Source organism: Gouania willdenowi, chromosome 7 (genome assembly GCF_900634775.1).
Source record: "Gouania willdenowi chromosome 7, fGouWil2.1, whole genome shotgun sequence".
Classification (NCBI taxonomy): domain Eukaryota; kingdom Metazoa; phylum Chordata; class Actinopteri; order Blenniiformes; family Gobiesocidae; genus Gouania; species Gouania willdenowi.
The window spans coordinates 130,030-196,162 of record NC_041050.1 but is presented as its reverse complement, the minus strand read 5'-3'; the positions used below and the strand labels follow the sequence as shown (position 1 = coordinate 196,162).

Sequence of the window (66,133 nt, the reverse complement as noted above, 5' to 3'; positions counted from 1 at the left end):
AACATCTACACCGTACACACATGGTCTTCTGAGTGGTCCTTCCTTGTTGTGATAACAATGTTGTTGTTGTTGTTGTTGTCTTTTAAAGGCAGCTGGTGATTCTAGATCTAGACCAAACAGGAAGTCATGTGAGACTATTCATAAACAGGTCTGTAGACAGTACTAAATAAAAGAAATAAAGACGCTTCAAAAAGGAGAAATGGAGTAAAATGTCTACGTGACGTTTTTAAAGCTGGTCTTTGACCCTCAACAGCTGCTTAAAGATCTTTGAGTCCTTGAAGGAGCTTCTTCAGATCAAACTAATCTAATTCTCTGATACATTAAGTCTCAGGCTCAAAGCCAGCTGCTTTTTTCAAGCATTTAGCAGATGTTGGTTTGGCTGCAGAGAAAAAAATGAGCAGCAGACTTTACCTTAACTTTGTCCTGATTTATTCTCTTTAAATTGATCATTTTAATGTCGAGTGAGTTTTACCTCCAAATAAATCTGACTTTTATAATAAATAAGGGAAATGTTCTCTCAGAACTCTTTAACATCCTACTTTGACAATCTCTGCAGTAGAAAAATTGAGCATAGCGTTAGTTCAGGCAGGCCGCAGACGTCAAGCCAGCCACACCTCTAATCAACCAATGGCCCAGATTGGCTCCCTATTGGTCAAAGCATACAGGAAGCACTACTTAAACCGTGACAGTCGCCTCTTCCCTCTTTAGTTCCAGGTTATTACACAGAAACAGGTCTGACACTCTTTTACTGTTTAGTGTTGATCAGAGTGACAGCCTGGGGAACGAACTGTTCCCATAGCGGGTTGTTTTGGCGTACAGTGATCTGTAACGTCTGCCAGAGGGGAGGAGTTTGATCAGATTGTGTGCAGGGTGGGAGGGGTCTGCAGTGATGTTATCTGCCAGTTTCCTGACCCTGGACAGGTATAAGTCTTGGATGGAGGGCAGATCAACATCGAACATCTTTTCTACAGTCCTGATTATTCGTTGTAGTCTGTGTTTGTCTAGTTTGGTTGTAGATCTAAACCAGACAGTGATGGGTTAGGGTTAGATGAAGATGAAGCTATCTGCAAGTCACGGAATGCATGTAGCAACACCTGGCAGGACTACATGCATTCCGTGGCATACTATATGCGCTCTGGCGTGTCTAGATCTACAAAAATGTACGACTCCACATGGTCTTACTTTAATTTTTTGCGCCGCTTTTTTTATTGCAATTTTTTCATTAACATCCCTGCCATATGCGCCCTCATAGTACAAAGCTTTGAGTCTCACCATTTGCAGCCATCCTCCATTAAAGGTCTCATAGCGGGTATTCAATTCCATCTACGATGTTTGGAACCATCTACGATCATCCATCTCCTGCTAAATGGCCTCAGAAAGTAAACCCTCCAGGTTATGATACTCGTCCACTCTTAAAGGAACAGGTGTTCAGTCCTTCTGCTTCTTAGACGTGGCAGATTTCACTTCATGCACAAGATCCTTCGATCCCTCTCGTACCTCACCATAGCCGACGTTAATATCAACAGTCACCGTTTTTTCTTTATTTTCTGAAGCATTCAAATTAAAAGGAACATCAATTCTAATTTGTGAAACTAATTCTGTTTTCTGTCCTCTCACATCTATGATTCGTTGCCTGAGGATCTGATCTCAGGCCAGCGAACCATAGGCTCTCTTTGCTACGGTGGAGGGGAAGTCATATCCCGTGCCTGGTTTCGTTACACTTTCACCTGCTCTGCCAATACAGTGGACTATATACTGTAAATCCTAATGCACATTTATTGTAAATAAATCATTTATTTTGACTAAAGTCATCCTGAGTGAACTCAGGTTTTTTCAGTGGTGGCCGTTTGTTGTCATTTTTGAAATAATGTTTTGTGTTTTTGCTGTTTTGTGATTTTTCTATGGTGGGTTTATGTTTTTGATCTCATGTATATCTTTAGGATGAATCTTTGTGTTCCACGTGTTACAGACGATAAATGTTCTTCTTCCTCTGAGAGTGAAGGACATCTATACAGATACCACTACACACGTTAGTTAGCTTAGCATGTAGCCACTAGTCTAAATGTTGGTTAGCTTTGCATGTAGCCTCCAGGCCCACATGTTTAGTTAGCTTAGCATTTTGCCACCAGTCCATATATTTTTTAGCTTAGCATGTAGCCACCACTACACAGGTTTGTTAGCTCAGAGCAGAGTCAGATGGAAAAGGGGCGGGACTATGTAATCCATTTATTTGTTGAAATGTAGAAAACATAAAGATATAATCATAAATTGATAAATATGATGTCTTTTCTTCTTCCATTAAACAGTGAATAATGTAAATCTAAAAATAGGAGTTATTGAATTGTAGCTTTAGTGGAAATAAATAATAATAATGGAAATAATAGTATAATAATTTGATTGATGGAAATGATGTGAACACAGTCCTTTGAAGTGTTTTCATCTTTAAATTGTTAGATGTTTACAGAGATCTCAGGTTGTTCTTCAAACATTAAGAACCGCAGACACAGGAAGTGACATCATACAGACCCCAGTGTGTTGTTCCCGACCACAGTTTGACTACCACAAAGAAAGAGGAAAACTAACACAGTCAGGTTCATTTAAACCTAACATTCAGACAAAATAATGTGACGTCACACATGAGCACCAAACATTATTAAATATTAGATATCTGAGGTAATAACATATATTAGGAGATTAATAATCATTAAAGGCATAAATCCTAATAATCAACATTGTAATTTCTAAACACATTATTAAATAGTTGAATTAATTAATGAATTATTGTTTTTTTTAATTCATATATATATATATATATATATATATATATGAATCCAATGTGTGTGAAATATCATCAGGATCAAAAGGTTCTGATTCATTAAAGCAGCATCGATTCCTCCTCTAGCGGAGCCTGGAATGATTGGGTTCAGACTTTCTTAAAGTAAACACCCTGCCTACATTAGTGTGCACGTTATAGTGCACGTTGTGATCCCAGGGGGGGGGGCATCTCTGCACAGATGTTGGTCGTGTGTTTAAATCAAACTCCTCTGACTCTAATATTCTGTTCAATCTGTAACATCTGCTCTTTTCTAAAGGGATGTGATTGAAAACCTGCTGTGATTGGACGTGCGCGCTGTGCACGAGCTTCTCGTCTCTGATTGGTTTCTTTAGAAAAGTGTCCCACAGATGAAATGAAAGCCTATTGTAATGATGATGTTATCAGTGTGTGCTGCTCATATGAAACCATAGATGACAACAACTGCATGTGTTTATTTATAGCACAGATACTTTTACTTTGAAAAGCCACAGCGCTTCAAGGTTTCCATGGTTGGTTCTTTTTGGTTCTGTGTGTGTGTGTGTGTGTGTGTGTGTGTGTGTGTGTGTGTGTGTGCATTCAGTCACTGTTGGATCCTTATTAGGAGAATTATTCTGAAGCTCTCAGTGTTTAAAAGCTTCTGAAAGATGAATGAATAAAAGGCCAGAGGTGATAGCACACACACACACACACACACACACACACACACACACACACACACACACACACACTGTGTGGATTATCATCCTGTTTATTCATCTTTACACTGAGGGTCTTCAACCTGTGGTTCTGGGGCTCCTCTGATGAGGATCTTGTTATTCCATTTCTTTATTCATGACTCAGTTTATTCTTCTTCTTAACTTATCTGGTTAACGTTAACGTTACTGTAACGCTGAGCAGTCAGTCAGTTAGAATAACACCAGGAAGAACACAGATAATCTGACACTGGAGTAGCGTAGCCAACACTAATAGGAGAGGGTAACAAGGAACAGCTGGTGAACAGGTGAGACTAGTGGGATTAGTTGAATCATATTAGTTTCTGTCATTGTCACATTACTCAGAAGTTATTGGATTAGTTTAAGTTTGATTTCATTGGTTTTATTTATTTACAGGGATAATGAGGGTTTTTCCAAATCAACTACATTTTGTTCGATTATTTTAAATACATTTTTCGATGACTCAGACTTTGTTGGAACACTTTGTGGTTACTTTGAATGAGTTGGATTTAAAACTCTTAAAATGACTTTGATGTTGTGTAAAATAAATCAGCAGCTCATTTAGTTTCTCTTCACCTGCTGAACGAGTCTTGAACTCATCATTACACTGAGATTATTCTCACGGAGAGAAAGTGGGACGTGTTGAGACCCTGGAGGACGGAGTGCTTTGATCTAGAGACAGAATGACATCACATCACCCTTTTACAGACAACTGTTACACACAGAAATGTCTTATTAATATGTCTTTTCTTTATGAGTCATTCTTCCTGATATCAGCGTGTTCTAACCCTAACCCTGGATCGCTCATTTATGACATCATGAATTAAAGAAATCAGAAGTAGAATGTACTGAGGGAGAAATGATCGACTGATTGACTGAAAGACACATACTGTATGTTGGATGTGAAGGAATAGATAAGAAATGTAGAACACATGATCATCTGCAGAGAGACACAATGAAAGGAGAGGAAGAGGAAGAGGAAGAGGAAGAGGAAGGAGCCGAGAGAAAGGGAAAAGATTCAACAGCAACATGATTTTTTTTTTCTTGCCTTCATATTCTGTCAAAGGTCAACACGATATATATGTAGTTTTGTTATTGTAATAAAATAAATGAATGTATTTTATTTTATAATCGTGACCATCGTCCCTAAGGAAGGTTAAGAAACACTTCATTATAAAAAAAGAGGGCAGTGTTACACCTAGGTGGGGGGAAGGGAGCAGGGGATATGGAGTTAGGGTAGGACAATGGAAAGGGTGTGAGTTGACTGTTTTAAAGTGAGAGTGAGATGTGATGTTACAGTTGTGTATATTGTGTTGCGTAATCAGTTCAGCCAGTCTGGTGACTATGGGGTGCCAAGTGTGAAAATGTTGTATAAAAATTGTAGCTAACACATTTTCATTATTTATCTTTTCTCATATTTAGTGCATTTTCCTACATTTAACACAACATTTAACCACATATATAGAGGTAAAAGAAAACATTAAATCTAAATGTTTAAATCTAAATCTAAATGGTATATATATATATATATATATATTTATATATATATATATATATAAATGTTAAATTTATATCTAAATATTTAATCTATATCTAAATTTTAAACCTAAATCTAAATGTTATATGTTATATCAAAATGTTAAATCTAAGTCTAAATATTTAATCTAAATTTAAATGTTATATATCATATCTACATGCTAAATCTTACATCTAAATGTTTAAATCTAAATATTATGTTAAATCTAAATGTTTGAATCTAAATCTAAATGTTATATATCATATCTAAATGCTATATCATATCTAAATGTCTAAATCTAAATGTCTAAATCTAAATGTAAATGTTAAATCTAAGTATTAAATCTAAATGTTGAACCTAAATGTTTCGCACATATGCTAATTGACCCCGCCCCTTGTGACCTCAACCAATACGCAAGCAGACACACACAGCCGCTCCCACCCACCTCTTCACCGATGCCTGCCGGGTGATATGAATGGCTGGTTTTCTCCCGGCGGCAGAGATCGAGCGAGGGGCCATGGCAGGTGTACGAGCTGTGATGTATGTGGGCGGAGCTTATCCTCATTCCTTCTCTGCTTCCTCTCCACAGGTACACTAAGATGAAAACTGCCACCAACATTTACATCTTCAACCTAGCTCTGGCCGACTCGCTCTACCTCGCCACGTTACCTTTCCAGGTAGGCTGTCGTTTGTTTATAATGTCACAGTGACGTTTGTTTCTAAAGATCTATGCACACTATCTATGCTTTTAATGTTTGTTTGTGAGAATAAGTCTTCATGAGTGAAAAAAGATGACTAGTTTGATTGGATCAGCGTTTGTTAGCATGTTAAAGTTAATCCAGTGTCATGGTCTGAGTTAACCTCCGTACTGAGATTAACATAATCCAATAAACAATTTCAACACGTGTCCGTTCACTTTGAAAACTATGTACAGCATAGACATATATGCTGATGAATAATTAACTATGACTCGAGATATTTGCTAAATGTTTTAATGTTTTAGTGTCAATATTATTTTTTTCAGCAACAAGCAGTGGCTGAAATAACAGGTGATTTATTTTATATCATTTTAAAAGAAGACGTAACAAAAAGTTTTTAAATAACATTAAATCATAACATGTTACATTTATTCTGTTTTTATTTTACATAAATGCTGTACATGAATTAATTTAACAGTAACATAACCAACTTATCATCTGCATTGTTTCACCATGAATTATATTCAGAGGGTCCAGCTCTGATAGTGGGGTCTCCTAACCCTCTTCCCCTGGTCAGGGGTCTGTAACCTTTACTCTACAAGGAACCATTTAACCTCATCTCACCTGGATTAAAGTCCTCCTGGAGCCATAAATACCTTCTCTATGAAGACAATACAGTGGATTACATTATATATAATTATATAGAATAATGTTTGATTTAATTTATATTGATTATGTAAATGGAAACTTAAAAACAGTTTAATGTATATGAAAGTCTATAAAAAGTAACATGAATATAATAACACATGATCATGTGATCAACACATGCTAATTACTCATTTCATAAAACATACATATTTAACCTGTACATTGGTGGTTAAATGAATCTGTTCCCACACAATTAAAATCTGTATTTTCTTCCAGAAATAGTGTTTTTGTTGGTTTAGTTTCTTACCAGGGATTTAAAACTTAAGGTTAGTCACAGGTGGAGGAAAGTTGATGGTCTGTAGATGTTGTAGGAATGTGCTGAGTCATTGTACAACGTGATTTATTTTAGGTTAATAAATTATTATATCATGATTTTATTTGTCATTAATCATTAATAACCTCTGTAAAAAAAATAACTATTTCAATAGTTTTTTTTAAAGCAATAGGGAGCCATTGTATTAGAGTCAAAGGGCCACATTAGGCCCCAGAGCCACAGGTTGCAGACCCCTGCTCTGAGAGAACCACAGCTGAACATCTGTCCTGGTATCATAGTCCATCAGTTCTGGTCTCCATGATGGTTCTGATGAGGATTGTTCCCACGCTGTTCTCAGGGTACTGATGTGTTTCTGGGTTTCTGGCCGTTCGGTAACGCTCTGTGTAAGGCGGTGGTTTCCATCGACTACTACAACATGTTCACCAGCATATTCACGCTGACCGTGATGAGCATGGACCGCTACGTGGCCGTGTGCCACCCCGTCAAAGCCCTGGACATGAGGACCCCACATAAGGCCAAGGTACGGAAATGTTTGTGTCATAAACGTATTTCCTCCTTTAACTGTAGCTCTAACATTTCTCTGTGTTCCCCAGGTGGTGAATATCTGTGTGTGGGTGTTAGCGTCGGCCTTCGGCGTTCCAGCGATGGTGATGGGGAACGTAGAGGAAGAGCATGACGGTGAGTTATTACCACAGATTAACTCCACCGGGTTCATGTTTAAAGCTCCATGAGATAGAGTTGAGGAGGTTCATTAAACTCTACAAACGTCTCCTCCACTTCCTTCATGGCTCAGTCCATGCAGTGGACTGGTGGCTATGTGCTAAGCTAACAAACATGAGGGAAAATAAATCACAACATTCTTCAAATGTGAGTAATTCTTCACAATATACAAGACTGTCAGCCAGGTCTGATACGTGTCATTAGGTAAGCAGATCACTTTCACGTTGCTGCTAAACATCTTCTGAGAAACATCTCCCACTATCAGTGTGTGAGGTTGTTGCTTAGGCTAACCGTGTAGCTTTTGTTTCTTCTGTCAGTTCCAGAAGGTTGTGTGTTGTTTTTGGTTATGCAACAGTGTCCAGTTCTACATGAAACTGGGTTTGTGATTTGGTGATACTTCTGCCTTTAACAGATGTCAGACAAGGGAGTTGATGTTGAAGCTGTGGTCTGGGAAGGGAGTGCAGGCCAGTCCGTCTCATTATTGAGGTCAGGGCGCTTTTCCCTTTGAAGAGGACGTGACTTTCTCGAGGCTTAGCTCCGACAGGATTCCAGGGATTATGAGCAGGAACAGGATCATTCTTAGCTCTGATAGCTTTGTCTGCCCAGGCTGGTAGCAAGTTAGCTTTATCCTCTTGGCTGTTTTGAAACAGTTGTTTCATTCCCATCCACAGTGTTTATGAACCTCAATGTTGACTTGTATACCTTGCACTGTAGTCTCCAGTTCAGTCTTTAGGAGAACACTGATGCTTTCTTCTGATAGTTCGCTTATAGCTAGTTAACGTTTTACTGGTGATATGATGAATATATTTTTTCAAATGATACCATCCTATTGTAGGGTCTAATGTGTTGCCATCATAATGTGACCTTTGACCTATGAAAGGATGAGCTCTCTAATCCCTGCAGCAGGGGTTTGCAGGTGCTCCTCAGGTGGCACAGTAAAGAACAAACACTCATTGTTAGCTTGCTAGCGTGCTAACAACAGCCTCCTGTTTTATTCATGCAGGGCTCTGTCTGAACTTATCACCTTATTATTACCTTTAATATCACACACAGCTAGGAACATCAAACACTTAGTATTGTAGTGTTAGCTGGTCATTAGATAGAATGGACACCAGATTCACCATAACACCTGTGTGTGTGTGTGTGTGTGTGTGTGTGTGTGTGTGTGTGTGTGTGTGCGTGCGTGCGTGCGTGCGTGCGTGCGTGCGTGCGTGTGTGTGTGTGTGTGCGTGTGTGCGTGTGTGTGTGTGTGTGTGTGTGTGTGCGTATGTGTGTGTGTGTGTGTGCGTATGTGTGTGTGTGTGTGTGTGTGTGTGTGTGTGTGTGTGTGTGTGTGTGCGTATGTGTGTGTGTGTGCGTATGTGTGTGTGTGTGTGTGTGTGTGTGTGTGTGTGTGTGTGTGTGTGTGTGCGTATGTGTGTGTGTGTGTGTGTGTGTGTGGTGTGTGTGTGTGTGTGTGTGCGTATGTGTGTGTGTGTGTGTGTGTGTGTGTGTGTGTGTGTGTGTGTGTGTGTGCGTATGTGTGTGTGTGTGCGTATGTGTGTGTGTGTGTGTGTGTGTGTGTGTGTGTGTGTGTGTGTGCGTATGTGTGTGTGTGTGTGTGTGTGTGAGTATGTGTGTGTGTGTGTGTGTGTGTGTGTGTGTGTGTGTGTGTGTGTGTGTGTGTGTGTGTGTGTGTGTGTGTGCGGTTTTATTGGACTAACTATCTTTAATCCACTAACTCCTGGTGAAAAGTGTGTCACTCAAGCTCATCAGATTGTTGTCTTTTAACAGTTTTATTTCCATTCAACGCTAACTATTATTAGCACAGTAACCGTGTCGTTTGCCAGCCAGGTAATCAACTGAAACGACATAAAACAAACACACCCACAACATTAACAACGCGGACATATTATCGACTGTATGAACTGCACACATGAACATTTAAGGTAGTTCACACAGGTTTAACATCTACACATTAACTCACCAGCTCAGCTTTAACAGTCCAAACAGAGACTTCTGTACAAATGAAATCTGGCAGGTCAACACTTACGCGTGTAACACACATCACGCCCCAAAAAAAATACAGAAAAATGCAGTAATTCCTCAACATAAATGCAGGGGGTTTGGTTGGTGATAAATAATAAAATATACACCAACATGTAAAAACTAGGAGAACTCCACACGTGTGTGTGTTAAGATGATGGTGTATATTATAATAGAGATCATAGCTGATATTAAATAATATTTTTAAAAAAGCATCATTCATATGAATAAATCTTATTAAACTGACTTTCTTTATATATGATGTGTTAACTAGGGGTTAATTAGTCCTACAGTTACTGTCTGATTTTGACTATTATTAGATATCAAAACGATCAGAAAATTCAGCCTTTTTTAGCTTTTATTCCTCTGGAACATTTGTTGCCATGACAACAGAACAAACTCTCCCTTTGCTATAATCCATAAAGGCCTGATTGGCTGCTGATGAGAGCCAATAATTGTTTGAAGGAGAAATGCAGAGGTTTAAACAGAGGCTGTGAGCACTTCCTCTACATACAGTCATTGGTGATTCCATTTTCTCTGCAAAGGCAGTTTTTATTTAATAATCAGCTTTAATGCTATGTGATATTTTTTTGTCCCAACGTGAGAAACATTGTGCTGTACCCTGACTATCTGCTGAATCTTTATTCATCTATGCTCTCCTCCTCCTACACTATTAATGGCTCACAGTGTCTGAAAAGCTTTGATATGCAACATCTCACACAGTATAACCACACACACACACACACACAGCGTGTGTGTGTGCAGCGCTGCTTTTTCCCATCTGATCTTCTCTCCTCCTGGTAACCATCACCTGTAGTTTAATCATTAAAATGCGTTACAGCTGCTTTCCAGGAAATCACACTGAACTCTCTTTGTTCTAATGAGACATCACATGATGTTCTAGTGGTTAACCTCCTCTATCTTCACTCCATCACAGCCTCATTACATCTGCACGCTAATGCTAACGCTAGCAGCTGGACTTTAATGGATCACACTGATTATCATGAGAAATGACAGCGTTTAGAGGGAATATCAAACACTTACTGCACAGACGTGAGTGAAGTATTATTATTTATTATATTTAACATCTGCGTCCTGAAAACTATTCAAATAAAATATTTCAAAAGAAATATGAAACACCCACTGCACAGATGTGAAGCATGTGGGGGAGACGTGATTATTAATTGATTATCATCTCATACAGCTATAGGGATTGTTGTAACTTTAGTTTATCTTCATATTATGGATCAGTCTGTTAACCTCTGTTTTTTTACAATCTTTTTTCCATTTCCAATATCCTACAGTACCTATAAGTTTGAAAGTGTCAGCATTTTGTGCTTTTCATAACCCAAATGACTAAACATCGCTATTTCCTGGTACGGCAGAGACGCTGCACAGTCTCACTCCGCTGTAAGGCAGGAGGAGGAGCCAGGAGGAGGCCACACCCCCTCCCAAAAGCACATTGCTGCTCTGCCTCTGTTCCCATAGCCCTAACCCTAACCCTTTTGTTAGATGATAAACACTTGTTCATGTGGATCTTATTGTTGTGTTTCTTTCTTATTATGGATTTTATATTTTGATAAGTGCATTGAGATGACTTTGTTGGAAATTGCTTTATACAAATAAAATTGAATTGAATTGAATTTACACTTGACAGCAGAAACATATGAAATGGTCATTGGTGTTGACATTGGTGGTCTCGATTTGCAACACCCTGCCTACCCAACCCTAGTGGTCAGGGCACGTCACTGGAGCATGTACAGCACTCAATACTTAGTTGGTTTTGTCTGAATTACTGCAGCAGTGGGCGTGGCATGGAGTGGATCAGTCTGTGGTACTGATCAGGTGTTGAAAGCCCAGGTTGTTCTGATAGTGACCTTCAGCTCTTCTACATTGTTGGGTCTGGTGTCTCACATCTTCTTCTTCACAATACCTCATAGATGTTCTATGTGGTGAAGGTCAGGCCAGTTTGATGACCAATCAAGAACAGGGATACCATGGTCCTTAAACCAGGTACTGGTAGCTTTAGCACTGTGTGCAGGTGTTAGGTCCTGATGGAAAATGAAATGTGCATCTCCATAAAGTTGGTCAGCAGCAGGAAGCATGAAGTGCTCTAAAACTTCTTGGTAGTTGACCTTGCACCTAAGGAACCACAGTGGACCAACACCGGCACATGACATGGCACCTCAAACCATCACTGACTGTGGAAACTTTACACTCCACCTCAAGCAACGTGGATTCTGTTCCTCTCCTCTCTTCCTCCAGACTCTGGGACCTTGATCCCCAAAGAACATGCTAAATGTCCTTTGATCAGAGAACATCACTTTGGACCACTCAGCAGCAGTGGCCCTCACCTGGGCCGTGGGATGTTATTTGCACATTCTAGTCTAACTACTGTTTATATTTATACTTATGTTTATACTTATTGTCATCTCTTCTAGTTGATTGTTTATTATTGAATGTTTTCACTATTGGAGAGAGCACAGTTGACCGAGTCAAATTCCTCGTGTGTACAACATACACTTGGCGAATAAAGATGATTCTGATTCTGATTCTGATGTTGAGCAAGTCCCTTAACCCCGAACAGCTCCGCTGGTTGGCGCAAAATGGCTGCCAACTGTCCCCTCAGGGATGGTTAGTGAATTTCTCCATTGTGAGAACAATAAAGCATAATAAATTTTTAAAAAAAATTAACAGCGACTCCAAGGACTGTAAAATTAGCCCATGTCCGCTCTAGCGGTTAAGTTAATGCTATTATACGGTAGCATATAAGTAGGTTTTGAGTTTACTTTTAAAGGTATAGAGAGTAGCAGCCTCCTGTACTGAGACTGAGAGCTGGTTCTAAAGGGGAGGAGCCTGATAGCTGAATGCTCCGCCTCCTGTTCTACTTCTAGATACTTTAGGAACTTCTAGAAGACCATCAGACTGAGAGCAGAGTGATCTACCTGGACGATAGGACACTAACAGGTCTCTATAGACATACAGGAGCTAGATCATGTAGATCTTTGTATGCTAACAGGATGATTTTAAACTCTATTCTAGATTTTACAGGAAGTCAATGAAGAGAAGCCAATACTGTAGAAATATGTTCTCTCCTGTTAGTACCTGTTAGTATTCTAGCTGCAGCATTCTGAATTAACTGGAGACTTTTTAGTGAGTTACTAGGACATCCTGACAGTATAGAGTTATAATAATCTAATCTAGATGTAACACATGCATGGATTAGTTTTTCAGCATCACTCTGGGTCAAGATATTCCTGATTTTATAGATATTACAGAGGTAGAAGAAGGCTGTCCTTGTGATTTGTGCTGAGGACAGATTATTAACATGAACAAAGTGGTTCTGTCTGATAGGTAGGATTTAAACCAACCCAGCGCTGTTTCTTTAATCCCAGTCTCTGCAGCAGTAGATGATGATCCACTGTATCAAAGGCTGCACTGAGATCTAAGATCACCAGAACTGAGACCAACCCTCTGTCTGAGGCTAAGAGGAGATCATTGGTTACTGTTACTAAGACAGTCTCTGTGCTGTGATTGGCTCTAAAGCCAGACTGAAAGCTCTCTATAAATTGTTCCTATGAAGGTGATCACATAGTTGACCTGTGATGACTTTTTCAATAATTTTGTAAATAAAAGGTAGATTAGATATTGGTCTATAAATGGATCAATGGTTGTTTTTTAAGGAGAGGTTTGATTACAGTGGTTTTAAAGGCCTGTGGTTCATAACCTGTTACTAGAGATGTGTTAATCCACTTCATCATATTAGTGCTGATTAGTGGAAGAACATCTTTAAATAGTGGAGATGGGATTTGATCTAAAAGACAGGTTGTTGGTTTAGAAGCACTAACTATTGAGGTCAGTTCAGATAGACCAATTAGAGTGAAACTATGTAAATAAAAGCTGCATGTTGGGGATTTTTCAGGAGCTGCTTTGTTTAATAAAGTATTGAACACTCCTGCAGGGAGGACATTAGCTTTGTTTCTAATTGTTAGAATTTTATCAGTAAAGAAGTTGACATGAATAGAGGGTTCAACAGAGCTGTGGCTTTTGGTGGGCGTGGCTACAGTGTTGAATAGAAGCCATGGATTGTTTTTGTTTTCCTCTATTAAAGTTGAATAATAGGAAATTCTAGCTTTGCGAAGTGCTTTTTTTAATAAGTTAACAAGCTCTTTCTCCAAGCAATATGAACTACCATGTTTGACGACAGCCACTTCCTTTCTAATTTCCACGATGCCTGTTTTAAAAGACGCAATTCAGAATTATACCAGGGAGCAACCTTTTTATGACATATCGTCTTCTTTTTAAGCGAAGCAACAGCATCCAGAGCTGTGTGCAGTGACATCATTGCACTAGACAATCTATTTTCTCTGTTGTTAGACATTGATTACTACTCTGTTGAGATATCATATGGATCAGAGGTAAGCAATGATGGAACTAAATCTTTAAATCTAGCTACAGCTTTTTCTGACAGTGTAATGTGATCAGCTTAGAGTTATGAACGTAGACTGTTCACATCACTAATGATTAGTCACATATATGCATTGGTCCGAGGCTCACACGCTCTGGATATATGAACAATATACTGTTTTTATAAACTATTTTCATGTGGGAATGTAAGAAAAAATCTGATTTGTTTCACTTCATAGCATAAATGTTACTATTTATTGGGATGTAAAACTATTTTTCTTTATGTGTCTTCATTTTTATGTTGGACCCAAAGTTTGGGTTTCTTTCACCACTCGTAAATCCTTTACGTGAGATTATTGTAGCTTAGCTCTGTGTCTATAATTATTTATTGTTTATTGGTTTTCTGAATGATGTGTGGCCCTTTAGCCTGGTTGCTAACTACTAAGATCTATCTACAAAGGTGGCACAGATGTAACATAGCTAGCAGGCGGCACCTTGTTTATGTTTTTAACCAATGACATACCAGATATTTATTCAACACTGCTCTTAGCCAATCAGATGTTCTGACAGGAGAGAATCAAACATGTGGACTGGTGGCTACATGCTAAGCTAACAAATATGTGAAACTGATGGCTACATGCTAAGCTAACAAACGTGGAACTGGTGGCTATGTGCTAAGCTAACAAACATGTGGACTGGTCTCTGGTTCTTTGTCTGAATAAATATACGTGTTGACATGCTGTGAAATCTGGTTTTATTAAAGATTTATTAAAAGTGGTTGAGGTTAAAAACCAAGACATTTCCTGGTGCTAATAGGCTTTCAGAGACCAGCTGTTCACAGCACGGGTACGACTGGGGCTGATTTGCTCATTTATTGAGTTAAATGTTGTAGCTCAGAGGGAAACGGGCGGCCTAGTGTTTGGTATTGATCCAGTCTGAGCCTGCAGATACAAACTAATCCCATCATCATTTTTATTAGTCTACTCTACGCTCTACGCTCTACCAACTGCCAGGAACAGTCTGCACTTCTCCACACCTTTCATTTATTAAAACAGGACCTGTTTCACCTCCTGCTCTTTGGCTTTAAAAGATGAACTCATGAGCAGGTCCATATATTATTAATACATATATTAATCTATGGATTAATCCATAGATTCATAGTTCTATAGATTCACCTTCTCATATTACACTGCTGTATTATTATTCTCCTTCATTTACCATTTCTAAATCCTTTTAAATCTTTCTAATTTGTATGCTAATCTCAGTTTTCATCCATTAATCTAATTTCCACATCGTTCTTCTGTGATTCACGCCTGATCTTCATTTTTCTTTTCATTTCATCTCTGGGCTCGTCTCATTGGTTCATTTTAATATCTTTATTGCTTAATTACATTTCATTATACACACGGTTGTTCTTTCACTCCTGTCATTGGATCTAATATTAATATCACACACACACACACACACATGTCCCAGATCAGTCCTTATACGTCTGATTTTAGCCGCTGACTCTGAGTGTAGAGACATTTCTACCAAAACAAAGATATTGTTGATTTTCCTGTTGACATAAAAATCATATTTACTATAGAGGAATATCCTTATTAGAGTATTTATACTTTATATTACTCATTGTCTTTCAAGTCACTGCTAAATGTGACACTCCACAGGATTATCAGACATTATTTATTAGTTTTAGACGTTATTTACCACATGTAACAGCTGTAAATTAGAGCCTGATTCATTCAGGGTTTTTGGAGCCGATACCAGATATTTCGAGGCTTAAAAAGCTGATAAATCACCCGATAACTGATAAATCAGCCAATATATGAAAGAAGAACTTTAACTCATTCAGTACCAGCCGTTTTTGAGCATTTTGACTGATTTTAAAGACCCACAGAATATTTTCTACTATGACTATCTGAAATCTGACACCAGATTCTGAAAGATTGAAGCCTCTACTTTAAGCAAAACTCAAAATTTGTTTCTGGCTCGTTTTGTTCTTGTGTAATCAGCCGTTGAATAGAGCAAGTTTTACACAAATCTTCAGTTTCAGAGCAAAAAGCTGAGAAAAAAGCCTGTCAGTGACTTTAAAGCTATTTTTTTTCTTTAGTGACAACTCTAACATCTGAACATTGTTTCCTTATGTAAAACATTAAAAAAAAAACTATTTTTATTTATCTATCTGGGTCAGAGTTGAATGTATTTCTTACTGTATTTTGGCGTTCCTCCAACTTTCTCTCCCGTCAGTCTGCACACAGACGTAACTTCCTCTTCCTCCCAGACATACAGAGTGTCACTGTGTTCCACGTTTTTTTATTGTTTTATCTCACTATCGCCACATTATCCATGAGTTCCACACATGCTCTAGTCGAAGTGTGCACTGCTGTGCATGTTCTATGTTAGTATGTGGAGCTGTGAGCTGCTGGATACGTCACAATATCACTCTGTAGCGCCATAATCTCACTCGTTCCTGCTTCTCACTCCTTTGCTGGGGAGCATCAGTGGCTAATCTCTCATCTAAAGGTGCACTGCTGCCATCTTCAGGGCACAGTTGGTCACTACAACACCCCACAGCTTAGATATTGATAAGAGACCTCCGCCAGGGTGTTTTCTAGTAATACCCGCGAAAAAACACAAATGACGAGTTATCTCGTCAATGGGACTGAGTGAGTTAATAAACACAGGATAGAGAGAAAGACATATCTTAATAATATCAATGAGTTATTTATGCTGAAGCAAACATATACTTTACTTTTTTTTTTTTTTACTTAAAACAAAGGGTTTAAACTAGATTTTAATGAACAATGTAACGGATTTCAATGTAAAACATTAAATTACTAGTAAAAGTATTTTGAGTTGGTTGAAGGTTTTCATTCTAAATATATTTATTAGTTTTATTGTTAGATTTGGTGTTGATTTAGTTACTTTAGTTCGTTAGTAACAGGTGAGGCGCCACCTGTGACACGTTGCTCTAATCGGTCAACTGTTGTAAAGCCAGGCTGTCGGCCAATCAGAGCAGAGATAGATCACAGTGGCGAGAAGTAAAGTCACCAAAATAACTGATTGTTTTTAAAGAATTGACTGTGAATTGAACATAAAAGGTTGTGTCAGAGGAAGTAGGTGTTGATACAAATGTTTTTATTCCCAATAACAACATGTGATGGAGTGTTTATTCATAGATAAAGTTCACTCTTAAACATGTAATTTACATTAATATTTACACCTTTCTGATCGTAGTGTTTGATCACAAACACTTTAGTTTTTAGTTGAGTTTTAAGCTTTTATTTCCTTCATTCTACCTGTTTGTGTTTTATTTTAACGTGCAGCTGATTGATCCAAACCAACAACACAAATGTGTAAATTAGGTGTAAATATTAAAGAATGTCAATATATTGATCGGGACAATCATCCATAAAAATCCTCCAGGAAGAGATTTTACATTAAAAAAGAGCCAAAATAAACAAACTTTACCGTTTAAAACCTCATATAATGTTGATATGGTTTCTTCATCAATTCAACGAGTAAAAAACAACGGTTTCAAAAACAAAGCCCTTCTCTGTCATTTCTATTTTTATTAAATCCGGTTATTTGAAGGGTGGGAAAAATAATAAGAGCAGAGGAAATGTGTGAGTGTTGTATGTGAAGCTGTGATGGTGGTTTCACCAAAGTAACAAGATGTGACGAGTTGGAGTCAAAGGACAAGAAGATCCATTCAGTGAAGGTTATGTTTTATCCTGTATTCGTCCCACAAAGGGGACATTTCAGCAGCAGATAAATAGGAATATATATATACTGTATATATATATATATATATATATATATATATATATATATATATATATATATACATGGACCTGTACACAGTATGGATAGAAAGAGGGAAAACATGTTGCAAGAAAGAAAATTGCACAATTAAAACAATGAATCAGAATATATATATATATATATATATATATATATATATATATATATAACATTTGTCCACAGCATTCGGCTGTTTCCTGACATAGTAAGAGTAAAGGGAAAAGATAAATAAAAATAAGCACGCTGGTTGCAGGCTGTGGGCTACACAGTCGCCCAGTTTCTTGTTTTTTGTTCTGTATTAAGCTGTGGGCTTAGTCTGACTGATTAAACAGCTGCTTGTAATTATCATATGAATTTAAAGCATTGTTTAAAGGCTGCTGACGCGTTCTGTGGCTGAACAGAGTTCTCAGTATTGCCTCATCCAATTCTACTTGAGGATATTGGGTTGGACAGGCATCCTGCAATGTGACGCTTCAGATTGGTGATGGCCATGATTTATGCCCATAATGTCTGGGGGTCGATCATCTTAAGGAGGCACTGAATGACCCGTGTATGAATTGCTGTATCCTGCCACTCTCTGTGAGAGAGAACAGGCTGCGTAAAATGGAGAATCTACAGTATGGGAGAGACCTCCCACCTTATGGCGTACCTGCCAGTAAACAGGTGAAGTGAAAAAAACTCAATGTGCTTTACATGATAAAACATTCAGTTGTTTAAAATCAATAAGAACATTTAAAATCATCAGTAAAATCAACTCAAATCATCAACAAACACATTACAACATGATATATAAGTAATGTTGTTATGTTATAAGCAACCCGTTATATTGACGCACTCGTGCTGCACCACCCTTTGCTGTGCCGCCTTCCTCTCCCTTTTTAGAGGAGCTGACAAAGTGCTAGAACAATCCGTATGCACCTGTCTGCCAGGATAAGGATGCAAGAATGCTAGCCTCATTGCGCAACGCTGACGAACATGGCCTGCTTCACATGCCTCCTGTGGACCAGTGTATCACGGCGCTAGTCCTCTCTCCAGATGAAGTGCTGAAGGACAGGGTCTCTTGCCCTAGCCCGCAGTGCAGGGTTACAGACAGTCTTCTCTCCAAGTCATACGATACAGCAGCCCGCATGGCCCACATGGGAAACTCCCTCTCTGTGCTCCTCCTTGCCCAGTCGAGAATCTTACAGGGCATGGGCGCAGGGACTGAATTAGATGACATAAATGATGTGGCTCTGGAGGAGTTTGCAAAAACGTTGAATGAGCTCGGCCGCTTGATGTCTACCTTAGTTGCTACATGATGTCAGGTATGGCTTGCCCAGGCAGCTATGTCTGACGTTTGGAGAAAGGCGCTGCGCAACTTCCTGTTGTGCCTGGTTGGTTGTTTGGGCCAGAAGCAAAGAAGGCTTTGGAGCACAGAAAGCAATCACCCCAGGCTTCAAAAGCCTGGGGTCAACGTAGTAAGGGCATGGCACTCTAGTCGCTCCCGGCACCTCAACCCCCCACTGCCTAAGCCCTGGCACCGTGATCAAGTGGTTGTGGGTGGCTGGCAACACAAGTCCATTGGTGAGCGGTTGCCCAACCGCCAGCCCCAGCAGGCACGGAGACGCAGTTGGCGCCCCCCCAAACCCCTAAATAATACACACACAACCTGAAGCTTTGGGGCCGGTGGTGGGCAGATTTTCTCAGCGGCACCTGGAATATTGGGAGATCCATGGACACAATGCATGGGTTTTTACAACACTGTCCCAAGGTTACAGGTTGCAGTTCTATCGAAGGCCCCCACCACCTTCAGGGGTCAGGGTGACGTCAGTCACAGACCCTATGAAGGCCAGATGTTTGTCACAAGAGGTGGCCAAACTTTTGGATAAAGGAGCCATCACTGTAGTCTACCCACGTTAACAGGGTTTTATTCCACCTACTTTCTGGTTCCAAAAAAAGACGGTTCTCTCAGACCTTTACTAGACCTCGGGTCTGAACAGGTATCTACAAATCTTACCATTTTGGTATATCTCCATAGATCTGAAAGATGCCTAATTTCACGTGCCAATCCACCCAGAGCACCGACAATATCTCTGCTTTGCCTATCAGGGCCAGGTGTACGAGTTTGCCATCCTGCCATTCAGTCTGCCTCTGGCTTCTCGCGTATTCACAAGATGTGCGAGGGCAGCCTTAACAACACTGTTACTTGTCAGGGGTGAAGATCCTCCCTTACCTCGACAACTGGCTCATTTAAAAGAAAAGGGAGGCGGAACAAGTGACTATAAGGGTTCTGTCTCATATCGAGGCCTTAGGCATGTCAGTGAATTACGAAATGAGCTCTCTGCATCCAATCCAGCAGACCACCTTTATCGGCATGGCTCTGGATTTCGTGACGATGCAGGCACAACCGTCTATTCAGAGGGCGGAGAGGATCCACAGCCTTGTGCAGTCTTTCCGTCTGGGGACAAGGCTGACAGTTCAAACATGGCTCAGACTGATGGGAATGTTGACTTCAGTCTTGCCCTAACCCTAACCCTCGCCCACTTCAGAGATAGTTCAACAACCTTCATATCAACCCCTCTCGGCACAAGGGGGTTAAGATCATGGTTACCCGCAGGTGCTTGGGTTATCTCCGCAGATGAAGAGATGACACATTCCTGTTAAATGGGGTCCCTCTCGGCTCAGTGCCAGCGAGACGGGAGGTGGTGACAACAGATACCTCGCCTCAGTGCTGGGCAGAGCCAGATTCAATAAATGAACTACACTAGGCAGATTGTATTTTTTGGGCCCCCCTCCATCGATGTTATTTATGAATTGAAATCTACTACTTACCAAAGTTACTAATAAGAAGTTAATTTGTAATTTTTTTTTTCTTTTTTGGTCCCTCTGTCTGGGCTCCTCCTGCCAATCGGGCCCCAGGCACATGCCTAGTTGGCCTTTGTGTTAATCTGGTTCTAGGGCTGGTGCGCAGTGTGGCAAAAGAGGTGAGTACAGAGAGTTTGGGGCCCCCAGTGGAGAGAACGCCATATCAATGTGTTAAAACTGCGAGCTGTACACTTGGCGCTGAAGCACTTCTTGCCCTTTCTCAGGGGAAAGCACGTGCTTGTACGGATGTACAGTACCTTGTCGGTGTATCACATCAATCATCGGGGGGGACCAGATCCTTACAGTCCCTGAAGGAGGCCCAGCGACTGTGGTCATGGGCTTATCCTCTTTTTGCCTCATTGAGAGCGATGCACCTGCCGCGCAGAGTGAACACTGTGGTGGATTCTCTCTCTCGTCAGAAACTGCCCCCTGGGGAGTAGAGATTGCACCCCCAGGTGGTACAGATGATCTGGGAACAGTATGGGGAAGCCCAGGTAGATCTGTTAGCTTCAAGGAGTACAACCCACTGTCCACTGTGGTTCTCCCTGGCAGTGACCAGTGCCCCACTTGGGATGGATTCCCTAGCCATCTGCTCGTCCAGCGGTCTCCTTTACGCATTTCCTCCAATCCCCTTCTTGTTGACCATGCTTCACAGGGTGAGATTATCGGCTCACAGGGTTTCTTTGGTGGCCCCCAAGTGGCCCTCAGGACCATGATATTCAGTGCTTCAAAGAGGACAGGGACCCTTGGCAGCTTCCATCGAGGGTGGATGAGAAGGTTTGGTATCCATCCCCAAACCTTCTTTGGCTTTGGGTCTGGCCATTGATATGTGACACCTCGCAAAACTGGTGTATACAAATTGCTTGGCGACCTTTTCATCTTGGTGCAGCGAGTGGAGCTTAGATCTTGTGCCCTGTACAGTACATACTTCATTATTTGTAGTGCTTATTTGACACCGGCCGTGCAGCCTCCACTTTAAAGGTGCATGTGGCCTCAATATCCCTTAACCATAACTGTATAGATGGCAGGCCAGTTGGTTCACATCATTGGGTACCATAGTTTCTGTGTGGTGTCAAGAGATTACGCTCACCGAGGGTGAAGCGTGCAGCTGCTTGGGATCTACTTCTGCAGGCTTTGAGCAGGGAGCCTTTTGAACCTATGGTTATCATAGTGTTCTAATTAATTGATATATATAATTAGTGTAATGTTATAGGAGTGCAGAAAGAAGTAATCAGACACTGTGAAATCATACTTTAGCCTGTGACAGAAACAGGACGACTAAAACAAAGAAAGTTTAGGGGAGGTTTGTAGTTTGGGAGACAGAGATTTAGCACGTATAGAAGAACAGAGGGTGGAATAAACACACACACACACACACACACACACACAGAACACTGGTAGAAAATGTGGGATGAAATAAAGTGAGAGAGTTGAAGTTTTACTGGTGTTATGGTGAATCTGGTGTCCATTCTATCTAATGACCAGCTAACGCTACAATATTAATATTACACAACTTGTGTATTGAGTGCATTCAGGTTTTAATATGTCTACGACTAATGAAGGTCAAAACAATCTCACTGAGGGGGTGGGGCTTAATAAGGTCAATCCTCCCAATGCTTCAAATCATGTATAAATAAAGATAGAAACATTCCAATGATGCTGTGAGCTCAGTGAGGAGAGTAACAATTAATAACTTGTGTGTTAATGAGCAAATGTTAGCCACTAATTGTCCTGATGAATAAAGAACCAGGACTCATGAATCCTCTGAGAACTCAAAGGACTCATAAAGTCACCAAACTCTCCGTAAACACGGGAAGATTAAAGGATTAAAGCATGAACTCTCAGGACCCAGGTCTGGTATCTCTGGACTCACTAAAAACTGTAAAGACTTACTCAGGGTTTCCGGATACGTCTCCGCTGCGTCACGGCACCGATCCGGTATTTCACCGCTGTCCGCCGTCCGGTAATTCACACCGGTTGCACTTGAGTGCGCCGTGGTGCGCTCCGGTTGAACGACTGTAACGTCACGAGACAGAGCAGTTCTCATGATATTTATATAATCGTGCGAGAACGCAGTTAAATGTATGTGTTCTAAACGCAGCAATAAACAGATAAACAGGTCAGTGTTCCTAACGAAGGAGAACAAGAAGGTTGGACTCTGGATTTGGACACATTTTTTATCAACAACCAACAGAGAAGAGATAAAACTGTAAAACCAGTAAAACATTAATTAAATTCAAGTTGCTGCAGAGAGGAAACAATATCGTGAATGTGAGTTTGTTTTTACACATTATGACGTTTTGGTGATGGAGTTACTTGAACTAAAATCTGAAGTGTTTTATTTTGAAAAGTAACCTGATATTTTATTGCGGAGTACGTGCTTAATTTCCTGTTTAGCTTCATTTGCTCTGTGCTGATTGGTCTGTCAGAAATAGAAGTCCTGTGTACATCTGGTGGAGACACTGGACGACCACATCTGTGAAGAAGCAGACACGCAGCGCAGCGGACTGGAGGACATTAATACATAGACTAAAGTAGAAACCTATCAGCTCTGGTGACGCGGTGGTGACGTAACGCTGTGGAGCCTCATCCAGTGGAAATTGGGGGTCAAAGAACCAAAGTAACGGACTCATTAGACTCAGAATAGAAAACAATGAGGACTTAATGGATCAGGTAAAGGACAGGTCTCATAACTCTCTAATAAACCCTCAGAACTGCATGTTTTAATGACTCAGAACAACCTTGATCCATAAAAAGAATCACATTTACCAGTAGTAAGTACTTAATACTGCCCCCTACAGACGTGTTAGGGTACTGTTAGATTGGTCATTGATGGAGCTGTTTAATCACAGTCTGTTGATGGTTTGAGACGTGATGAGTCATGATTCACTGAACAGTTATGTGAACGCTGACATTTGTAAATGTGAAGAATCAGTGATCCACGTCTTACTAATGGCTGCTAAAAGCTGCTATTGATGGAGTCTGACCTTTAATAACGTGTAGAAGAAGAAAAACGCTGGGATGGAGGAGAGCAGCTCCTGGTGGTTCTGTGCTTCATCTCCTCACAGAACACCAGTAATAGGTCTTTGTTTTAGCCACCAGCCAATGCTAACAGCTAACACCACCAGCTAACACTAACCTCAGGACCTTCTTCCAAATCCGAGCGATATTGCAGTTTGTCCTGAGTCACAGTCCTACTGATCCACGGAGTAACACAAACATGTCCACGTGTGACTGAGCTATGTTAGCCACATTAGCTTTGTTAGCTACATTAGCCATGTTAGCCACGTTAGCATGTCTGCAGCAGATGTAAAATGATGGCTGTTAAAGCCTCTAACATTATAACATTAGGACAGGAAAGTGTCTGTTTTTGTATGTTTTTATTCTCATATTGTGTGTTTTTGTTGTTGTCTAGTGCTTTTTAACACTTTGTATGTTTATGGTTGTCATTTTATGTATTTTTCTCTCATTATGACTCTGTTCACTCAGACTTTTATGTGTTCTTCTCGACTGTACAGCTCACTGCTGCCCCTAGGGGGGAACAGGTGGAAGTGCAGAAACAATGGAAATAATGCAACGTCATGTGACCTCCCTTCAAACAACGCAACTTAGTGTTTATAGTGATTCCAGCAACTCAATCATGTGACCTGAGTCACTAAAAGCCTTAAAGTTGAACATTTTGAACTTTCACGCGTTCCTCCAATAAGCAACTATAGTGTGTGTGTGTGTGTGTGCGTGTGTGAGTGTGTGTGTGTGTGTGTGTTATGGGGTGGATCGCTTCTAAACAACAGCCTGAAAAACTGGGCCCAAGACTGAAGGAAAATGGTGAAAAAACCGCAGGGAGGCCCTTCAGAACCCAATTCGGGTTTGGAAGAGGTCAAGGAGATGATACGCGAGGGTCTACAAAACTGTTGAGATAAAGTCGTTGGAAAAGACGCTGGAAAACTCACTGGAAAACCTACAAAGCGAAGCAAAGGTACTGAAAGAAAAGAATGAAAGAAATGCTGAAGAGATAAAATTGTTGAACGCCAGGGTTGAACAGCTGGAACAAAAGGAAAGAGAGAAAGATGTCATCATCACAGGCCTAAAGATAAAACCCAGGAGTTACGCAAGAAACAAAATCGATTGAACAACAGGTCATTGACTACCTGGAGTCGAAGGACATTGTCCTGAACCCTGACAACATCAACTCCTGCCATCTCCTGCCAAGGAAAAATGATAACAGAGCTGTAAAAAAATAACCTTCACGAATATGAAATTCAAAGGACAACTACTGAGGCAAGGAAATAAACTGAAGGGAACAAAGGTGTACATCAATGAAAACCTGACGAAACAAAATGCAAGCATTGCATGGAAGGCACGCCAAATAAAAAAAGGAGGAAAGATTGTGAAGACGTGGTCAAAAAACTGCAGGATTTATATCCTGGAAGAAGAGGACGGAAAACCAGTTCTCATCAAAACGATGGAAAACTTGGGAAAATACGAAGGATCCACCTAAACAACAACATTACTGATGGTAATCATGGATATGGACCCAGATCTATATAAACACTGGAAACAAAACTCAGACTGTGATTATTTTACGGAGACTGAATTAAATGTGGAAACCAAGAGTAAAAAAGGTCTGTCATTTATTCATTTCAATTGCTAGGTGGTGGGGTGATTAAGGATTACATTAAATTTAAATTCAAAGTGTTTATTGTCATATGTGCAGTTAGAAACATGTTTTCCTGTACAATGGAATTACTACCTTGCTTATGAACTAAGATATAATAATGTGTTTATACAAGTTAAATCTAACAGTGGAAAATACAACACTGCCAATAGAACTAACAACAGCAGTTAGAAACACGCTTATGAACTAAGATATATTACATTAAAATACTACCTTGCTTGTGAACTAGGATATAATAATGTTTATACAAGTTGGATCTAACAGTGGAGAATACAACACTGCCAATAGAACTAACAACAGCTGGATTACCCTTGATGTAGAGACAAAACAAGTGGTGACATTATGGATGAAAAGGGAAAAACCTTCCAAACACCTTCGAAAGAGGAACTGTTCTTGAACTGGAGGAATGCTAACAACGTCTGGCAGGGAACAAGGCCAACACGAACAAAGATAGAGAGGAGGAGGAATAAAAACAAGACAACACTGACTACAGATGAGAATACACAAAAAAGGACGGTTCAGAAGAACTCAAGAATGTTTGACCAGAGAGACATGTAAACCCATGTAAATTTGCGATGGTAAAACAGGGGACGGGACCCGGATAAGCAAACTGCTTCTCTCGTCTCTTTTTTCGGCATGTACAAAAAAAAAAAAAGTGAATGTAACCATGTCGGAAATAAACTGAATAAATAAATAAATAAAATAAATAAATGTGCACCAGTCTATCGAACGCGTAAACAAACGCGTTCCCTGTCTGATCTACATTTCCCATAGACTTAGAATGGGTAGACGGGCACAATGCACAAGTCACGTCTGCATGTGTGTTTGTAGACGTGTTAACGTGTTAACATGTTTGCAGAAGCTTTAATATGCATAAACATTCAAGCGTATACACACCTACGTCACACCTGGATGTTCACCTAACAAACATAAATATATCAGTCACACGTAGACGCAGGTGTGACGTGAGTGAAGCTATAGTGATCAGGTGACCTTCACTATGTAGCACCGTCTACATGAGATGTAAACACAACATATTAGGCATGTAAGTGTGTGTGTGTGTGTGTGTGTGTGTGTGTGCGCCACTGCGTTGGTTTCTACTCCTTGTTTCCACATAAAAAGTGAAATATTACAAACCATGAGCTTTGACGCAGACTTGTACAATGTGTTTGTTTCCTGTCATTAGTGAGAAATGTAGAGAGTTGGAGGCAGATGCCCACACACTGTGGAACACAATAAATCACAGAATAATGCTTTCATTCTTTCATTATCACTGGGATCCAGTTTAAACTGCACTAGTTATGATATTTCACATTTACACTGTAGTAGAAAATCAAATGTTTTAAATAAATGAATATGATCTTAATGTAATATTTGCATTCATACTTTTTAAATCAAAAGTTATACAGTTTTTTTTTATTATATTATATATTTATTTTATATAATGACTGAAAACATTCCATTGCTCAGATTCAACAGATTCTATATGAACAGACTTTTACATTAGAGCACTGACTTTAGGTCAGATAGCATGTATGCTAATGATGCTAATGATGCTATCAAAGCAAGGTGCTACTGAGCATCAAACTGACTCAGTGCTGATATTAAATCATTATTAAGTGTGTGGTCGAACCCTTTAATATTTTACAGTTTTCTTCTAACAAAGGTTTCTAATTTTATTTCTAATATTAATTGTAATTTTATTTCTACTTTGTCTCACAGCGGTCGAGTGTCTCATGGTTCTACCGGAGCCGAGGAGCTACTGGGACCCCGTGTTTGGAACCTGCATCTTCCTCTTCTCCTTCCTCATCCCCGTCGCCATCATTAGCATCTGCTACAGCCTGATGGTCAAACGTCTGCGCAGCGTGCGGATCCTGTCCGGTTCCAAGGAAAAGGACCGAAACCTGCGCCGCATCACTAGGATGGTCCTGGTGGTGGTGGCAACGTTTGTGGTGTGTTGGACCCCCATCCAGATCATGGTCCTGGCCCAATTTCTGGGCTTCAACCTCAGCAGCTTCTTCACGGTGGTCCTGTGGCACTTCTGCATCGCACTGGGTTACGTCAACAGCAGCCTGAACCCAGTGCTCTACGCATTCCTGGACGAGAACTTCAAGAGATGCTTCAGGGAGTTCTGCCAACCTTCTCCGTTCCGCCTGGACACGCAGCAGTCGGGGAGGATGAGAAGCATCGCCAGGGAGGTGGCGGCTGCCTACAGCTGCAAGGCCGGAGACAGCGGCGGGCCGGGGGGAGGGACACCCAACCCTGCATGACTAGGCGTGGAGCTGCCCCTAATGGGGGTGGACCCTTCACAGCGTGGAGAGACTCCAGGGACCGGAAACTCCAACACAGAACTGACTCAGATCACTGCTCTCTAGCGGCACGAGCCCTCCCGCCCTCCGACACGTCGACTGGCCTGGGGCGGGAGGGATGGTGACAAGGAGGATGGAGACGAACGCAAACGCATTTAGAAAGAATTTAGACTTTGTTTGGATGATTTAACACTCAACGCCTTGTTGGTGAAAGGTGCAGACGTAGAGGGAACAGAATCCGTGGTCAGAAAGGTTTTAGCTGCTATGATTTGACCAAGCTCGTAGGAAAACTTTCTGGGTTTAATGGACCACGAGAACAAGAAGATGTTGGCTGAAATAAAGACGCCAGGTTTCTGAAGTTTTCAATTAGTTTGTGAAATACACCAGCTTTATTTTGGTGCTGTGTTGGGATAAAGATCCCAGAGTTCTGTTTGCATCTCCTAACGGGCCTTTAAATGGTCGACGAGAACCAATGCTGCAGCATTTTTACTCTAACCCAGGGGTGTCCAATTCCGGTCCTCGAGGGCCACTATCCAGCATGTTTTAGATGTTTCCCTCTTCCAACACACCTGATTCAAATGATCAACTCCTCATCCAGCTCTGCAGAAGCCTGATAACGATTCTAATCATTTGAATCAGGTGTGTTGGAAGAGGGAAACATCTAAAACATGCTGGATAGTGGCCCTCGAGGACCGGAATTGGACACCCCTGCTCTAACCTATAAGGAGAGAAAAGGAGAATATGACTCCAGAATGTTAAACTGTCTTTAAAGGGGATCCTTTGTATAGCGTTTGTAAGATCTGTGGTGTGAAGAACCACACTGGGAGGGGTTTGTTGGACGTGGTTGTTTGTGTCAAGTCATAACGGAACGTCAAAGAAACGGTTCAGAGTATTGTTTGCCTGGTTTGTATGATGTAGATAATCAATTGATTACAGATGTAGGGTCTTTAAAAATGCTCAGCACGTTTTTCTCTGAGTAGTCCTGATCTGGATTTTGTTCATTAAATCCTCTAAACGTTTAAAAGCCACAAACTAGAGATGAAATGATTATGAAATTTGGCTGAACTTTGAGGAAAAGGGACTAAAGGGCTTGATGTGGACAGAGTTACCAGTTTATAATCAACCTTTGAACAGGTGCAGCGTTGGTCACATTCTGTACCTGTGTCTTCTTCAAACACCAAAAACATGTTTCACACGTATCTTCTCTGCACACACTTCTGTCCTGGAAATAACTGAATTTTTAGGATTCAGAGAAAAACGGATTCTGTGAAAAGACTCGTCTAGCCACGCTGGTCTTTACTGAGCATCAGAATCCTCAAACACTGGTTCTAGAAGTGTTGGTTGGTACCAGTGGTTCTAGTGGAGTGGTTTACGCTCCCACCATCAGCAGTGGAGCAGGAGGAAGGGGTCACGGTGCTTTGACTCCAGGGACAAAGGGGCTCTCTCTCTTCTTAGTGTCTTAAATCAGCCTTAAAACACAAACCACTGCAAAGATCTTCTTCATCCTGGACTGTTTAGAGCTTTAATTAAAGAAACAGAACATTTGGAGTTTGGGATTAAGAATGACTTATCTGAACTCAGAAATACAGTGAAATGAGATGTTTGACCCTCCAGTCACGTGTGTGGGCTGATATTATTGGACGTCTCTTTGATCATCGTTGACCTCTAAACTGTCCAGGCTCCAGGAATCATCTGTGTGTGTGGTTCTGTTTTAGGGTTCTTGTATCTGTGTCTCATTTGATAAGCTTGACGTGTTTGTAACAAGCATCAGGACGGTCGGTCGGTGACAGCGTTTTACTGTGAACTCTTTTTTTTAGTTAAACAGCAGCTGTTCTGTGTGGTTGTTTCTGCTGTAGAAGAAGAACATTCGTATTTCTCTGAACTTACATTGCCTTAAATATCCAGTAACGTGTGTAAGCGAAGCTCTGATGTTCTCTAGCTTTTAATGGTGCTTTGCTGTTAGCCAATGCTAATGCTAGTCCAGACCTGTGTTAATAAACACCTGAGGACAGAGTTCCTCTCACACACTCACGTTGAAGAACGCAGAATAATGTTGTTGTTGCAGAAACAAGGAGGTCCTTCCAAATGTATCTGTCACTTCACTTTTGTTTCTTTAGCTACACAATAATGCTAATGCTAATTAGGAATGGGAATCAAAAACTGGTTCTTTCTGAGAACCGTTCCCAGTAATCCAATTCCTAGGAATCGTTTGTTTGCTTGTATTTCAATTCTGCTTATCGCTTCCTCTTACTTCGCAAATACGTAACGATAAACTCCTCCAGGTCCTGCATATTGTGTTTATGCTAGCACCAAGTGAAGCTCCTCCCACTATATCGTTGTTTGCTGTCCACTGCAGAGAATCCACCTCCTCCACCCACAGCTGTGCTGTTTCTAGCGTCTCTGTTGCTACGCTAGTCACTTCCTGGTTCTGTACACTCACACTAAAGTTGCTTCTTGCACAAACTTTTCTTCTGAAAACAACAAACTTCAGCAAAAACACACACCTGGTCACCAGTTTATGACCTCATAACAAGTGATCAGACACTGGAGACGGACTGGTACTGATGGTTGTCTTTAGTTTGATCTTTCACACACACACATGCACACACACACACACACACACACTCACACACGCACACACACACACGCACGCACGCACGCACACGGCTGATGATGTAACAACAGGGACGGTGTCTCTGAAGGTCCATTTATAGAAATGTAAACAAAGACTAAAGTAAAGCTTTATCGTTTAAATACTTAAGAAGTGCAGCTGTACTTTTGGTTAATATTTTCTTTTTTACAGAAGAATTATTTGTTTTATGTCTGAATTAGTTTTGGATCAAGTTGTTCAAGTTCAAAAGGAGCACTGTAAATATTCTCAAATGTTTGTAGCCAAAATATTTCATATGTATAATAATAATTCATCAATTTTATATAGCGCTTTTGTATAAATTATTATACAGTGAAAACAATCTATAACTGGTGGATTAACAGAGCTGATATTTCTGGAGGAAATTAAAGAGACAAAGATAATATAATAAAGAGTTAACGTAAACAAATCAATTTGTATTATTTAATTCCATCACCCAGTGAGAATCCATGAGAGAATCGGTAAGGAATGGAATCAATAAGCAGTATCAATAATGGAATCGAAATCGCTAAATTCTTATCAAAGCAGGAAATCAGACATAAACATAGATCAAACATTACACGTGTATGATCACAGTAGGCGTGGTTGGTTATTACTATTACTGTATGTTATTGGTTCACATGGAATATATCACACACACGTAACAAAAAGATGAATAAACAGATTTACATCTGAACTAAGACTGAATGTAAAGAAAAACCCTACATTTGATGTTGGGAAAATCCACATTTTCAGTCAAAAAAAAACTGTTTGGATTTTTAAGAGAAAATAAATGAACTTTTTCTTAATTTTAAGGCTTGAGCACTGCATATAATTCACTCAAAAACTCACTGAATTCTGGTTTTATTTTGCTTTGTGTCTCAGTTCTTTTTATTTAAAATAGTTCATTTTAATGTTGGACAATGTGAAATAACGGCTCACTAGCTCCACCCCTACTGGTGTGGTCAGAGACAGAACTGTTACTAAAGTTACATGAATGTAGTGACGTGATCACATGGTTAATGCGGTCACATGGTTAATGTGGTCACATGGCTAATGCGGTCACATGGTTAATGTGGTCACATGGTTAATGTGGTCACATGGCTAATGCGGTCACATGGTTAATGTGGTCACATGGTTAATGCGGTCACATGGTTAATGCGGTCACATGGTTAATGTGGTCACATGGTTAATGCGGTCACATGGTTAATGCGGTCACATGGTTAATGTGGTCACATAAAGCTTCATGAATCTCTAACACTGTGTATCTGTTCGAGACAAAGACGCTCCAGCTTTTATTTTGTAGCATTGAACCACGTGACAGGAACTGAAAGGATGAAGGATGCTTCCTATGAATATATAAATATAAATGATGTGATGGTGCGTATTGTCGCTGCGTGGCGTCAGACTGCGGCGCCACTTCGTGCTCATTTGTTTACATTTTGCAGACCACATGAATGTCCAGTCGTGAGAAGAACGACAATGAAAAAGACAAACTGCTCAGTGTTATTGGTGTTATTATTATTACTCTCTACTGAGGAAACTGTGCTGCATCAGTGTTTACGTCTAAAAGAGCCTGTGTGGTGTATTAATTATTATAAATATATATATATGTATGTATTATTTGTGATTTGTATTTCTGCTTAATGCCTGAGTCATGGAATCCAACAGCTGAAGTCCAGGAGCATTAGACACAAAGTTTCCCATCAGATTCATTCATGTGGTTTATCCTCCTCTAATGAAACATTAAGTAAATACTTTTAAGACCTGAGGGTTAACGTCACATTTAAAGTGGGCGGGGCTGTTTGTATTGATGACTCAGGCTTTGTAAACGGACGCTTTCTGTCCGACTCGTTGACACGCAAAGAAGCTTCAATTTTAATTGTATATTTTTCTCTGCTTAATAAATAAATAAATAAATACAGGAGAATATCAAGAGTGAGTTTGACTGTGGAACACGTTAATGCATCGTTTATATATATATATATATATATATATATATATATATATATATATATATATATATATTAGACAAAAACAAGCTTTTCTTATTGTATTCTTCCATCCATCCATCCATCCATCCATCCATCCATCCATCCATCTTCTTCCACTTTATCCGGGGCCGGGTCACGGAGGCAGCAGTCTCAGCAGAGACGCCCAGACCTCCCGATCCACGCACACCTCCTCCAGCCGTTCTGGGGGCCTGGGGCGACACCAGGCCAGCTCAGAGACATAGTCCCTCCAGCGTGTCCTGGGCCTCCCACGAGGCCTCTTCCCAATAGGACATGCTTGAAACACCTCCTGAGGGAGGCGACCAGGAGGCATCCGACACAACTGGCTCCTTTAGACGTGACCTATTGTATTCTTCTATTAAAATAATGATATGAAACTAAAACCCCGCCCCTCGCCTCCACTGATTGGACTGCTCTCTGGGGGGAGGGACAACATGTTTTCTGTGTTCCCAGAATGCACCACCAGGGGTCTCTGTTTAAAAAAGTCAATGTTATTTTCCTTTGTTTTTATTACTGGTTTCTCTTTTGTGCCTTAGTTTGTTTAGAGAATAATTTGTTTAACTGCTTGAAATTGTTTCTATTTATTATTTAATGTATATTATTTTTGAGTAACTGTTTTGATCTGATTTAAAAAATAATCAGTGAAAAGCAACGATATCCTAGTTCTTTTGTATGGATTTCTAATGAGCGGTGAAATGTAGTGTGATGCTAACATGCTAACAAGCGTCAAATGAAATTAAAATTATTTTCGAATAATATATTTTACGGTTCAATTTATTCAGACAAATTGTTTTTCAGGAAATTTACTTTGATTTCTGAATTAATCTGTTAATAATATTAATCTGTTAATAATATTAATCTGTTAATGATATTATTCTGTTAATGATATTAATCTGTTAATGATATTATTCTGTTAATGATATTAATCTGTTAATAATATGAATCTGTTAATAATATTATTCTGTTAATGATATTAATCTGTTAATAATATTATTCTGTTAATAATATTAATCTGTTAATAATATTATTCTGTTAATGATATTAATCTGTTAATAATATGAATCTGTTAATAATATGAATCTGTTAATAATATGAATCTGTTAATAATATTAATCTGTTAATAATATTAATCTGTTAATGATATGAATCTGTTAATAATATGAATCTGTTAATAATATGAATCTGTTAATAATATGAATCTGTTAATAATATTAATCTGTTAATAATATGAATCTGTTAATAATATGAATCTGTTAATAATATGAATCTGTTAATGAGCCACATTCACTATTAGACTATTTCTTATTTATTTACAGTTAATGTGGAAAAACGTGTAATGAATTCACTATTAACCTAAATTGAAAAGCAAATAACTCAGTGTTAAATGTACTCAGTGTACACATAATTAATAAAGTTATGATTACTGATGGGTTAAATAGGGACTAATAATGACTTTATTCATGCTATTGACTTATTGATAGTAGGCATGCTGCTGATCAGAGCTGGTGGCTTCCTAATCTATCGATAAGTTCGTACTACGCTGGTGACTGTTTTGGAAAAGCTGCCAGTGATTTCTGAAGGATGTAGCAGGGCTCTGAACACTCAGACTCATGTGTTGATCGATATCAAAGCAAGCAAGAGCTGCTTTTGGATCGTCTACGCGTTATGGATAACAACTGGGAGAAGTTGGAGACCTGGCTTGGAAGTGGAAACTAGGCCATTCATTGGATTACAGCAGAGAGACCCAGGACAGAAGGCTATTGGAAATTAACATAGCCTGTATCAAATCACATTGCTTATCTCCCTTTTGGCTCCCCAGCTAGCCAAGGCTAAAGCCAAGGCTAAAGCCAAGGCTAAAGCCAAGGCTAAAGCCAAGGTTGTCTCAACTCTAATCACCAGGAAGTTTCTGCAGACGGCGGCTCTTACCCCCACTCCCTCCCCCCGCTCCTTCCCTACATTCCTCCTGGAACTGTTGATGCTGAACTTTTCCACACGTCATCTGGTTGTCAGTAACGCAGCTACAGGTCTTCAACTTCAAATGCCTCGTCGGCCATCTTTCCCCACCTCCCAACCGCAGCTGCATGGAGGCGTGGTTGCAGCGCCGACTGGCAGCACGCCCATGTCCCCAAACGGCTGGAATCCTGCTGTTCTTCCCACCTGACCCCCTCCCCCAGCCAACCTCCCACCCAACCCTTCCTACATGCCTTGTCTCGAGTTGTTTGACTGTGTCATGCTTACATTTATGTTTGCAGAGGTGATTTTTTTCCTGGTTTCACACTGTTTTCTCTGTTTAGGGAAATTAATTTCAAACTGGCAGTTTTTTTCCCCCTCACCCCTCCTCTCCTCCTGTTGTTGATCCCTTTTTACCCTAAATATGTGGGCGCCGCAAATGGCTGCTCCGGTGTGTTGATGTGTCTTCTTTCACTGCAACTACCTAGTCAAATTCCTCGTATTGTTCTAAACTGTACCTGGTCAATAAAGCTGATTCTGATTCTGATTCTGATTCTGAATATTGACACTTTAAACCATTTTTACCACTACTGTTTTTATCCACTATAATTTACAACTTTTAACCATTTTCTGTAGTTTTTAAAATCACATTTCACAACATTTTTTACCATTTTTGGTCACTTTGAACCATTTTATTAGTGATTAAAACCAGGATTTCCATCTTTAAGATGACTATAATAATAATAATAAACGTTCCTGGATAACAGTGGATATTATTCAGATGAATAAATAAATGTGGTTATCACAGATTCATAGAACAATAGACCCCTATAGATGGCTATGGTTGAGGTATGAATATGGCAGAGGTTCCAATGTAAACTGTAGGAACCAGACTGAATAAGAACAAACATTTCAGTGCCCCGCCCCCACGGCTGTTGATCGTGACGTCAGATTCAGAACTCATAACTGACAGTGAGGATAAAAGACATCAGTTTACTTAAAAGCTGAACAATGCACCGTGTTTGATAACATTTAACATTTGTATATGTAAATATAGAATGTATGCTGCAATGTGGAACTATTTATTATTATATTATTATTATTATTGTGCTCCTTTACACACAGTGTCCATCTGAACCCACTTATCTATGCGTACTTTATATCAGGACCACAGGATTATCATATGGGCCTAATTATTGATGTTATACTGTAGTTGCAAGTACAGTCACTAGTAGAAATATAATGACAGACTATCAATAGTGTTCATGAACAGGGTTTCTACAATTAACGCAGATAAAGGAAATTAGCCGTAGACCAGAAGTCAGTTTAGCTAACAGTAAAAAAAGCTACAGCTACATATATTGGTCCCAGCATAAAATCAAATGAAATCTGAAAGATAACTTTTTATTTTTTGTCCCAGGAAATAGCCTTTTGTTGGAAAACTGGCCCCGCCCCAGTCGGCGGTGGCACTTGTGTGAACTGTCTTTAATTATGATCATCCAGTGAGTTCTGGAACGGGTTACAGTGGGATTTGAAATACAGTTTAATCTGTTTCACTAGTGGTTTCTCGTTCTACTTCCCAGTAGGTGAAAAATACATCTAACCACAGTATCTCACTTACTGTATGTGACCTGTCAATGCACTAAGTTGCTCTCCGTTGCTAAAGAGACCTGAGGTAATGCTTACCTTAGATCTCTGGTGGGTTTCCTCTTATTAAAGAAAAGTGGACTACATAAAGTTTTTAGTTGGATAATCCTGAGTTGTTTAATATCCCTTCAGTTAGAGTTGGTATGAAGTAAAAAGTCCTTTTATAAGTAAAAGATGCATTAAAAAAATGTTCTCTTCCAAATTCTTCTCTGAGCTCTTTCAAAAAGGCTAAAAACAGGATAACTTATATATTCCACTTGTCATGTAAACAGGAAACATCATGTGACTAAAATCCATAAAGAACATGTTGTGAGTCGACGGTTGTACCACACAATACACAACATACATAAACACCTTTCACATTCTAGTTTATTGTATATGTGATACAGGAAACCACAGTGAACGTTGTGTGAACTTTTCATATTCTACTGTATGTGCACAGAGCACACGTTTCAACAGAGCAATAAAAACAAGTAATAGTACATAAGCACAATTAGCATAAAACAGAATATAAAAATAGTAAAAAGAGGTTTTAGATTCTCTCTTTATACTGTGATGACCCGCCCTACTGTACCTCTGATTGGCTCTGACCGTTTTTCAAGTGACCAATCAAACAGGAGGTGCTGTCTATGCAATGCCCGCCCCCAAAGTACTCTTAGCGCTGTTAGTGTGGTGGACGTCATCACAGATGATGTCATCAACCTTTCCTCTGAGCAAACACCATCACCATTCATCCTATGAACTATGTCTATACCTCAGTGTCTGATGACGTTCTGTCATAACAAGTCGTGTTTATAAACAAAATGTTAAACTTAAGCTTTAACCCCAGATTTAAAAGTCACAGTTTAACGTTTACACAGGAAAGAAACGGATTAGCTGAGCTCAACCTGTGGCTCAGGATGTGGTTCTTTGACTCTTTTGTAAAGGCTCCCTATAGCTTTAAAATATATTAAAATAGTTACTTTATTTATTTATTTATTTATTTTAAAAGGCTATTAATGATTGACATATAAAATCATAACAATATTCATCTCCAGTATTATACAGTTTAATACAATATTGTTTTATTGGATATTATTTAAATGCTTTTGTTTATTTATTATTTCCATATGTTACTTGTATATATGTTATTTAAGGTATTATTGTATTCAATTTGGCCCTGAAAATAAAATTTTATCAAAGAATTAAATTAAATCGGTACTTTAACTAAATACTGGTTTAAACACTGTTTAAGAACTGGAACCATTTAAAAAATACACCAGAATCAGATAAAACTCAACAGATATTCAACCATTAGAGACCTTCAGCTACAGTGAGGGTCCCCACTCTCTGGGACCTTTATTTTGGAGGGTCCCCACTCTCTGGGACCTTTATTTTGGAGGGTCCCCACTCTCTGGGACCTTTATTTTGGGGGTCATGGCCTGAAAAAGGTTGAGAACCACTGCTTTAATGAAGAACCTTTACTGTAATTAACGTCTGTTATCATCATATCTTAATATATAGTCTTTGATCATGTTTGTTGTCTTTCATCTCTTTAATTAAACATTTACTTTTCTACAGACGTCTTTTCTCTCTGCAGGGGGCGGAGTCTTATGGGTAAAGATGATAGTGAGAGATAGTGGTGATGTGTGTGTGTGTGTGTGTGTGTGTGTGTGTGTGTGTGTGTGTGTGTGTGTGTGTATTACAGTACAGATGATAGTTTTCCCGTGTGTTACATCTGTGTGGTCTTTCTTTGTACTAATACTTGACAGATGAAATATGAACATGATTACATTTAGTTTTATGATTTATTCATTATGCAGTTAAACTGTGACATTTTAATATTGTGACAATTCTGAGATTGATTTGAAAAGTAAAATATAAATGAAATAGGGATCAATATTCAGTCCAGTTTGTTTATACATACTGAACAATTATCAATAAAGAAGTGGTTCATAGTTGATGTCATTATACTAATCATTTATAGAGTTTCTACAGATAGAAGCAGATCAGATTTAAGGTTTTAATACCCAATTATTGTGTTTTTAATGCTACAAATAAAGATAAATTAGCATATTTCATTTAAAATTTGTAAACATTCCATCAAGCAGAAGAATGAGGAAAATTTCAATATTCAAAAGAAAATTTTTAACAACAGGAAACTTTGAAGCTAAAAAAAGTGTAAAATTTCAGCTAAAAACTGCAGCGTAAACGTCATAAAAAGATACAGTTCATGAAAAAGCCTTTATTACAGGGTCAGAAATATCTAAAAGTACACCAAATAATTTTATCAGCCCTGTGGGAAAATATGAGCTAATATGAGTTGATCTACACACGTTAAAATAAATGTTTACTGGTTATTTGTCATTTATTTAGATAAAAAAAAACTAAGACTGGAAACTGGACAAGTTTAGTTTCATTAAGTTATGGGAGGATGGATGCAGGTTGGATGCAGGTTGGATGGGAGGATGGATGAATCTGCAGGGATTACAACAGTGTGAGTTGGGTTGCCAGGTTGTGATTTGAAAGTAAATGAGTGTTTTTAACTGATCTCAGACCTGCAGTTAGAATCAGTTAAACTTCAGTTAATCACAGATGAACTCCATGTCTACTTCCTGTTCTCGGCTCCTCCTCTTTCAGGTCCTGGTCCTGGTCCTGGTCCCGGGGGTCCAGAGCTACGAGGCTCCCGAGGACCAGCAGGAGGACATGTTTTCTACCAGAGCGTGTCCAGCCTTCCTGACCTTCAGTAACGCTGCGTTCCTCTCAGGAGTCACCGCTGAGCTGCCCTGTCTCTGCAAACCTCAGCAGGTCCGTTTTAATCACACTTTAACTGTCTTAAATATAATAACTTTATTTATAAACATGTTTTTATTTGAAGAATAATGTTTATTTATAAAGAGATTAAGGGAACAGTAACTCATTTAACGTGTGGAAATTATGACTTTAAGAGGAAAACGTTAAATGGAAAATTGTCTTTTTATTGGAATACTGTTTATTTATGTTTGGGAATAATGCTTTTATATGAAGTCATAAATATCTACACTGTTTTATGGAGAGGAATAATATCATAAATATAGATGCTGTGCAGCAATGGTTGGGGCCAGGCAATTTTAGCCAAAAAGAGGAATTCTACAGCTGCAATAATTTGTCAATAAATTACATCATTGATTCACAAATCATTTGATGAACATCCTCTATGTCACTGTGCTAATTAGCATTAGCACATGGAAATGTCACCATAGCTTCACTAATCCTCTCAGTGGAAAGAAAATATTAAAAAGATACAATGTTTGCATCAGCTCAGTGAAATTAAAAATGTAAAAAAAACCTGTTTTTGAGATAAAACTTTGATATTTTCCAAACATCATCTACAATGTCTACAACATTATCATCACGATCATTTTCTGATGAACATTGAAATTGTGTTGAACAAGTTTTACAGTTTTTGAAACAAACAAAGTGACGGACTTTAAAATTTAAAAAAGGTTTAAATGTACCAAAGTTTCTTCAGTGTTGGGCAACGTTTTGGTAAAGAAGAAGAAGAAGAAGAAGAAGAAGAAGAAGAAGAAGAAGAAGAAGAAGAAGAAGAAGAAGAAGAAGAAGAAGAAAAAGAAGAAGAAAACAGATCATAGACAGAACCTAAGGATTAATTCTTCATCAGTTTGTTTTTTTCCACTTCCTGTTCCAGATCCAGTCCGTGGTTTGGTTCTTTCGTAAACATCAAAGCGGTGCCGAGGACACCCGTGCCCTGACTGATCACCATGGTAACAGGCTGATGGACAGCAGCCACGTGTCCCACAGCTCAGACCTACGGAGTCGTTTCTCCATCAGACTCTTCAGCCTCCTCATCTTCAGGATCAGAACCCACGACTCAGGCCTTTACATCTGTGGCTCCGCCCACAACGACTACTTCTATGGATATGACGTAGACGTGCAGGAGGCCAAGGCCGTCAGCCTAGTGACCAGGTGACCAGACGTCACATATTAGACACTATGTAGCTGAGCTGGAGCACACATGCAGGACAGGGAACCTCTAGGAACACATGTGGGCGTCACTAAATACAATAAAAAATAAATAAATACACATTTTTTATAGTGCGACAATTTAAAACTTTATTTGTGATCATTGGCATCCGATAATATCGATATAAAGTGTTACAGTGTTTACTAGTGGTGGAAAATAATATTGTTTAGGTTTCTGTGCTGACCTTTCATTTACGGGTCATTTCCTGTCAGAACCGGAAGTACTGTAACATGCAGCTGTGACACAGTTTTACTTTTTAAACTGTGCTGTTAACCTTCATTTTGTGGCTAAAGCAGAGTCTGTAAGTGTAGAAAGTGTTTATTATGTGTTTTACACACTGATATAGATCGTTATTCCCTGTTTCCACACATTTAAACAGCTCACAGGCTAACTGCTAAGCTAATGCTAATGTGCTAGCTATCTTAATCAATTTCTACTTAATTTAAATACAATATAACAAATACTACACAAATAATATTGGTGGTATGTTTGCTGGACAATATTAAAACATTATTTCATTGTGTATAGTTCCAGTTTTACTGTAAATATTGTTTGATGTTGAGTTCCAACAAAGTTCTTCTTCTGCGTTTATAATTATTCTGTAAACAGCTGCTGTTACTACTTTTTCCACTGAATTTAAATTGTTTTTTTTTGTGCTCATTTTTCACAATGTAATTGAATATAGATAAAAGTGCCAATAAAAATATGTACGTTTCTTAACCGGATGCACACATACTGCATTTGATACATTTCTAACATAAAAATACTATATTAAATCCAAAATAAATTGTAGTTCTTTGACACAAACTTATAAAACTACTTCAGAGAGTTGAATAAACAGAAACAATCAAAGTTGAAACTGTTGCCATGGTATTTAAACTACAAAGACTCTATACTTGGTATACTCTATATACTTTAGTATATACTAACTAGGGATGTAACGATTAATCGTAAGGCAGTTAAAAATCGATTCATAGGTACCACGGTTCACATCGATGCTCTGAAAATTGAATCGCAGTACTTTTTTTAAACAGCAGAGGGCGTTATATATTTATCCTTCCAGAAGCGGACGTGACGGGCGGAATCTGCTACTATTTTCTTTCTGGTCGCCATTTACTGTTAAACATGCTCATAAATGATTCATTACCCCTTTAGCACCGAAAGAATATCTGTAATATTACGTGAATATCTGTAAAAGTCACGTTTTTCTATTAGCTCTGTCTGCTAGCATAGCTTCATCTCTTCACTGGTGTAATAACTGCATGCCAACCGACTACTGGGCTACCAGCGCCCTCTGCTGGTCTAAACAAATATTTGACATAAATACAGTAAAATGACTGTTTTGTTTTTTTTTTAAAGTCCAATTATTAAGGCACAAAATACATTTTCAGTTGCACTTTTAAAAAGAAAAGAACTATTATGTACTTTTGAATTGTTTACTATAGAACCAGAATTTAAATTAATAGGCTTCTTCATTTGTATTATTCCTTTATTTATTTCATTCAAGATTTATTTTTTGTTAAATTGCATCATTTTGAATAGTTTATCAAGGGATTCTTTTGACAATGAAAAATAAAAGGAAAATAATATAGTATTTTCCCCCAAAAAATAAAGGAATATTTTTCAGTCATTTGTCAACAGTCCCATTTTGTAAAATAAATCGTGAGAAAATGGTATCGTGAACCCAGTATCGTGAATCGAATCATATCGGGAGTTGAGTGAATCGTTACATCCCTAATACTAAGTTTATGAAGATGATCTGTTTTATGTTTATATCTTCCTACTGTGATGCAGATTAGTGGGTAAATAAAGATAACGTGGTGTTTTGTGTCCAGTCCACCAGGGGGCGACAGAGGGAAACCAATCAGCTTCTCTCACGCGTCTCTTCAGACCTTCACAAGCTACGGTCCGTGGACGGTGTGTGACCGCTGTGGACCCCCGGGGGAGCAGGTCCGGATCGGGCTCTGCTACGTCCACTCTCGCCTCCTCCATGTGCGCTACAGGAGGGCCAATCAGACGGTGGCCTCGTGTGGCTCGGGGGCGGTGCCTAAAGCGCTGAGTCGACTGATCCAGAGCACGGATGGAGCCAGGTTAGAGGTCAGACCATGTCATGTGACCTGTCCGACTCAGGCTCCTCCCCCCTCTGTGCTGAAGGACCTGATAGAGTTCCTCGGCTACAGGTGAGATGGATGGATGATGGATGGATGGATGGATGACTCATTAACTTCCTGTGCTGTAGCTCCTCCCTCTCTCCCTCAGAGCCAATGAGGGTGTACTACCTGAGTCATCCATCAGGGGGCGTGGTCACTCTGGACTGTCCTGGTTCTCGTCCCAACATGGCCGTAGGGTGGGACCACGGCTCTAGACCCATCTACCGCTTTGAGGGCCCTACAGGGGCCGCTAACCGCCGGTTGATGATCGACGCTGGACATCACCTGGTGTTTCAGTCAGCACACGTTCATGATACAGGTAACGCACACACACACACATAGACACACACACACACGCACACAGACTTACTTATTTTACCTTTTTTTGCAACTCCACAAAACTCACCATATTTTAACCTATTTTCATCACTTTTAACCTCCTCCACACCACAGGCTCCTCCTTCTTTATTGATTTATATTATTTTAATTTTTACAGGCTCCTCCTTCTTTATTGATTTATATTATTTTATTTTTTACAGGCTCCTCCTTCTTTATTGATTTATATTATTTTAATTTTTACAGGCTCCTCCTTCTTTATTGATTTATATTATTTTATTTTTTACAGGCTCCTCCTTCTTTATTGATTTATATTATTTTATTTTTTACAGGCTCCTCCTTCTTTATTGATTTATATTATTTTATTTTTTACAGGCTCCTCCTTCTTTATTGATTTATATTATTTTATTTTTTACAGGCTCCTACTTCTGCTGGCTCCAGGGTCGTCGTGTGGCTGAGCTCCGCCTCCTGGTCTATCCCAGCCTGGGTCTGGGCCAATCAGAGACGCTGCCTCACTCTGAGCTGATGGAGGCTGTCATCACCATGGTAACGTGGTATTCCATCATGAGTGCCGTGTTCATCCTGCTGATGTTTTGTAGATTTCTGCTGAGATACCACAGAGATGCTGCTGGGATGTGAAAATCAAATAAAAGTCAGTGATGCATTTAATGATGAATCAGCTTCACTAACATGTCACATGATGTCATCATACGTGTCATCATTTACACTTTTAAGGTTGTTTTTTGATGATAAAATGATATAAACCTGTCCTCTGCACAGGAAGTTATCTCTAATATAAATGAAAAGTTTAGAACAATGTTGTCAAATACTAAATTATATCATTTATTTGTCTTTCATTTTTCACATTTTAAAAACAAACTAAACGTGTTCCACTGCTCTATGACTAGTGCACAGTCAGCAGTATTTAAAGAAAATCACAAGGTTATAATCAACAAAACATCTTAAAGCACCAATAAAATGTGGATGTTTAAATGTAAAAATATTAAAGATGAACAGTGACAGGTGAGAATCTGTCACTGTTCAACATGTTCTTCAGTTTTTCTCCAACGCTCTTCAAAAGCCTTCATCTGATGAAGAGGAGGAGGGATGAAGAACAGCTCTTCATGCTGAGAGGATGAACAGAGCAGCTGATTCATCAGACGTACGTGAACACTTCACTACCCCCCCCCCCCCCCCCCCCCCACAGCTAATGCTGCACAGCCTTCATCCTCCTCCTCTTCCTCACACGACTCTAACATCTGCTTTTCTTTATGAGGACCACCTCCAGGACACGTCTGTGAATCTAAACTAAACAAAGAGCTTCAACATATAAACATACTATGAGTGATTTCACTATTATTATAAAAGTAAACACAATATGATTATATTTGGCCTGTTGGACATTGGCATTAAAACATTAAAACATTAAAACATTAAAACATTAAAACATTAAAACACTGTAAACACTGTATGAAAAAGCCCTGAAAGCTTTAGATAAACACAAACCTAACATTGTTCTAAAACACGACTTAAAACCAATCCAACTTTATTTAAGGAAGAGGGAAACAAAGTACTGTACAAAAGTAACAAAGTACATACATAATATAAAATAACAGTGTACATAAAATCCATACGCTAAAGTAAAAAGATGTTTTTTTTAAAAGATATTTAAAGTGTGTTCTACAGCTTCAAACCCACAACCCCAGCACCTCAGGAGGAACTTAGAGGTGAAGAAGGTCCGTCAGGTATTTAGGATCCAGGCCATTCAATGACTATTAATAATAATAATTCATATTGTTATTATTATCATGCAGATGATCATCTCATTAAACTTTTGCAGGAGAGCCTGAATAAACCTTTCTTTGTGTTGGTTGGAACATGAGATGATGGAGCTTCACTGAGGTAGTGGATACTTGTTATTTTGCTCTGATCGACCATCATGACTCAGCAGTTCTTTCTGTTTGTCAGATTGATCCTAAACGTTTCATCTGATGGGTTAGGGTTAACGTTGTGTCTGTGGGAATGTTTTTAATCTAATGTGTCAACATCTTTGTTCTGATCATTTCTGAGCTCAGAGGCTCTATTTTTATTTTTCTATTTTTATTTTTCTATTTTTATTTTGACCTTTGGAAAAACAAAGTCACTCTAGTCTGAAAAACAATCACAAACAGCCTCAGTTGAAATGTAATGTAGTGATGACAGATGATTAGTGATCATTGTGATTGATTAGTAACTTTAATCACAATATGACTGTGGTCAAATAATGGATCAAAGACTGAATAGTTTTGGTTCTGAACTCAAACCCATTTAATTCACTTCCTTAATGTGTTGTCAGAGCAGAGCATTATGGGTAGGAGGATGGAAGCCCCGCCCCCAGTGCTGATGGCTCGTCTTCATCTGATGATGATGATGATGATTTAATCTTCCTCTTTATTCCCTGTGTGACGTTAGAAGCTTGATTTATTTTAATGTGCGTCACTTCTCCTTTATTGATGACTTTAATCTGATTACCTCAGCACATCTGATCATCTATTGTTGCCGATCAATAAAACCACCCAGCGCTGTAACATCATTGATCAGAGAACTTTACCAAACGTTATCTCTAAATGTGTGTGTGTGGTTCAGAACACAGTGTGTATAAGAACCACACACACGTTATCAGATGCTCACGCTGCTTCCTGATCAATCACTACATGATTGATCCATTAACGTGAGCTGGGTTTAGACCGTTGTGGGACAGGTTAGTTCCACCCTACTGATGATGTGTTGTTGCCATAGTAATTCTGCACTGAGCTTTGGACGCCATTGGTCCAATGACTGTGAGGCGCCTGAAGCCTCGTGATGACAGGAAGTGGAAAAAAGACAAACTCTATCTGAACTGACCTCAATAGTTAGTGCTTCTAAACCAACAACCTGTCTTTTAGATCAAATCCCATCTCCACTATTTAAAGATGTTCTTCCACTAATCAGCACTAATATGATGAAGTGGATTAACACATCTATAGTAACAGGTTATGAACCACAGGCCTTTAAAACCACTGTAATCAAACCTCTCCTTAAAAAACAACCATTGATCCATTTATAGACCAATATCTAATCTACCTTTTATTTACAAAATTATTGAAAAAGTCATCACAGGTCAACTATGTGATCACCTTCATAGGAACAATTTATAGAGAGCTTTCAGTCTGGCTTTAGAGCCAATCACAGCACAGAGACTGTCTTAGTAACAGTAACCAATGATCTCCTCTTAGCCTCAGACAGAGGGTTGGTCTCAGTTCTGGTGATCTTAGATCTCAGTGCAGCCTTTGATACAGTGGATCATCATCTACTGCTGCAGAGACTGGGATTAAAGAAACAGCGCTGGGTTGGTTTAAATCCTACCAATCAGACAGAACCACTTTGTTCATGTTAATAATCTGTCCTCAGCACAAATCACAAGGACAGCCTTCTTCTACCTCTGTAATATCTATAAAATCAGGAATATCTTGACCCAGAGTGATGCTGAAAAATTAATCCATGCATGTGTTACATCTAGATTAGATTATTATAACTCTATACTGTCAGGATGTCCTAGTAACTCACTAAAAAGTCTCCAGTTAATTCAGAATGCTGCAGCTAGAATACTAACAGGTACTAACAGGAGAGAACATATTTCTACAGTATTGGCTTCTCTTCATTGACTTCCTGTAAAATCTAGAATAGAGTTTAAAATCATCCTGTTAGCATACAAAGCTCTACATGATCTAGCTCCTGTATGTCTATAGAGACCTGTTAGTGTCCTATCATCCAGGTAGATCACTCTGCTCTCAGTCTGATGGTCTTCTAGAAGTTCCTAAAGTATCTAAAAGTAGAACAGGAGGTGGAGCATTCAGCTATCAGGCTCCTCCCCTTTAGAACCAGCTCTCAGTCTTACTACAGGAGGCTGCTACTCTCTCTACCTTTAAGGTTAAACTCTAAACCTACTTATATGCTGAAGCGTATACTGTATAATAGCATTAACTTCACCACTAGAGCAGACATGAGCTCATTTTACAGACCTTAGAGTCACTGTTAGATGATCAATAAACAGGACGAGATTGATCACCTTTATAATAAGTGCTGACTAGGCACTGGGAGTGAGGTCCAAGGCCAACACATGATGACCTGATAATAATGTATCATGTTTTTCTGCAGTCAGTGTCTTCTCCTCTTTTTTATTTCTTATTATGAATTTCATATTTTCAGAAGCACATTGAGATGACTTTGTTGTAAATTGTGCTTTACAAATAAAGTTGAATTGAATTGAATTAAATTTCATAGAATCTCCTCTGAACCTGTCTTAGTTCATCAGCAGCTGTAAAAGCTGCAAAGACTGAATAGATTTCCTCATTTTTGAATGAAAATGTTCTCGACCCATTGGTCTACTCTATGATGCTGCCTGTATCTCCTGCTTTATGTGAGGATTTATTGCTGTTTTTTATAAGCAACATTTCTAATCTTAGACCCCACCCACTCTAATCCTTCTGGATATGACAGCATCCCTCAGCCAACCAGATGGTTTAGATGTTTTACAATCCAGAGGTGACCGTTCCCACCCTCTGGAATGTTCTACCACTCGCTGTGTAGACTAACGTCCTTTTTTAAAACCCACGTGTTTGTTCTGCATGGCCTTCAGCAGAACTTAGAGAGTAAATATTTTAATGTCTTATTATTGTTTAATGTTTTAATGATGTTATATATTTATTCACTGTAAATCACTTTGGTATGCTGCTGACTGTTCTAATATGTTATATAAAAAAAGCTCATGGATCTAAAACTGATGATGAAAAAAACTGAAAACGTGATGAAGAAAAGGTGGAAGATGATGTTACAATGACTCAGAAAACACACACACACACACACACACACGTTGTCTAATGCTTTATAGCAGTGCATATATGAAAATGATGTTGATTGTTGGTTCAACACCAGAGGTTTATTCCATAAAGTAGGTTATGTTCAAACTCTGAGTATCTCATTCATAAACATGAGGTATGTTTATCTCTGAGTATGTTACCATGGTAACATTGTCCATGAACTAAACCTGGTCACTGACAGGTTTTATCAAAGAAACCCTGGGTTTCTATCTGGCTCCGCCCACCTGAACACTTTAATGAACCTTAACACTTTTCTCTGAAACACATTAGTGACATCACACACCACAGACGTGTTCACATCATTACTAATGTTGTGTTGATTTATGTTTATTTATTTTTTATCAAACTGTAGTTTTCTTTCTAACATTGTAGATGTAGATCATTTAGTGAAACACACTGAGAGGTTGATCTACATTAAAACATCTACTGACGTCTGTAGTAAAGTTACCTGTATATAAACCTGTAGATAATATAAAGGAGGAGATGATCATTTAAATTAATACACTTTTAAGGCTTTATTATTGTTTTTTTATTGTTATACAGTTAAATCTGTAGATCACGACTCTTTAAAGATATGATGTCACAGTGAATTGTGATGCTACGCGTGGAAACATTGGGTCACAGGTTCACGTCCCGCTTCAGTATTTTTTTATGACGTAGAGATGAATCTGGTGATAATATTACATTAAAATCAATATAAATGATTAGATATGAAGCATCAGTCACTGTGTTTATATCCAGTGTAACAGGAGGACTCTCTATGCAGACATCCTATGATGCTGACACGTCTCCTCAGACACATTTCATTCATATTATTCACCACTCGTCACGTCACTGAAGAGATAAAGTGATGAAGTGATCATAAAGTGTTATTAATTACAGGTGATTTAATCACTATAATCACTGAAGACTGAACACACCTTTAGAACAGGATCATATTCATCAAACACAGGCTTATTTCACCATCAGGGTGAATAAATCACTATTTTCCGGGTGGTTGCCATGGCAGCTCGAGTCATCTTCATTCCATTGATGATGGCTTTTTATCGCTCGCGTGCACGTCAGTAACCCAAGGTTTACATACTCAGGGTTTATTAACCCACTTCATACCAGCTGTAATGAATCAGATACACAGAGTTTACCATGGAGGGTATGTTGACCTAGAGTTTATGGATAGACTCAGAGTTTGTTAAACCTCCTTTATGGAATACATATCTGGAGAAAGATGATTTTAAAAAATATAGAAATAAATCTATTCAGGAGGCACTAAATACTATTTTATTTAATTATGTAGAAAAGATTATTTAAAATGTGTGTTATCACTGAATTATGTGAGTTTACAGCATTCTCACAATAACAATAAATAAATGATAATAATAATAAAATAATATATACTAACCCTAAACATAAAAAATGTTCCACCTAAACTCACTTTTACTGTTATCACTACATTTATTCTTAGTTTTAACCAGTTTACAGTTGTTTGATGCTTTTAAAGCATTTTCTTTTCTTCTGATCAGATTGTGGATCAGTTTAATGATGATCTAATCATGAACTATTGCTTCCACCTGTGAGTTTCTCCTCAGCTGGAACCAATCAGTAGCTCAGAGTCTATATGAGAGGCTGGAGTTCCCACGCTCAGATGACTGTGTGGTCATCAATTATTTTGACCTTTCCCTCCCAATCCTTTAGTTGTTCTGTCATGTTATTATAATTATATGTGGTTTCTGACCTGGTTGACTTAGTGAAGTATTGGTAGTTTAACAACCTGTGAACGTTTAGTTTGGTTTTCTGAGAAACATTTTACATTTTTCACCAAATACAACCAAATCATCTCACAGCATTTATTATGAGATATAATATAATATGAGACGATGGTAATGATGAAGAGTAGAGGAGTCTTCATCATTAGATCATAGAACTACATAAAAAACCTGATGTTACACATTTTACACTGTTTATAAAACCAACCAAAGTTAGTCAGTGATTTTACAGCATTAATGCTGTGCTTTTAGCTGACTCATGGTTTGTCTTTCAGGCTTTTCTTAGTTTTCCACTCGTATTAAAGTTAATTTACAGCAAAGCTTCAAACCATCAACAGCTTAAAAAGCTTCAGAAACTCCCACGATCTGAGCCCCGAGCTATCATCACCTATGGAACTAGCATTATGGGATTAGAGCTTTATTAACACACACACACACACACACACACACACACACACAGAATCCATAAATTCACTGCAGCCTTTTCCTCCTCCAGTGTTTCTCACTTTAACATGATCTAAACTCAGAGTTATATCTAAACCTAATCCTATAACCTAACCCTAACTATAACCTAACTATAACCTAATCCTATAACCAAAGATAACTATAACCTAAGCTAACAATAACCTAAGCTAACTATAACCTAAATATAACCTATGCTAACTATAACCTAACCTAACTATAACCTAAGCTAACTATAACCTAATCCTATAACCAAAGATAACTATAACCTAAGCTAACTATAACCTATGCTAACTATAACCTAAGCTAACTATAATCTAAGCTAACAATAACCTAACCTAACTATAACCTAAATATAACCTATGCTAACTATAACCTATGCTAACTATAACCTATGCTAACTATAACCTAACCTAACTATAACCTAAGCTAGCTATTACCTAAGCTAGCTATAATCTAAGCTAACTATAACCTAAGCTAACTATAACCTGAGCTAACTATAACCTAAGCTAACTATAACCTAATCTTATAACCTAAGCTAACTATAACCTAACTATAACCTAAGCTAACTATAACCTAAATATAAGCTAAGCTAACTATAAGCTAAGCTAACTATAATCTAAGCTAACTATAACCTAAGCTAACTATAACCTAAATATAACCTAAGCTAACTCTAACCTAAGTTAACTCTAAGCTAACTATAAGCTAAGCTATCTATAAGCAAAGCTAACTATAAGCAAAGCTAACTATAAGCTAAGCTAACTATAACCTAAACTAACTATAACCTAACTATAACCTAACTATAACCTAAGCTAACTATAACCTAAATAGAACCTAAGCTAACTATAACCTAACCTAACTATAACCTAACCTAACTCTAGCCTAAGCTAACTATAAGCTAAGCTATCTATAAGCAAAGCTAACTATAAGCAAAGCTAACTATAAGCAAAGCTAACTATAAGCTAAGCTAACTATAACCTAAACTAACTATAACCTAACTATAACCTAACTATAACCTAACTATAACCTAACTATAACCTAAATAGAACCTAAGCTAACTATAACCTAACCTAACTATAACCTAACCTAACTCTAGCCTAAGCTAACTATAACCTAACCTAACTATAAGCTAAGCTAACTATAAGCAAAGCTAACTATAAGCTAAGCTAACTATAACCTAAACTAACTATAACCTAACTATAACCTAAGCTAACTATAACCTAAATATAACCTAAGCTAACTGTAACCTAACTTAACTCTAGCCTAAGCTAACTATAAGCTAAGCTAACTATAAGCTAAGCTAACTATAAGCTAAGCTAACTATAAGCTAAGCTAACTATAACCTAACTATAACCTAAGCTAACTATAACCTAAATATAACCTAAGCTAACTATAACCTAACCTAACTCTAGCCTAAGCTAACTATAAGCTAAGCTAACTATAAGCTAAGCTAACTATAAGCTAAGCTAACTATAAGCTAAGCTAACTATAAGCTAAGCTAACTATAAGCTAAGCTAACTATAAGCTTTAACAAAGACACTAAAGACTCACTTGATTAAAGTGTTGGTTTGTGATAAAGTAAAAAGACAAAGTAGAATCAGAACAAATTAAATTAAATTCATCAGTGTTGTCAATAAAACATCAGATTAAAACACTCAGTGATCAATGATCATCAGTTAAACATCTGACAGAAATAAGGAGTTTAATCTGATAAAAATAAATGTAATTTAAACTTTCATTTCCTCCTGTTTGAAATGATGTCATACGACAGATCATCTGCAGTTATTGTGTCTGAGAACTTTAATAACATTTACTTTATTGTTGTTGTTCAGTGACCATGAAACCATGAAGTGATACAACTACACATAGAACAAATAATATTCTCAGCACATACTGTACGTAGGTTTACCGTCAATAAGATGTGAAAACACTTCAGTACATCACAGGTTTGGTCCTGCTGGACAAAGGGATTTGACCCATTGAACAGAAAATCAATACTTAATCCTCCAATAGAGCCTTAATCTATAGGAAAGAAAAGCTTCAGATCAGTGGATGTAGAAATATGATGAAATGATGTTTAACTAAGAAAAAGTAATGGACTGAACCTTAATGGATCTCTACCCACAGCTTTAAGGCTCATTAACATATTCTGACACCAACTTCCTGTCAGTCTGTGATGTTTGTCTTATTTAACGTGGTTGTAACATAGTTACAGTTATTCAGGCAGGAACCTTAAGGACCCACGTTCACACGCTGGGAACGGTAGCGGCTCCACTAATGAGTCAAACAAGAACCAGAACAGTTCATATACAACACATAGTTTCTAGGGCTGTAACGATACACAAAAATCACGGTTCGATACGTACCTCGGTTTAGAGGTCACGGTTTGGTTCATTTTCGGTACAGTTTGGAACAAATGCAAAACATAAATTTGCTTGTTTATTTGAAACTTTAGTAAACCAACAATGTTTTTAACATTATACAGTATATGGAAAAAAAGTTTAAAAATAATACAATACTTGTAAAGTGCTTCCTGGTAATAATAATAATAATAACAAAAAATACATTAAATATTATAGAAAGAATCTCTTCACAGTTTAACAGCTTTTATCTGCTGATATAAAAACAGTTGTTACAGTTTTGATCAGAATCACTAGGCAGAGGCTGCTTAAATGCTGAGTCAGCTGTGTTTACATTAAGTACGTTTTCTTTCTAATCACAGTGATGTTCACACTCAGGTGGTGACGTTTCACGTGAGTTCGCATGTTCGGCGTGTTCCCAGAAACATACCAGATCTCAGCTGAACAATGTCGGCTCACTGCCCTCGTCTTATCCACTGATCTTTCTCCGTTGCAGTATTTTAACCAGAAGCCGAAGTGTTCCCAAGCAGGGGGAGGGGCCTCCAGCTCTTGTTTCTCGCTAGCGTTAGCCATGACATGCATGGGCTACAGATGTACAGTAGCTGCAGGCAGAAGTAAACACACTACAGTTCCGTTCTGTTCCACTCACGTGTGAACAACCCTGTAACTAAACCGAACGTCCTGTTCCGAAACGGTTCAATACAAATACACGTATTGTTACACCATTATTCATCGTTCTGTTTCTGCCTATTGAAGCCTGATGTTCAGTAGTTCTTTATGTATGTTAGCATTAGAAATGTTGAGCATTAGAACCTAAACAGTTGAGGTCCATCCATGGTGAGAACATCAGTGATCTGCTGATGTCTCTACACGTTAACACGTGTATCAGAAGTGACATGCAGTCAGGGTAGGCAAGGTAGGCAGTGCCTACCCAAGGGTGAATTGATATTTTATATAAATTCAATTTATTATAAATTGTTTATTTTTCCATTTCCAATATCCTACAGTACCTATAAGTTTGAAAGTGTCAGCATTTTGTGCTTTTCATATCCCTAATGACTAAACATCACTATTTCCTGGTACGGCAGAGACGCTGCACAGTCTCACTCCACTGTAAGGCAGGAGGAGGAGCCAGGAGGAGGCCACACCCCCTCCCAAAAGCACATTGCTGCTCTGCCTCTGTTCCCATAGCGTGTTTTTATGTGTTTGCACATGCTCAGTCAGTTCTCCAAGATGAAAACCATTTACGTCCAAAGGCAGCTCTCTACGCTACCTTTGGACGTAACCGTGCTATGCTAAATGCTATACGTACGTTCACAGTGCATTAGTGAATTGATCCAACGTGGCTCCTGCTACGTTCTCTAGCTAGTGGGAGGGATAACACTACAGTCAGGATGACAGCACTAGAGATGATAAAGAAACTTTGTTTTGAGGAAAAACAACATCTTTTAAAAGATGGAGACCAACACCTGAGCTACCAGACCTTCAGCAAAGATAAGGTCAGAACATTGTTGGTATTTTCTACAGTGAATGGAACAAAAGGAAGGATTGACTTTGTGGATGATCCTCACTGAGGATGTTCTGAGTTGTTGTTGTTGTCATTTTCTCTTGGTGGTCTGGATTTGCCTACCCAACCCTAGTGGTCACGGTACATCACTGTGTATCAGTCCCTGCTAAAGGCTGATAATAAGAATGTTTCTCTAACCTCTGAAACATTTTAAAGCTTTATTATCACGTACCATGGGTGCTATCAGCTAAGGTCCCGCCCACTTACAGCCCTGAGACCCTGCTCATTATTACAAGTCCTAATGAATCCTCTGAGTTTGGCTGTTTTCACATTAATGAGACCTTCGTCCTCTCAAACATTTCATTATTAAACATGTCTATGATCTGATTCTATTAGTTTGAGTTTGTTCTAAAACTTTCTGTTAATGATGTCACACCAACTCTTCTTCAGCTCAAAGCTCAGCAATCATTAAATCATAGTCCTCACTGCCCTGGGACCTGTTGCCATGGAAACCAAACAGCTAACTGTCTTTTTCCATGGTTGACTGTTACCATGGTGATAATTTAATGAACAGTCCAATCAGTGAAGTTGTTCGTAGTCCAGTTACAGTATCTATCCTGTCCCAGCAAACAGAAAGCAGCTTTATTTTTATTAAAAACATTTATTCTGGTGACGAGTCAAAGTTAATAATCTTTTATCAACAGTAAATAAATGATATAATAACTATAATCATCAGACGTAGTAATGTATTACTTTTCCATGTCAGTAGGTGGCAGTAGTGAGCTGTAAAGTGTTAAAATGTAATAACACTGTAATAAGAGTTTTTATGACATGGCCACAACAGCAACATATTCAGCACAATAAAAACAGATAAAAACAGTTATTGTGGAGCAGATGAAGGTGTTTGTAAAGGTTTTTCTGAGCCAGAAGAACTTTGTGTGGCAGTAGTGGAATCTTTAATGATCACAGAGCAGTGGTGCAGGTCAGAAAGAGGTGAAACTATAATTACAATAACATTCTGAAATATGTCATGTTATGACGGACCTGTATCACCATGGTGATGAACCTCTGTGAACATCTGTATCAGGTCATAATGCATCGCTACTCATGATGTCAATGACCTTGGTCTGAATCTCTATTTACTGTGTATGTGTTGATACTGTATGTGTTCACTGCCTTTAAAGCACAATAATCATAATAAAGTAAAAATAAAGAAGTGGTGACAAACACGCACAGGAAAATAAAAACAATGAAGGTCAGTCCTTTTTTATAGAAAAATGACTTTGATGTAATGTCTTTAAATAAACAATAAATGAGTCCTTTTTTAATGAATTTGTCTTGCTTTTAAATAGCATTACTGTTTGTAAGATTAAAATAACCTGTTTTACTTCACAATAAACAAACAAATAATGTTCTATAGGGGAACGTTGTGCTATTACTACTTTATTTTGTCTAAAGCTATATTTCTGTTTATTCATGATCCATAGTGGTGGTTCCCATGGGTTATGGCTGTGTTCCACATCCTTCCACGATTAGCAGTTAACTCAAAATCTTAATTTCTCTATGTGAGCATGGAGAGCGTGCACGTGTAGCTCTTCTCTCTGTAATCCTACAGATGGATAAACAACCACATTACCTGTGGGTCAACAGCTAATGGATCAGGATCAATAGCAGAGATGTACCGTGACCACTAGGGTTGGGTAGGCAGGTCGCCACGCTGGATCAATTCACTAATGCACTGTGAACGTACGTATAGCATTTAGCATAGCACGGTTACGTCCAAAGGCAGCGTAGAGAGCTGCCTTTGGACGTAAATGGTTTTCATCTTGGGGAACTGACTGAGCATGTGCAAACACATAAAAACACGCTATGGGAACAGAGGCGGAGCAGCAACGTGCTTTTGGGAGGTGGTGTGGCCTCCTCCTGGCTCCTCCTCCTGACTTACAGCGGAGTGAGACTGTGCAGCGTCTCTGCCGTACCAGGAAATAGTGATGTTTAGTCATTTGGGCTATGAAAAGCACAAAATGTAAGTAATATTTATTTGTATAGCACCTTCCATAGACAAAAAGCCACGAAGTGCTTCACAATAGTTTAAAATAAAAATACACTAAAATACACAGTTTAGAATCAAAATGTAGCAGGGGTGTGAGGCTGGATCAGATGTAAGGAGGAGTCTGACCCTGAAAGGCTCTAAACCAGGGGTGTCAAACTCATTTTCACCGAGGGCCACATCAGCATAATGGCTGTCCTCAAAGGGCCAGATGTCACATAGAAATGTAACAAAATGTAACCGAATGTAAGGTAAAATAAATGTAACTACTCCTTAATGTTAAATAACTTATTACTTATTCAAGTTACAAGCATTACAGTTGCACAGAAAATATATGTTTGCTTGTTGCTCTGTTAAAACATAAATCCTTTTAATTTGTCAGGTTATGAAACCTGATAACTGATAACTCCATCAATCAAGGATCAAACTATCCAAGTGAATAAAAAAAAATAACAAACAAGTTATGACATTAACTTTATTCAAAACGTTTTTGTCAAAGTTAAAATGGGCTTAATTACTGCAAAATCAAAAATTGTGAGCTGCTAAGAACATGTATGACAGATGTAGCATAAAAAAAAGAGGCTGCACACAGCCTTGCATCCAACTGATGGTTTGATTACAATAATTTGTCTGCATACATACATAAAAAACTGCAAACACCAAATAATTGCAACAGCAGCTACACATATAAATAATATGGAATCAACTAAAAAATAACAAAATAAAGGTTGACTCAGTTCACAACTATATTGGTCAAGTTTTTAGGTTAGTTTTTGATGAGGAGATGCTGCCTGTCCTTGAACACACCAGGTGGATCCACCATTGATCATGTTCTGAAAATAAACACAAAACAAAATGCAAACACAATCATTAAATTGCACACAGAGTTTAACTATTCTTCTTCTTGGTTGAATTACATTTTATTATATTCCAATTAAGTTTTTTTTTTTTTTTTTAAATGCTTACCTGTGTGTTTTCTGACCATGTCTGACACCGTTTTCCCGTTACCAGTGTTTCAATGTCTGGTTTTAGGTCCTGTGCTGAGGCAATCAGTGGAACAGCATGGAGGTTGTCATCAGTGAGGCGTGATCTGTGCTTGTTTTTGTTCAGATTCATTATTGAAAAGATCTGTTCGCACAGATAGGTGCTCCCACACATGGACAGAACACGGGCAGCATGAAGTTGAAGCTGCTGCATCAGACCAGGGGGCAGCAGACGGTAAAAGTCTTGGATTGCAGCATCCTGGAACTTTGCTCTCAGGCCACTGTCGCTTTGAAGCTCAATTAACTCCATCTGAAGGTGTTGGGGTGCAGTGCAGTCGTCGGTGGTGAAAGGATTGGCAAAGATGGCAAAGCCAGGCTGCTGTGCTCTGAAGTCGGAGAAGCGCAGATCAAACTCAGTCTTTAACCTGCTCAGTTTGGGAGCCAACTGAGCACATGAAAATGTCCCGGGAAATGAGGCTGACATGCTCTGACAGACAGGAAAGTGAGCAAGATTGTCCTGTTTCACTTGGCACATCCATAGGTCCAGTTTACGCTGAAAAGCAGTGATCGTGTCGGACATCTGCGTGATGACTTGTTTGCGTCCCTGCAGCTTCTGATTCAGTTGGGCGAGATGCTCGGTTATGTCACACAACACAGCAAAGTCACACAGCCACTTTGGTTCTGACAGTTCAGACAAGGGTTTTCCTTTACTCTGCATAAAAACAGCAATGTCTTCCCTGAGCTCCAAAAATCTTTTGAGGACTTTGCTCCTACTCAGCCACCGCACTTCTGTATGGTACGGCACATCCCCGTGCTCCGAGCCCATCTCCTGTAAAAACAGCTTTTTTAATTGCATTAAATCTAAATTTTTAAAAGCCTGATGATCTAGCCTGCAAGCGACTGCCAGCACCACTCTTTACTGACGCACTAGCCCAACTGTAGGCCTGGGCCGCCTTGGGCCTCTGGGGTGGTCTTGGCCGGGATGGCTGGGGTGGGTTGCCGGGGTGTCTTGTTGCCTCGGCACGGGTGTGCATTCCTTCTGGGTGTTCACGAGGTCCCGGGGCTGTTTGATTTGGCACTGTTGCCCCTTGCATACGCATCTGGTTGGTCTCTGGGGCTGGGGCCCTGCGTGCTCCCCTGCCGCTCCTTCCTCCTGCTCCCTGTCCCCCTGTCTCGTCCTCCCCCCCTCCTCCTCCTTTGCTCTTGCGCCCGCCATCCTGTTGGGTTGGGTGTGGGGGGCTCCCGTTGGTCTGGGGCACTGGTAGGGGGGCTGTGGCTCCCGCCTGGGGGGCGGGCTGTGCCGTGCCGGGTGGGTTGGCTGGGGGGTGGTCGCGTTGGGGGGCCTGGGGTGGTGGGGTCCTTGGCTCCGGTCCGGGGGGATCCGGGGTGGGGGTAGCTTTGGGGGTGGCTGCTGCCCGGGGTCGGCGATTGCCTCCTGGGTCGCTGGGTGGCGGGGTGTGGCTGTGGGTTGCTCCGTCGGCCCTTGCGGGTCCTCGGCTTGGCTCCCTAGGGCGCGCCCTTGCCAGGATGTCGCTTGCGCAACGAGCCAGGCGGGGCCCCCTCCGGGGCTTTTGTTTGGCCGCAATGGTTGGGGTGTGGCCGTTACGGCTAGGGGTGTGGGGTGGGGGGTGCTATGGGGCCTCCCCGGTGGGTGTGCGGGGGCGCGGCGCGTGGCTCTTGGCCTGGTGGATCCGCGTCGGGATTGGCTGGTCTGCTGGCTGGGTGCACCGGGCGCCGTGGGCGCCATTCCGGGGCGGGGGCGTCCCGGGGGTGGATCCGTGGTCTGGGTGTCCGGGGGCGTGCTCTCCTGTTATCTGCCCGGGGACCGGCCGCGGCGCGTGGCGGCGCCGCGCAGCCTTGGGCGGGGCGGGGCTGGTGGCCTGGGGCCCGCTCGCGTCGGGGGGGTGTCTCGTGCCGGTGCGTGGGTCGTCGGGGATCGCCTCCGTGGGGGGGGGGGGGGGGGGGGCTCTACTGGCGCCGTTGGTGTGGGATGGCGGTACCGGGCTGGGGGTGCTTCGGTACTCGGGCTTGCCGGTCCGTGGCTGGCGGGGTGGCCCTGCTTGGCGGTAGATGGTGTCCTCTTTCGTCGGGGGGCCGGGGCCGCCTCCCGGTGGAGAGTGTTATATCGTGGCGCCGGGTGGGCCTGTGCTGGCCCTGGTGCGGGCACGGGCCTCCCCCCTGCTCGGCCGCCCTCCTTGGCGGCGGGGGGGGGGGTCGCTCTGGGCCGGCGTGCGGCGGGGGTCGCCCCCTGGAGCACCGGGGGATGGGGTTGGTGCCTGGCTGCGCCCGGGGGTGGGGGGTGCCGCCGTGCTCCGCGGGGCCGTTGCGGTCTGGGGGGGTGCCGTGGGGGGGGTCTCCGGCTTTGCTGCTCCGGGGCCCGCAGTGCCGCTTGCCCGTCTGCACCATCTACCCTCTCGCGTGGCCCGCCATGCGGACGGGCCCGGCTCGCACCAGACAGGCCTCCTACATGTACACTTCACCTCACTCCCAGCTGGTCTGGCTCACTCACATAATGCACCACACACCCATACCCAACCCTTGGGGGGCTGGATGGTGGGACTGGGGGTGGAGGGGGCCGCCACCTGTGTCACTATGTAGTGGCGTGGGGGTGGCACTCCCACCTCTAGTTACCATACTAATCCCTCCAATTTTAATCGCACTTCAACATGCCACCCCCCGGAGGGTGTACTCACCTACACCCTCCGGCCTATTACACCACATACACATATATCCACAGAGGCAGGATGGGGAGCACCGCTCCCCTCCTTCCCCCTTCTTTTAATTACACCCCATACATTCACTAAACACACATTCACACAGGGGATAGGGAAGTGCCTCTCCATTGGGGAATGGAGAGGCACCATAACAGGGTGGTGGGTTGGTTCACATATTTGGGCCTCTCCGGTGGGGGCCTGGCTCCTCTGTTGGTGGCTGGGCCACTGCTTAGAGTAAAAATACATCAGGATGGTGCGGTCGGGCGTGGCGGTGGGTCTCGGGGGGGCTTTGCTGGGGTCTCTCCTTGCGGGGTCTTTCCGGGCGGTGTCGGCCTGGTGGGGCGCGGGGGTGCTTCCTCCCCTTGGGTGTGGCTGGGTGCTTGTTTCGTCTCCTGGTGGCCTTGGGGGCGGGCCCCGCGGTGTGCGGGCCCGGGGCGGCCTGCCTCGCCGGTTTGGGGGGTGGGTGTGCTGGGGGTGTGCTGGTGTCCTCGCCGGGGTTGGGGCGGGGTTGCTTGGCGCCTCGGGGTGATGCTGTTTACTGGGGGGCGGCGCTAGCTGTTCCGGTGGTGGAGGTTGCTGTCGGCCGCCTGGTGGGTCTATCCTGCCGTTTGCGGACTGGTGGGTGGGTCCGGGGCATCTTTGGCTGGGGGCTGCTGTCCCGCACTTGATGTGTGCCATTGGGGTGCCTCCGTCCCCGCGGTGGGGATCGCCGGTTGCTCGCGGGCCGGCGGGGGGCGCTGCTCCGTGGCTGGCGCTGTCCGGGGGGCGGCGGGCCCTGGGCTGCTGGCCGTGGGCTGTCCGGGGCTGTGCGGTCCTGCTGGGCCGTGGCCGGGTCCCGGGCGGGGGTGGGGGATGCGTCCCGGGGGGCTTGGCCCGGGGGCTTGCCCTTGGGGGGTCCTGGTCCCGGGGGGTGCTCCTGGGGCCCGGGGTGCTTGGCCTGCTGGCCGGGCCGGTCCTGGCGGGGGTCTTTCGGGGCGGGTGGCGCGTGCCGCGCCCTTGCGTACCTACTGGTACGGCCCCTGCTTGGGCAGTGCCCCGTGAGGTAGGGTGTCGGGGGCCGGAATAGGGGGCCACATCCCGGCGGGGCGGTCTGGCTTGGCCCTTGGAGGGGGCCCTGGCTTTAAAAAAAAAAAAAAAACTGAAGCTCGTGGCGCGGGCGGCATCAGTGAAGGGTGATCTGGGGCGCCGTGGGGGGCTAGGTTGGGGTGCCTGGGGGCCGGCGGGGAGACTCCCAGCGGCCCCCTGGTGCCTTATGCGGCTTGGGGTGTGGTCGTCCTCCCTGGGCGGGCTGCTCCTGGTGCTGCATCCGTTCCGGGTCCTTCTGGCCTGGGGTCGGGCCCCTGCTGGCTCTGGGCTCGCCGGCGGGTGCCCACTGGCTGCCTGTTCGGCGCGGTTCTGGTCGTCCGCTGGGGCCTCGGGCAGGGAGTTCTCTGGGCCCTCCCCTCGGGGGGTTGGGCGCGGGGGTGGGGTGGGGGGGTCGATGGGGTGGGGGGTCTGGGGGTTGGGGGTGGGATCGGTGGCGTGGTGCGCTGGGTCCTTGGCTCCTTGGGGCTTTCTCGGGTGTGTATGGGGGGGCGATGGCTGCCTCTCGGCTTGGGATCTTGGGGGCGTTCGGGGGACTGCTTGGCCGTGGGGTGGTCGCCGGGGGCCCTTAGGCTGCCTGCTCTTGCTGCTGGCCTGACTGCTTCTTCGGGCCCGGGGGCGGCTCTTGGGTTTTGCAGTAGCGGTTCTTGGAAATACATTTGTCATGGATGCACTGGCCTTGGGCTGTGGGATAACACTCATACTGGGCTCAACCTTAGACACGTTGTTCCCAAATACCTGTTTTATGGAATTTCCACTCACCTCTTCCTCTGTTCACAGCCACCACCATTATTCCTAAACCACATACTGGTCACCAAACTGGCTTGACAACACAACAATAAACACAATATACACAACCACAATTTCACATCGCATCACTTAAAACTATTCCCCACCCATTCCATATCCTATCTTGTATCCCTCTTCCCTGTTAACTTCCCCACCCCCCTCCAACCCCTCACCTTGGTGTAACACTGCCCTCTCTTTTTTACATCCTCCCTTTAATAAAGTATTTCTTACCCTTCCCTAGGGAGGGCTGGTGACGGTCACAATTATGCAATGAAATAAATAAATTTATTTCATTGCAATAATAAAATATGCATTGCTGTCAAAAGATTGCACTTCTTGTAGTGTTAACCTTCGACAGCATGTGCAGACAAGGTAAAAAAAAAAAAAAAAACAGCTGGAACTGACGGTGATTCAGGCCACGCGCCCGAATGAAGTTCACTGTTTTCATGACCGTGGTCACTGTCATTCATCCCCAGCACCTTCCCACACAAAGCTTCTTGATGGATAATGCAATGATATGTTATCAGAGGCATTTTACAGTTCATTTTTTGCATTTTCCCCTTCATTAGTCCAACCAAGCCCACTTTTCCTCCACACATTGCCGGTGCACCGTCTGTAGTTAATCCCACCAAGTTTTCCCAGGGCAATGCATTTTTACTTATGGACTTCTCCACCACATCAAAAATGTCCTGTCCCGTCGTGGTCCCATGCATTGCAGCTACAGCCAACAGCTCCTCAGTGACAGAGAGATCCAACTTCACGCCTCTAATAAAAATTGATAACTGCGCTGTATCCGTGTTATCTGTGCTTTCATCAACAGATAATAAAAAAGCTGTGTAGCTGCGTGTCTCCTCAGCCAGCTGCGTTGCAAGGTTTTCTGCTAGTTCCGTAACTCGGTCCGCGATAGTGTTTCTTGATAAACTGACATTTTTAAAAGTCTGTATCTGGTCGGGACACACCTGCTCACAGACCTTCAGCATGTACTGCTTCAAAAACGCTCCCTCTGAAAAAGACTTGGAAGCTTGGGTGATTTCTTCAGCCACAATAAAGCGAGCTTTCACTGCCGCATTGTTTTTGGCTGTGGATTTTGTGAATACACTCTGCTGCGACCGCAGTTTGCCTTTTAATTCTTGGGCAAGTTGTTGCTTTTCTTGAAGGCTAGCTTTGGCGAACTTAGCTCCATGTTTGGTGTCAAAATGCCGGCGTAGATTGTACTCTTTGACAACCGACACCGCCTCTTAACACAAAACACATACTGGTCTTTCTCCTTGAAGCACAAACAAGTATTCGCCTTCCCATCTTTCTTGAAACAGTCTTCTATCTCCATCAACTTTTCTCTTCCTGGACATTTTGGATTCATTATTTAACTCTCAATTCCACTTGTTGGCATTGACGTGAAAACACTGCCGTGTAGTGGCGGGGAGCCGTGACCGCGCGGGTATCACAGTCGACAGGCATTGTGGGAAATGTAGTTTTTGGTCATAGCACGCTTTTGACCTATTTTTTTAGACACTCAGACCTTTTATGCTCTCGCGGGCCACATAAAATGACGTGGTGGGCCACATTTGGCCCGCGGGCCTTGAGTTTGACACATATGCTCTAAACGCTAGAACCAGAATTTTTAAATGTATCCTATAAGTCACTGGCAGCCAGTGGAGTTCTTTTAGAACAGGAGATCTGTGAGTCCTCCTATTAGTACGGGTCAGGATTCTCGCTGCACAGTTTTGTACTTGTTGCAGACGAGACAACTCCTTCTTCTTCAGAAATGTGAATAAACTATTACAATAGTCTCAACGTGAAGACACAAACCCATGAATGATGAGCTCTAAATCATTCTCTGACACCATGTTCCTCAGTTTAGAAATGTTTCTTAGTTGAAAGAAGCAGTTCGTCATCAGCTGTTTACAGTGCTGCATTATTGACAGGTTTTTGTCAAAGATAACGCCCAAGTTTCTCAGGCTTGGTTTAGCAGACTGGCCTAAGTCACTTAAAAACTGTTTAAACCCTGGATTTGAATCATCAGGGTCAATAATCAGTGTTTCTGTTTTGTCTGCATTAAACTGCAGGGAGTTTTCGGTTAGTCATTGTTTTATTTTGACTAAACAATCACTAAACCTTTGGACGATCTTTCCAAAGGGGGTCAAATACAACAGAAATAGGAAAGGACCCAAAACGGAGCCTTGAGGGACTCCACACAACAAATATGCTGACTCAGACCTTATGTGGTTAGCTGAAACACTAAAGCTATGCCCAGATGAATAAGAGGAAAACCACAGTAGAACTGACCCTGACAGTCCTATTTGATCCCTCAATCTTCTCAGCAGGACCTGGTGGTCAACGGTATAGAAGGCTGAGGACAGATCCAGGAGAACCAGAACATTGCATTTTCCAGAATCAGCCGACATCATATCACTGGACACTTTCAGTAAAGCCGTTCCCGTAGAGTGTTTTTAACGGAAACCAGACTGAAACGTCTCATGGATGTGACTTTGATCCAGGAAAGATATCAGCTGATCACAGACCACCTTCTCAAGGATCATAGACAGGAACGGGAGTTTAGAAATAGGCCTGAAAATATTGAGGTCTGTGGGGTCTAAACCTGTTTTTATAGTAAAGGCTCTACTATGTCATGTTTAAAAACATTTAGAAACACACCAGTAGACAGGGAGAGGTTCACCATTTTGGTAACACCAGGGACAATTACCTCAAACACTTTTCTAGAGAGCCTACAAGGAAGGACGTCAGATGAAGAAGAGGAGGGTTTCATCTTGGTCACCAGTCGGCAAATGTCACAGCAGGGGTACCACACGGAAGGGGCGGGATTTTATCCTTAATTTGATCAGTAAAAAATCTCACAAAGGCATTGCTGTCAGCTTCACAATAAACATGGCTACCTGGAGCAGCAGGACATACGACATAATTTATCATGTCAAACAACACTTTGGCAGATAAACATCTGGTATTCACAACCATTTCATTGTTGATGACACAAGATCCCTGAGATAAAGCCTGTGAACCTCAAGGTTTGTGGATTTCACTTTACATGTGTAGTTGTCCCTGTGCACAATAGCCAGTCCACCACCACGGCAGTAGGGGCGGGGCTTCCAGACAGCAGAGTTCATTTAAATGAATAAACTCAGACACATACTATCATAATAAGGTCACTCAAAGAAATAGATTTATTTCCAATCAAACAAGCGTTCAGCAAGCCAACATGATTTGTTGATGATGTCACGGGGACAGTGTCCGTGGTGCACAGCGGGATTGGTCGAAGGCAGTGGTCACGTGGGCTCCAGCTGGAACTTGCGAGTAGAGCCGGTGTAAACACGGAAGTGGAAGATGGCGACAAAAACCAGAGACGACAACTCCAGCGCTGTGAAGGGTTCAGGGCACCTGTTGAAGTGGACACGTCATGTACATTGAGGAGATGAATCCAACGCAGGCACCAAGCGCGTTCCCGGCGGCCGAGGACGTCGGAGCCCAAGCGCGCTGCTGCACGCCTTCGCCTGACCTGGACTCTGGACCGTGAGGCTCTTTTCCTGGATCTTGTGCAGATCTTGCCCAACGCCCAAAACAGCAGCAAGTATTCAGGTGAGTCCGGATTGATGAAACTAGGAGGAGGGAACGTTTGTTTGTACCTGTCCCGTGTATCAAATGGACCCATCATAAGTCCGTAAAGCTAAGACACATCCACTTGTTATTAGGGCTGATAGGTAGGTACTGTAGGCTATCGGAAATGGAAAAATAAATCATTTATAATTAAAACAAATAACTAATTCACCTTTGGGTAGGCACTGCCTACCTTGCCTACCCTGACTGCACGTCACTGATCAACAGATATGAGAGTATTGATCTGAACCCTCATAATGATGATGATTTAAAGTTGAGATTTCTAACTCTCCAAATGATAACTAAAGGATGTATTAGGTAGTAAAAAAAGAAGCAGATATGGTCTGTTTGATCGTGAAAACATGAAGAAGAACATTATGAGTGTCCATTAGTGAGTGTGTGATTACCTGCATCAGGTTGAAGGACCAGGATGAGGACTGAGTCTGCACCATGAACTATGTTATATAAGATAAACAATAGATGGTTTCTAGGGGTAACGATACACTCAGCTCATGAGACGAGATTTTAAGAAAATTACAATAACAAAATCTCTGACTGGACCAACAGATTTTATTTAACACAGTTGAACATTTTGAAATGTTTTATTATAACTTTAAATACATGATGTAAGCATGAGCTTTTGATAAACGTCTTCTACAAATTGAAACTAAAATAAAATGTATCAAAGTTAAAATAAAATAAATAAAATAATATATTTATTTTTTTCAAGTGCAAACAATATTATGTGCAAAACCAAATCAAAGTACAAGGAGGAGAGAGTCAAAGCAGGAAAATGTCAAGGGTGGGAAAAGTTGATTATTGTAAAGTGAGAGTGAGACGACGCTTTGGACGTGCGTCCAACGCAGTCGAATCTGGAGTTGGGATTGTTGAACTTTTGGGCTAATGCGGCACGTCGACCAATCAGGAGCGTTCCCCAACCATGACGTATTCAGAATGAGAAGAAAAAAAACAGTTTTTTACTAAATCACCATGGTAACTTAGGCTAAATCACCATGGTAACTTAGGCTAAATCACCATGGTAACTTAGGCTAAATCACCATGGTAACTTAGGCTAAATCACCATGGTAACTTAGGCTAAATCACCATGGTAACTTAAGCTGAACGACTAGCAACAGGTTTTGTTGTGGCTGGAATTTGAGTGAGTACTAAAGCTCCGCCTCCTGACCAATCAGATTTCTTCTAAAACGATCTGTCCAATCAAAGGAGGATCATTGTGAACACATGTCTGTGTAGATCTGATGTGACGCTGACAGGAAAGAGAATATTTGTCCTTTATTTACCATCACATCCTCTAGGAAACATAGATTAATGGTCTGAATTATGGATTTTAATTCTTCATATTTTTAAAGAATTATTCCTCAATAATGACATAAGTTGTTCTACAGTTTCTCTGTGATTGTGATTGGCCTGACGCTGCTAACTCCGCCCCCTGTCACAGGGGCGTGCAGGTTGAAATCACGTGTTTAACTTAGAAGCTGTCCTATGAACTAGATATCAACTCACTGTCTGACAGAGAATGTTTGGTTTGGTGAAGCTAACGAAGATAAATCCAGGATATAGTTATCAGGCTTTAAAGAGCCTGAACTACAAAGCAAATCATTTTGTCTTAAAATGACGTTTTTCGTTCTATTGTTAACGACACATTTTTGTGTCGTAACA

General features: G+C 40.8%; 2 protein-coding genes and 1 pseudogene across 3 annotated transcripts; 2 read left to right on the top strand and 1 right to left on the bottom strand.

The window, feature by feature from the left end:
• Window positions 1-5,613: 5,613 nt before the first annotated feature.
• Window positions 5,614-27,976, top strand: oprl1 (opiate receptor-like 1). Of its 2 annotated transcripts, XM_028451890.1 has the most exons (5): window positions 5,648-5,721; window positions 6,069-6,093; window positions 7,062-7,244; window positions 7,318-7,402; window positions 26,922-27,976. In XM_028451890.1, the coding sequence occupies exons 3-5, from the start codon at window positions 7,140-7,142 to the stop codon at window positions 27,467-27,469; spliced, it is 738 nt and encodes a 245-aa protein (XP_028307691.1). In that variant the 5' UTR covers window positions 5,648-5,721; window positions 6,069-6,093; window positions 7,062-7,139; the 3' UTR covers window positions 27,470-27,976. The 2 variants fall into 2 exon arrangements, with proteins under 2 accessions (XP_028307692.1, XP_028307691.1); XM_028451891.1 differs by lacking the exon at window positions 6,069-6,093 and having other exon boundaries at window positions 5,614-5,721.
• Window positions 27,977-38,325: 10,349 nt separating this feature from the next.
• On the top strand, window positions 38,326-43,346 carry LOC114466493 (Ig-like V-type domain-containing protein FAM187A). Its single transcript, XM_028451954.1, has 6 exons — window positions 38,326-38,533; window positions 39,414-39,691; window positions 41,585-41,929; window positions 41,989-42,218; window positions 42,654-42,781; window positions 43,293-43,346. The coding sequence occupies exons 1-6, from the start codon at window positions 38,330-38,332 to the stop codon at window positions 43,344-43,346; spliced, it is 1,239 nt and encodes a 412-aa protein (XP_028307755.1). The 5' UTR covers window positions 38,326-38,329.
• Window positions 43,347-54,786: 11,440 nt separating this feature from the next.
• Window positions 54,787-62,193, bottom strand: LOC114466492 (general transcription factor II-I repeat domain-containing protein 2B-like; annotated as a pseudogene).
• Between the last annotated feature and the right edge of the window lie 3,940 nt (window positions 62,194-66,133).

What these genes read in the sequence shown, in the direction of transcription:
- oprl1 (XM_028451891.1), top strand. Translation starts at nt 5,644, where the DNA reads ATGAAAACTGCCACCAACATTTACATCTTCAACCTAGCTCTGGCCGAC. An exon ending in TCGCCACGTTACCTTTCCAG is followed by an intron (nt 5,722 to 7,061) that starts GTAGGCTGTCGT and finishes CGCTGTTCTCAG; the next exon opens with GGTACTGATGTGTTTCTGGG. An exon ending in CGTAGAGGAAGAGCATGACG is followed by an intron (nt 7,403 to 26,921) that starts GTGAGTTATTAC and finishes TTTGTCTCACAG; the next exon opens with CGGTCGAGTGTCTCATGGTT.
- LOC114466493 (XM_028451954.1), top strand. Translation starts at nt 38,330, where the DNA reads ATGTCTACTTCCTGTTCTCGGCTCCTCCTCTTTCAGGTCCTGGTCCTG. An exon ending in ATAGAGTTCCTCGGCTACAG is followed by an intron (nt 41,930 to 41,988) that starts GTGAGATGGATG and finishes CCTGTGCTGTAG; the next exon opens with CTCCTCCCTCTCTCCCTCAG. An exon ending in AGCACACGTTCATGATACAG is followed by an intron (nt 42,219 to 42,653) that starts GTAACGCACACA and finishes TATTTTTTACAG; the next exon opens with GCTCCTACTTCTGCTGGCTC.